General features: G+C 44.8%; 1 protein-coding gene across 1 annotated transcript; it reads right to left on the reverse strand.

Annotated features, from left to right (window-relative positions):
- Positions 1-7450: 7450 nt before the first annotated feature.
- On the reverse strand, positions 7451-29639 carry PI15 (peptidase inhibitor 15). The gene is made up of 5 exons (XM_066626304.1): positions 29367-29639; positions 10437-10555; positions 9203-9335; positions 8972-9087; positions 7451-7586 (listed from the first exon to the last, which is right to left on the reverse strand). Exons 1-5 carry the CDS (start codon positions 29637-29639, stop codon positions 7451-7453), a joined length of 777 nt encoding a protein of 258 aa, XP_066482401.1.
- Positions 29640-72089: the final 42450 nt, after the last annotated feature.

The following is a 72089-nucleotide window of genomic DNA, read 5'->3' on the forward strand; positions in this document are numbered from 1 at the left end:
TCGAGACTGAAGGTTGCCAACCAATGCTCTCCTGGTATGTGACTACATTTGGGAAAATGTCACAGGTCTGTACTTTTAGCAAGCTACAATGTATATTCTTTTAACAATGTTAGTAAATTGGACTTACTCCTGGGTAAGTGTGGGTAGGATTGCAGCCTAGGATTGTTAAAAATTTTCCTGCTCGATGATGTCACTTCCGGTCATAACATCACTTCCGGTGGGTCCTGACAGATTCTCATTCTACAAAGTGGGTCCCAGTGCTAAATGTGTGAGACACTGATATAAGAAATTTGTCACTTAAAAGGTGCCTCTTTGACAGCTAGAGGATGTTAACAGGATTTAGCTATCCTGTAGTGTTGAAATGATATTGAGAATGACAACAACAATACTCATAGATTCTTGTGAGTCCAAGAACTAAATCCCACTATAGTCAATGGGACTTACTCCTTGGAAAGTGTAGATAGGATTGCAGCCTGAGGGCCCAATCCTATCCAACTTTCCAGCACCGGTACAGTCACAATGAAGCCCAGAGGTAAGGGAACAAATGTTCCCTAACATTGAAGAGGCCTTTGTGACTGCCTTCCCACCAAAGGATGCAGCACACACCCCATTGGCATAGCTGTACTGGCCCTTGAAAATTGGATTGGACTGGGCTCTGAATCATTTGTCCAAATAAAAACCTCTTAGGCGCCTGCCAGTCAAATTTAAGCACTTCTATAGCCCAATCCTATCCCAGAAGAACATAAGAAGAGCTGGATTAAACCAAGGGCCCATCTAGTCCAGCTTCCTTTATCACAAAGAGGCCCACCAGATGTTTCACAGCCCAATTTTTAATATGTTTTTATCTGTTGTGAAATTATGTTTTAATCTGTTTTATATGTTGTTAGCCGCCCTGGGTCCCTTTGGGGAGAAGGGCGGGATAAAAATAAAGTTTTATTATTTTATTATTATTAATCCTGAGCTGCCCGGGGCACCCAGGCTCGGCGGCATCGAGAAGGGCTGCTGCCGGAACCTGCACCTTCCGGGCTACCGCAGGAGGCGCCTCAGGAGAAGGGGACTTTCGTCCCCTTCTCCCAGGTAAGGAAAGCAGCCCTGCAATGGGGCTACTCACTTTATTGCCGACCAAAAGGTCGGCAGTAAGGTAAAGGCACTCGTGTAGGGTGCGGAGTCCTACACGAGTGCCTTGGATCCTGCAGAACAGAGCTCCGCAGACCCGCCTCCCTCCCTCCCCCAGCACGCCTCCAGCCCGCCCCAGCATGCCTCCCCCACCCTCTCTCTGCCCCCCGCCAGCCTCTCCCCTGAAATGCCTCCTCCCCGCCCCCACCCGCCAAACCATGGAAGCTGGGCGACCACCCCACGCTAGCCCAGCACTGGCTGGTGCTGAGCTAGCACAGATGGAAGCCCGGTGGTGAGGCTCGCAAATGTGCTTTACGGCACATTTGCGACAGTGCTCGACAACATGAAACCAAGCCGCTGAGCACAGCATTGGGCTCTCAGTCAGCACTCAAGACAACAAGATACCTGTAACCCAGTGGTTCTCAAACTTTAAGGGAGATTTACTCACTAAGTAAGTTTTTGTGGGGGAGGGGTCAGGGCAGTGAGGCGATCCCAAGGATCGCATCACTAAGGGGGGTGAGGGGGGTGCTTTTTAATTACTTTCACTAACATAGGGCTACTGCAGACTCCAGGAGGTGTGGGGACACCTGTGCAGCCCTATGTGGGGCTCCCTGATGCTTGGAACATTGAGACATAATTGTGCACAAAGCACTCCCCACTGCTTCTTCAGAGAAAGTGCTTTGTGCGCAATTATGTCTCAACGTTGCAAGCATTAGGGAGCCCTGTGGATGACTGCACAGGGCTCCCTGCGCCCTATGTTAGTGAAAGTAAATAAAAAGCCCCCCCTCACCCCCCTTAGCAACACGATCCTCAAGATCGTCTCGCTGCCCTCTCCCCCCCACCTCTTAAAGGGACAGAGGAACCTTTACATGAACTGGTGGGTTACAGTTTGAGAACCACTGCTGTAACCTTTAAGGTAGGAATTGTGGTTTGGAGGTTGAACAAGTGCCCTGCCTGAAGAAGCTAAGCAGGATCAGCCCTGGCAGAAGCCAAGGGCCCAATGTAATTTCAGTTAAATTAACTTCCATTGTTAGTAATCATTGACATTTAAATATGCTTTCCAAGAAACAAACAAAACCAAGACCTGACTTATGCCATATACATTCCATTCAATTAAAGCATGCAAACAATTAGGGAGTCAAAACTTGTTGGCGAAGTATAAAATATGGATGGCAATATATGAAATACTGACCATTTTATTTTTTATTAAATGCATGATCTTATACATTCATTCAAAATGACCTACATTTTTATGTTTTCACAAGAGCAAGAGCTGAGTGATATTTATTACAATTTATAAAATAACCATAATAACATGGGAAAAGTATATTGGTTCATTGAAAATGTGTCAGACAATGAACTTTATTCTCAAGAAATCTTAAGGAACAGTCTTCAGAAAACAGAAATATAAAAAAGAAAACAGGACATTTGTTGTATAAATACATGATGAAACAGAATAATAGTGCAACCCTAGGCATGTCTACTCAAACGTACGTAAGCCCCATTGAGGGCTTAATGGGGTCGGGTGTATAGGATCGCAACCTAATGGCCCAGTCTTGTGCTGGTTTTATGGTGGTGGATCTGATGATCTGTTACTGTAAGTCCTGGGCAGGTGGCAGCAGATATACTGGCATCATATATGCTGTTCAGTTGGCCAAAGTCACCAGCGCAAACAGCCAGCGGCCATTCACAGGCAAGAGCAGCCTCTTGAACCTCTACTATTCTCCACTGCCTCTGGTAAACTGGAGTTGGGTATTTATTTATCACAAAATAAAAACAGTATTTATCACAAAAGGTACACTCAACTTAGAGACACAACCAATCAGGACTTCCTTTTGTCCTGTCTGTTACATGTGTCTGCAAACTCATTACTTGTTGCATTCACACATTCCATTTTTTTGGTGTACACTTAATTTTTTTAAAATGTACCTAAAAAGCATAGAGTGGAAGAACATCTTCTTTGGTTTATACAACTCAGGTTGCTACACACCAGTGAATGCATTTGAGTGAGTTATTTTCATGAGTTCCCTAATGCATCACTACATGGTTTTCTATTGCTGATGACAGATATGAGTTTTTTCCACTAGTAGGCAAGATGCTTCAGAAATAGGTTGTTTGCTATTTAATTATATTCTGAAGCACCAAATGCAAACCATCACTATTTCTAGGGTGATTATTACATTATTGTTGGGTAGTATCTGGGGTCATTTTTATCAGGATTGCTACAACTGCATATATGCGTAAAAAAAATGACCCTGGATAATATCCACAGATCATTTACTTACATATTTGTAGGATTGTAAACAAGAACTTTTAAGAAACATAACCTCGAAATGGTCAATCACTCTTGCAGAAAATTAATTAGTGGGTTGTTGGGATTTTTTTTTTTTTTTTTTTGCTTTGTCTTGAAACATTTACAGTTGTACTTGAAAGTAAGTTTACAGAAGTAACTACACCAAAGAATTACCACCATGAGAGCTCATATAAAGGGAAACATACAGCCATCTGAAAATCTGCATGCGGAAGAACACTAAACATAACAGTGATCTGGAATATTAGATTTTTGTTATGTCACAGAGTTTCACATGCATATGGCCAAATGTGCATTGTTCTAAGCTTTCACTGTCTGTCTTCATTAGCAATGCAGCAAGATGGTGATTGTCTGACTGATGCTCCAGGGACTTGCTGCATGATTGACCATGTCCACCCAATGTTTGTCTCCTGCCCTGTTGTTAAAAACTGAGGCTGCAATCCTATGCACACTTTCCTGGGAGTAAGCCCCATTGAATTCAGTGGAGCTTACTTCTGAATAGACTTGCATAGGATTGGGCCACAGTCTCATATTGAGTTAATCCATCAAGCACCACTGATACTGGCCATGAAGGTAAATGAACATTCCTCAGTGTTGCTCTCTATAATCCAATAGTTTTTAAACATCTTACCTTCAAGGAATCTTTTCCCTATCAATATATATGCCAATAAACATGGATCATTGGCCAGACCTCTTGGGCTTTTGCCATCTCCCCATTTTTTATTGTATGCATTCTAGGAGAACTTAGCCAGCCTCTCTTGTGACTTTGCAATACAGAGAAAGATTGGAGAAGGATAGATGCTCGACATTAATCAAGCCATTCCCAAGGCAACCTGCCTGACATTAGAGATCTCCTAACTGAAGAACTGATGGGTTTACTGGAACTCAGTTTAAAAACTCTTAGTAAAAACAAACAGAAAGCTGATAGCAATTATTATAGGAGTTCATGTAAACAAAGCAAAGAGTTTTACAACATCCTTCCGTGCGATGAACATGAGAAGGGCACCCTTCAGCTGTGCAAGTCAGAAAGCTGGTTTATAGAAAACCTTCCTGCTTTGTGCAAAATGTTCAGCTGAACACTCCCAGGATTCACTGTCCATTTCAAATGAAGCTGCTCTTATGAAATAGCTTATCTCAGATGTATCCTGCTACGGTTGTGTTTATGATGATGAGGTGAGTAAATCCCTGCTTCACTGAAAAAAATGTCTACAAACTGCCACTGATTTCAACAAAGCCGGAATTACCCATCATTAGCACCTTTGTATATTGCAAAAAGACCTGTGCACCTGTTTGAGAACAGCAAAGTTTCAGTACCTATATTATTAAAAGACAGAACTATTCCACAGAATCAGCTTATTCCCATTAACACAGATGAGCAACAGCTACAATGAGACACATATATATAAGTATATATCCATTGCGATTGATATCGCTACGTTAGAGAATCATACATTTACAATTACTAGTTCAGTTTGGAAAGCATACCACATTGCTTCTGAGAGTTAATACCGTCTCTGTTGCATGCTTCCTATTTTTGAAATATTAAAAATATATAGGGTGGTATTTTGCCCACCATTCCTACAGCACCCATTCATATAAACAGAATTATAGCTTATTTCACAAAGCTAAAATTAGCATTAAAAATACCAGCCCGCTGAGAATGTCACTCTGATTTTTTTGCTTCTTTGGACTTCTGTAAATTCAGTGACTATGGCAATGAAAGGGGAACAGGTTGTAAACTCTCTTATCTTTACAGAGTGGTTGTTTGACTGCCATCTTTTCACTTGGTGGTGGAACGCCAAGTGAAATGTGCACAAGATAGGCACATTCTGTATCGGTTACCCAGGAACAACTATAGTCATGAAATAGTTCTCGGCTGGTGTCACTGGCACATGTGAAGGTATCTATGCAATTCCTCCTCCATTGAAAAGAAGCGGAGCCTCTTCAGACTTCGAACTTCTGAGTTCAAGTGCCTGAGCTTTTAAATTCTATATGGACTGCACAGTATGGTTCCACATTATTAAAACAGCAAAGCTGTTTCAAATTCCACTAACATTAAAACCAATCACAAACAAAATTTGCCCCTTGGAAATTTGGAAAGCTATGAACGTAATACGAGTAGATGCCTCTCATTTTCTTACCCTGCTACTGAAGACTTGGATATGAAAGACTCTGCCTTAGAAACTGAAATTATAGCTGACTCAGTTTCAGACCTCATCTTTCAGGACACGGGGATAAATCCAATTTGTTCAATGGGATTTGCAGTGCAATCCTATGTATGTCTTCACAGTAAGTCCCATTGAGCTATGCAGGATAAGGTTGTCACATTGGAACAGAGCTCAGCTGTAGCAAAATGGCTGCTAAAGCTGATGGAGAGCTCCATCAGTGGTCATTTTGGGAGCCACTGTACTCACTGCAGAAGTAGGGCAGCAGAGGGGGCACAGGGTCGGCACAGACAGGTCGAGACTGGGTGGAGAAAGGAAGGAATTGGGGGTGGGAAGGTTGTGGGGGGGTGAAGCCAGCAGCAGTGTCACACTCCAGATCCTATCCCCTCTTTTGGCAGCCTCCCCAACCCTTTCTTCTCCTCAGATTTGCAGCAGTCACAGAACTGGTGCAGGTCAGAGAAGACCCATTGCGGAGTGGGAGGCTTATGGTGGGGTAAGGGTAAGTAAGGTAAGTCACCTTTCTCCTCTGAAGTGCCTGATCTGGCATGGCTGCACCAGTGATGGGAGGGAGGAGGAAAGGATTAGGCTCTTAATTAAGCACAGTTAACTTTCTCTGTGTAACATCACAGGCTTGTGTAACCCATACTCTTTTGTTGTCAATGGCCAAACCTCATCTGATTTTTAAAATCTAGTCCCTATGTATTGATTTATTCTTGTGACCCATGCCCATACTGTCTATTGGTCCCACAGCATGATCAGAGGGCACAAGATATAGCCACTTTACTGAAACTGAGCAAGTCTAGGTCTTCACAGTGTGTGGTTGGATGGTATCCGGAAAACCTTATCTATGCCACCCTGAGTTTCACAATGGAAGAAAGGCGAGATACAAATGTAATGAAATTACAGTTACTGAACTGAGACTGACTGTCACAGGGAATGATATGTCTAAACAGGGCACCTTAGGCAGGCGTCTCTACATAAAGGTGATCTTAGCATGAAGTCACCGAACAGCATCATCTAATGTCATTGCACGTGTTATGACTTGTACATAACATAACAAGCCATAACATTATCTTGTTATGACTCTGAAACCCTCTGTGGTATGGCAGCAGCCATCAAGTCTGTTGTGTCAGCAGGTAGCACCAATGCAAGGGAACCTGCATGACATCAGTAGGGTCAGCTGACTTGCTATACATTATCCTAGGAATAGCTAAAGCCTCAGGAAACACTTTTATTACTACAATGCCATTGTTTTGTTTATTCTGAACAACAGATACACAAAGAAATAACCCCCAGATGGTACTGTTCTACTGGACCAATTTCTGTTGGTTAAACTACATGTTTTGTATATAGAGGATCAGGTACCATTATTTTTCTTTTTTTTTCTTTTTTTCTTTTTTTTGCCAGAAGACAAAATAGAGCTCCTAACAAGTTGTTCCAGTACAGTGCCAAATTCTCATTCAGTTCCCATCTCTGTTAAGACAGAGTGTTTTAATTTAAAGTACTGTAACTAATTTCCATTGGCTTCTAAGGAACTACAGTTGAATCACCTTAAATTCAAGTACCCCAGCTTAGCTTTTTTTTAAATCAGTCTATTATCTGTGTATTTTTTCTTTTGATAAATTTAATATGTATATCAGTGGTTTCTAATGGTGATTTTATCAGTTCAGCAGGGGTAGGTGGATTTATGCTACATCTTGAAAACTAATTTTTCAAACAACTACACAAATGCATTACTACTATTATTATTATCATTATTACAATATAAATATATACATATAATATGTGCAAAATTCAATATACAAGATTTTGTTACACAATCACTTGACTAGAACAATTATTAGGCTGTCGCATTATCTTACTTAAACCAGTACAAGTAGTTTGATGTCACCCCTGGAAAGCAAAGATTGTCAGTGCAAGATCCTCCATAACTGGGAGGGCAAGAGGAACATGGAACCCCTACTTTATATGGTGCTTCTCCGATCCAGTTCCCCCTGAGAATAAAACAAAAAAAAGTGATGACATACTTAAAATAATTATTTGTCAGATCATATGGTATGACTTTTTAATTTATGTTAATAGGACTGTGTCTATGCCATGATTCACCGTAAGATAAATACAGAATATTTGGTTCTGGGTGCAGAATTTAGCTTCATCAAATGGTAAATTTGTTTTTTGAGAACATCGTTTCCAGCCCTTAAGGCTGCCAGATAACTGAAAATGAGTGGGGAAAGCCTGGTGTGATTTCAGAATTCAGTCAACACTACAATTTTATACATGTTTATTCAGAAGTCTCACTGTGTTCAATGGGGCTCATTGTCAGGTGTGCACAGGCTGGTCCTGGTATTGCCAATTACCTTGCCGTTGTTCTTGCTTTACGACAGGGGTCTCCAAACCCTGGCCTGGGGGCCAGATGCAGCTCGCAGCGAGCTTCTATTCAGCCCATGGCCAGCCTCTTGTCCCCTGAAAGCCTCTGGCACACCTGGCCAAACATGATTGGAGCTGTGCTCTGGCTGCATCTGGAGGGTGTTCTAAGGGCCAGAGAGGTTGAATGAATGAGCCCATTCATTCATTTACTCACTCAACTAAGTTCCATCTCTAATTTATTTATATAAACTTTATATTTAAATTTTTTTCTGGCCCTCTACACCGTGCCAGATATTTGATGTGGCCCTCTGGCCAAAAAGTTTGGAGACCCCTGCTTTAAGAGATTACTTAAAAATCTTCTTTTTACAATTCGCTAGAACAGGAACTTGATGAGCAGGCAAGCAGAAGGAGAGACCACAAAAAGGGAGGGACGCATAGAGGGAGAGACGCATAGAGGGAGAGACCACAAAAAGGAGAGACTGGGCATGGCCAACAGATATGCCAAGCTCAGGGGAGAGCCAATGGGCACCATTTCAAAATCCATACATTCAGTACATGTATGCTGGGGCAATATTTGCACAGCCTTCCTGAAGGAGGGGTGATGTAGCTTAATGGTGCAGCACATTCTCTACATGCAGAAGGTTCTGGTTCAATTCCTCATATTTTCTGAATATCCTGAAGAAAGATATCAGGAAGCAGGTGCTTGCCAGTCATAAGAGTGAGATAGTGAGATGAACCAATAGTCTGATTCAGTATAAGGCAGCTTTCTTTATATGTCCAGCATAATCTTACTGATATTTGACAGATATGTTAACTTCCCTGATGCACTATTGCAGAGATATGGATGCAAATTGTGAAGCAAAAACAATGCAAGCAGCATTTGTCAAGGTACATGGCAGATAACCTAAACAGGGCCCATAGCTGGATGAAAGGCGAACAGGGTAGCTCAAAACGATGCCCTGCGTTCTGATACAGTACATGACTAAATGGGAATGAAAAGAGAACTACTTACTTAGGGGCGTAGTTGCATACCAAGTAAACAGCTCGTCGCCAAACAGACCCCCAGACATTCATGTTGTGGCAAGTGTGGATTGCACAGCCTATTCGATTGGAAGTGGCCCAAACCATCTGCAGGAATGATAATACATATTCTTTTGTTAAAATCCTTTGTGAAAGGAAAACTGTCATAAAGAGCACGGCTTTGAACTAAAGCATGATATAGGAAGAACTGAACTCTTTTAACCTGGGTATAATGCGTGCACATGGGCCCATAGCATCTCATAGGACACCTTGGAGTGCAGTCCTGAGGATAAGGGAAGGCATAGTCTTTCACTTCATCATACCATGGCTTTATCAGCTGCAGAATGGACCGATATCTACATAAAATGAAAATCAGAAAGAGGGCAACATTGTAATGTTCAACATTAGTGAGCTGCATAAGACACGCATTATGAAACTGCATCAAATGTGCCCAGATTCTGTTTTGACTGAAGTTTGATCAGAGCCAATTAAGGGCAAGTAGTTACATAGTTAATGAACTCAGACCGATGCTGTCACAGGGAATGGCACAAAAAGAGCCTTACTGAATCAGGTCAATCTAAGTCCTGCATTCTATAGTTGGCAACCTTCAGTCTCGAGAGACTATGGTATAAGCCTACAGCACCGGTTATTCCCAGGCGGTCTCCCATCCAAGTACTAACCAAGCCTGACCCTGCTTAGCTTCCAGGATCAGATGAGATCGGGCATGTGCAGGGTAACAGTTGCTATTTCCAAATATATTGCTCTCGGAAGCTGCCAAGCAAGACGTGTTTAAACAGCCCTCTCCCACCATTGTTTCCCTACAAATGGTATTCTGAGACACACTGCCTCTGAACCTGGAAGTCACGTATAGCCTTCACAAATAGTATCCATTGATGGATATATCCTCCAAGAGAAGGCAGGCCAAACATGATTGATGTTAGCAAATCAGCTGACATTGCATTTGAATCCCATCCTTCTCCAAACTGCAATATAGCCTCACAACCACCCTGTGGGGTGCATGAGGTGAGAGACAATGACTCAGGTACACACAAGGGTGAACTGGCCCCTTTCAGAGACATACACAGCCTTTATTGTGACTGTGTGAGAGAGAAGGAAACCTAGAATATATGTCACTGTGCTGTGTTATATTTCATGTGCCAATACAGAAAGATCTTCCTTTACCAAAACACAATGTCACCATGTTGTTGGGTCAGACTACTGTGATGATCCAGAGCCAAGCATGTGCTCGAAACAGGCTTCTCAGCTCAGCTCATTTAAACAGAAAAGGATGTTCTCTGCCCACACCCTGTTGCACATGTGATGCTAAGGCATCGCCTCAGTGAAGGAGGATGCCTTTGTTGGGAGGTGTTTCACATGGGTAACGGAAGTGACTTTGCCCTCAAATAATGTTTGTGTCAGGGCAAAGGTCTGAAAACTTTGCTAATATTTTACTCTACCTTCCAGTTCTTACAGACAGATTCTGTCCCAAGAATCTCAATAAGTATGAAGGGCCGTGGTCCCAAATGCAGGTTGCTGCCCATGCTTCTGCAGACTTGGCTAGATTATCATCCCACACCTGAAAAAAATACAAATTATTTACTGAACATTTCAAAGGAAAGGTTTTCTAAAATATAATCTATACCAGGGGTGCTCAAACTTTCAACTTTAGGGATGCTGGATCTTTAACAAGTGTATAGAAGAGAGAATTGCAGCAGGTGCAACTTGTCATCCCACAGATGACAAGCTACACCTGCTGAAATTCTCGCTTCTATACAGGTCCAGCATCCCTAAAGTTGAAAGTTTGAGCACCCCTGATCTATACAGAATTAAACATAAGAGAGTTGTGATTACTGCTGTATAGGGTATAGCAGCACTAGAACCCTTCCCTCTACCTCAAACCTACTTACAGCCTGATCCTATCCCCCACCATTGGCACCAACACAGTCATGCTGGTGGAGCATTTGTGACATCCATTGGTGGAGGGAGGGCAGCGATCCGGAGGCCTGCCAGAGGAAATAAAAAATAGTTTCTGCTTACCTCAGTGTAGGCCTCCTAGTGGTCTATGGGTCGATAGCCATAGACCATTAATGGCCTTACAGCCCAATCCTGAGCCCAATCCAAAAGGTCGGCGCTAAAGTAAAGGCGCTCGTATAGGGCGCGCAGCCCTGCACGAGTGCCTTCGATCCTGCAGAACTCAGCTCCGCGGATCTGCCTCTCTCCCTCCCCCTGACATGCCTCCCCCCTCCCTGGAACGGCTCCCCCACGCCCCTGGCCACGCCCCACCTCCCGTTCTGCAGCCCAGCGGTCCAGGAGACTGCCACGCGCTAGCCCAACGCAGCGGACCTCAGGATTGGGCTCTTAGTTTGCTTCTGCCAAGTATGCTGTTTCAAGCATGATTGACTGACCAAACAATAAAATTGTATAAAAACATGTGATGTATGTTTTTTTATGAATCTTTTGATGTTTTAGGTCAGCAAAAAGCTTAATCTTTGAACAACTGGAATTTCCCACATCCAACTCATCCATCCAACTGCAGGCCTGGCTCCTATGCCGCCTGGGGCCAGGACCACAAAATTCCACCCCCCGCCCATGCTGCCCCACCCCACCAGGTATGTCTGGACACCATCTGAAGGCAAGAGAGGCCATACATGGCTTCCCTGGCCCCCAGAATGCTCTCTGAGGCCTCCGCATGACCTCCTGAGGCCTCTGGAAGACCTTAAACTGTCACTTCCAGTTTTCAAACAAGAAGTGACCTTTTTACGCCCTCCAGAGGCCTCAGAAGGCCCCAGCCTTCTGGGGGCCAGGAGACCAACCATGGACCTCAAAAGGCCTTGGGAAGGCCTGGAAAGATCCGTTAAAAAAGGCAGTGGGGGCGGGGGTCATGGTGGTGCCCCTGGGTGGTGCCCAAGAGCATTTGCCCCCGGACCTCCCCCCAGTATGCCAAAGCATTCATTTCTCTAGTGACCAGCTCAACCTCACAGCCCAATCCTGTTCCCTACCATTCCACAGCATGCAGCTGTGCCAATGGAACATATGCTGAATGCTATGGGAGGTGAGGGTGATCAGATGGCCAGTGAGAAGTAAGATGTTGGAAAATTGTGGATAGGATCCAACATGTGCTTTTGCTACCATTAACCACGCCTTGCAGCCTGATTCCTGCCCTTTCCCCCTCGCAGCTGCCAACCACCCACATACCACTCACAGCTTGCCCCATCACCACCTTACTTGCTCCAGCATGGCCTAGGTGGGCCTTTGGCAAGCGCAGCGTGTTGCCAGTTGTTTCCACTTTGTGCTCAGTATGCCATTTATAGCAGCGCCACACCATTTATGTCAGCAAAACATGGGTTTTGCTGTCTTAAACGATGGATAGGATTGGGCCGTAAGTTTTATAACCTGCACAAGGGTGGCACAAGTGTTACCCGTGTGTTACTTAATCTCCCTGTCAACATCCTAAGTAGTTTTGCGCCAGCAGGCTAGGTACACCTCCCCTTCATACCCTTCCAGCTCACAGCTATGTAACTAGAACCTTATTCTGAGGCTCTGGACACTCCCTTCTGTCCAGTTTACCCCACCTCTATATTTTAGCCTTTGCCCTTTTGCACACTCTTAAGCCTTGAACCCTATAGCGACTCCATCTTTCCTGGTAAAAGCTGCACACTGCATGTGTATAGCATCTTCCTCAGTGCCCTCTTGCTTTCCCCTCTCATGTGTGTTTTAAGCAGCATCAATTAGCTAGTTGGACAGTATATAATTATTGGCAGCTGAGTTTTGTTGCTATCTTCCCCACTCCCTCTTGTTGCAATAATTCCTCTGAATAAACTTGTTGCTGTTGGGCTTCTAGTTCCACTTGTTCGCTTCCTTTAACTGTGGTACCAATCTGGAGACAAAGCCAGATGTCACACAGTCAGAGGGACATTATTAACCTTTTAGAATGATGCTGTTGGATTCTGGAAGATTTTACTTCACTGAACTAATTCACTTAAAGGAGGGCATTTTGCTACACTGAGGAGGCATTGTCACATCAGCGCATTAGAGATTCTTGACATGTACAGTGACACATTTTTGCACCACAGATTTGGAAAACTGACGAGGAGACCAGCTGTCTTGGATCTGAAACTGGCTTTAATACAAGAACTGTACATTCAACAAAGTCCTGTCACATGATTCAGGTAGAAAAACATTTTTTGGCCATCAATATTGTGGGTCATTTTTTTTTTAAAGGATACCTTCAGCAGATTCAACCTTCACCATATTTGGCCAAGATGTTAATACAGAGAAAATCAATTTTCTCTCTGTATAGTTTTTAGCCATGGCTGGAAATTGCCTCCTCAATTTTTTTCAACACACATTGAGTGATGAAAACATATGATCTCATTGGAATGCAGAGACAGCTTTGGCCAGCATTCAGCATTGGTTGAGGCTATGAGATCACCTGAATTTCTTAGCAATGCCTTAACAATTGAAAGTGATTCTTCTGCAACCAAGAACCACCTGTTCACAATATAATTTAATATACTATAAAAAACCAATTTGTACCAAGTAATTACCAAAACAGTTGTCTTTGCCTATGTGCAAAGACAGGGCTGGGAAAAAGACAATATCAGCGGCAGTGGTGCATGTTGATATTCTATCCCCCTTCCCAGCCTCAATCTCCCCACATAGGTGCATGCAGACATGCACCAGCTACAGAGCTGGCACAGGTCCTAATAGACATAGAGGGCCAGTGTGGGGCTTAGCCTGAGGCAAGGGAACAAAGGTGGAGGCCTCCCAAGGTCAAAACTCCCCCATGGGATTCAACAGGTGCTACATCACCATGTGAGAAGTTGCGTAGGATTAGGCTTCCCATTGTTTTTTAAACCAACACATTTTAAACCTAGAAGCAGTATTTTTGTGAGAGACCCAACCCAGGCAAACTCTTTTTTCCTTCCCAGGAAAACAGCCTCCAGGCCATCCTGGACTGAGCTATCCAGGACAGGAAACCTCCCAAGCATAATTGGAAGTCTCTGATTCCCAAATTTTGCACTCAGCTCTGGAACCCTGACAGTTACATTTGCAAGCATCGAATACCTGGAACTCTCTGAACAACACTGATCCCACTACACCTCCTTCTTAAGTGCCCACTTGGACTAGAATACAGGTCCCCTTTGGATCCATCCCCCAGATCTATCCCCTGGATATTGTTTGTTTGTTTACAGTATTTTTATCCTGCCTCGGATCGAAGGCAGATCGGTTTGTACAACACCATTAATCTATGCCTAGTTCACAAAAAAAACCTAGCTGCATTGATTTGGGGAAGCAGATCACTTATAAGATTTTCTACTATTGTTAAAATTGCATATGGAACATGTACATTTGATCAAACCACTTCAAGAGAGCTGGAAAGAAGCACTTAGACCAGGGGTGTCCAAAGTTTTTGGCTGGAGGGCCACATCATCTCTCTGACACTGTGTTGGGGGCCGGGGAAAAAAAGAATTAATTTACATTTAAAATTTGAATAAATTTGCATAAGTTTACATAAATGAATTTATTAAAGATGAACTTATATGAATGAATGAAGGTCTTGCAATAGGCCTTGCACAAAGCAAGACTGGCCTTTCCTTTGCTGCCTCTGCTGCATCACAGACATGAAACAGCAAGCAGTGGAGGGAGCCGTCATCCCATAACTCATGCGAGAGGTCAGACAGTCGCTCTCACGCTGAGAGCAGTTGCGTTGGGCCATTGCAGGCTCCAACAAATCTCTGGAGTGCCAGAGGCTCATTGGAGACTGGGGGCTCCCTGAGGGCCACATTGAGAAGCCTTGAGGGCTGCATGTGGCCCCAGGGCCGGGGTTTGGGCACCCCTGACTTAGACAAAGCCATTTGTAACAGGCCATCTTTATAGTCCAGGAAAGCATATGCTTTGTACTAAGAAGAGATCCTGTCCAATGTCTATTTGTCTTTTAAACTGTTCTGTGATCTTTCATTATTAACACATTTCCTGGCTTGATTTTTTTTTCATTCTCAGTAATAATTTTAGCTCATCTTGGGTGAGTTGTGGCAGAGAGAAATTCCATGTGGATTGTATCACTGGGGATGGACAATAAAAAATGTGAAGCTATCTACACATTCTAAGATTTCAGCAAACTATTAAAAGCATCATAGGGACTTGGCTGGGTTTTTTTTTTTCAAAAAATATAGCCACACGCACACAGACATGCATGCATATCTTACACATCAAGGGAGTTATATGCTCTTGAGGTCTACATTAATATTCCACTAACGGATCATTTTTTGTAAATGAGAAAGTCTGGTCAAAAGGAAACAAAATGATGTTAAGAACCTATGACCCCCTTATGCTTCTTGGCTAACAAGGGTTGCTTCTGATACTGCACTTCCTTTCTTGCATATCAGAAACATAAACAGAGATGCACCCCAGAAATGGCCAAAGAGAGATGTCTTTGTAATCTCAGAACGGTGTGTAGAAAGGCATCTGAAAAGAAAATCTCAGGATCTCTGCAAGACATGCATATCATATTAACATCTGGTAATTCTAATTTTATGGATACATGTGTCTTCAATCAGTTTCTGGCTGCTTTTGTGCATATGTTTTTAAGCCACAAGAGAAGTGAAATACTGAAAGGAGCTCTGATGCTGGATTTCTTCTGGTGGATTCGTGGCTTGTGGTCCACCGATGCAGAGAAAAGACAATGCAAGGGCTTTAGTTACTGTGTCTGCCACAGCACTTCCCCTGATGAAGTGGCAAGTCACTTTTTAAACTGTACAGTAATATGTCTCATTGGCAGTGGGTACTGCTGCAGTGAAAAAATCCAGAAAAGCTTTTGACTCCAAACATGTTTCTCTTTTCCACTCACACATCTTTTCTTCAGATCATGTCCCATCATTTTTATTACACCAATCAACAGCTGGTGGAAAACCCAAAATAAATTCAGGATGCATGACACTAAGAAAGGTTTTGCAGGTTTTGTGTCTATAATATCTTCCTTATGATTTAAAAAACTTTTTTGTTGCTAGTTTCTGGGAAAATATGGGAAATATCAACATCTCCCTTCACTTGTGTCTGAAGGACAAGTCAAACAAACATGGTGGCTCTGGCACAAAAAAATCCCAGCTTCACATATACACTGATGGGCTCTGAGCTGTCAGTCGATGACAAATCAGGAAAGAGATCTTGGGGACATGGTGGACACAGCTTGGAGGAAATGTTGACCCAGGATACAGCTGCTGCAAAGAAGGGAAATGCTACTTACAGGTCGAGCATCTCTAATCCAAAACTCCAAAATCCAAGATGCTCCACAATCCAAAACTTGGACCACCCTGTGGGGGCTGGTCCCGCCTCAATACCCCAAACAGAGCGGAGCTTGCTTTCCTGTGCTCAGCTGAGCAAAACAGCACATCAGTCTAACAAAGGAAAAGGCGGAAGGGCAGTGCATACTGCAAAGTTGAAACTGGAGCCAAAGTTGGAGCCACAGTCCGCTGTCGCTGCTTCTGCTACAACAACTACTCTTACCACCTTTACCTGTGCCTGAAGCTCAACAGGCTCACAGCCTTGCTAGAATAGGATTGACTGAACCTATCCAATCTGTAACCTGTTGAAATAGCCTCCATCTTAGAGATGTCCCATAGTAGACTAGCATGCAGATCTTCAGATGGACAAAAGCAGTGTTCACAAAGCCTTTAGGACAGCCGTTTTCTCGGGTTGTTCTTCCTGCTGGACGCATCCTGCTGTTGGATCCAATCCTATGCATACCTACTGAGAAGCAAGTCCCATTATAGTAAACGGGGCTTATTCCCAATTAAGTGTGGATAAATTTCAGCACTATTGAGTTAACAACTTCCTGTTGTGTTCTTTTTTTTTTTAATTGTGGCTCTATGTTGATTTTTTAAAATTAACTTTTGTATTCTTGATTATAAATTTCGATCACTTGTTTATAGATAGAGGTCTTTGAAAACAGTGTTATTTACCTTACTCAGAAGTAAGCCCATTGTGTTCAGTAATAGACTTGGGCTACAATCCTATCTTACTCATTGGAAACAAACAACTCTTGACACTCAAGACATAATCCTATGTCTTGGATCCATATGCCACACTTTTATCATGTGAGGAATTCAGCCTTATCTAAGTTATGGGTATTCTGCTGTTCAGAATAAGAAAACTGTCAATATTGCTTATTTAGTTGTTTGCATTTATCTCCCACAGCTGTGAACTCCAGTGGGTAGGCACTGCCTCACCTGCCTCCCCACCCACCGCACGTCCTTGAAGCATCCTATGCAACACCATCCATTCTTATGCTTCCCATCAGTTGCTGTCTTATCAGAATGTTATTTCACAACACATCTATAAGTAGCACCTTCTAGATTTCCCCCCCCCCCCCCAAAAAAAAGAAGAGGCTGTTTGGGTAGTATCTATAAGCTCAGTCCTATCAACCTCCACACTGAAGCATGCAGCTGTGCCATAGGTACAAGCTGCCTACGATGGGGGAGAGGGTTCGATCAGGAAGCCTAAGTGAGATAAGAAATTTTATTTTCCTTTACCTCCTCATAGACCTATTCTTCATTTATCTCCTGATGGCCTATGAGTCTTCTTGTACTGACACCAGCTATATAGCTGGCATAAGACCAAGGAGAGAAATGGAGAGGGAACAGTCAAAAAAAGAAGGGATGAGATTATGGCGCATGCCGGTGCCACCAGTATCCATGTCGTCCCTTCCCAGTCTACCCAATGTTCTCTTGCTCCCCTTCCATGCCATGGCCCACCACTGCCAACTTACCAAGGTTGATACAGCCCAGGGTCCGCAGTGGCATGGCTCTGGAGCTGCAGCTGGTTTGCCAAGGCTTGGACTGGCCTGGCTGCAGTGTTCCTGAGCACTTCGAAACAGTGGAATGCTTCTCCTGCTGTTGCAGTTGGGAGACAGAATTGTGCCTTCAGAGAAGGCTTCAGTTCTGACCTTCCTGTGCAAAACAGCTGAATATGTGCCCTATTATTGCAATACTTGTCAGTGCAGGAATCATCATGACCATAGGAGAACTTATGCAGAAAAGCTGCACAGACCATAGCTCAGAATCATCTTCAGTTCTGCTGCACTCCCCCCCCCCCTTTACTAACAATGTCCTTTCTGAATAATAACTTCAAGTGACTGATTCCACCTACACTGTACAAAACTGTTTGCTGGGGAAGTGGAATTGTCTTACACTGCTGTAATAAAAAAATTATTAAGGTGGCTTCAAAATCTTATATTACAGTTCCACAACAGTCCTTGCACTCAGGTCTGCCTCCAGCACAGGTGTTTACATAACCAGGCTACCTTGGACAGATTTTGAACTCCCTGCATCCTGATTTCAGTACATATTATTCCACTAAGCAACCCCTACTATAAAAAGATATATCTGTAATCAGAGATCAACTGCAGCACTGTGGGGGTGAGCAGGTGCCCAAATCATTTGCTTATTTATTTTGACATCTAGAGAAACAGTTCAGGAGATAAATGGGAGTCCCATTGGAAAATTGAAGAGCTGGAATTATGCTAAATGACAGCAACTGTTATCCTGCACATGCCCGATCTTGTCTGATATCGGAAGCTAAGCAGGGTCAGGCCTGGTTAGTACTTGGATGGGAGACTGCCTGGGAATACCGGGTGCTGTAGGCTTATACCATAGTCTTTTGAGACTGAAGGTTGCCAACCATGCTAAATGAGAATGGAAATTAACTGAACAATCCTTGAGTAGAAGCAAGAGTAAAAATATAGTTTCCTTGTCTTAACACCAGAACCAGGGAACAATCACTAAAATTGAGTGTTGGGAAAGTTAGGACAGACAAAAGAAAATATTTCTTTACCCAGCATGTAATTGGACTGCGGAACATTGTGCCACAGGATGTGGTGATGGCATCTAGCCTGGATGCCTTTAAAAGGGGATTGGACAAACTTCTGAAGGAAAAGTCCATCACAGGTTACAAGCCGTGATGGGTATGTGTAACCTCCTGATTTTAGAAGTAGGCTCCCTCAGAAAGGCAGCTAGCGTGCCTGTATGGGCACGCTAGCAATGATTGCCAGGCTTATCCCCCTATCAGCTGGCAGCAGGGCTTTACTGCCAGCTGATTAGCTGGCTGGCCCTGGGAGGCGGGACGACTGAGCCTGATCTAGCGCGCAGGCACTAAACCCGGCTCAGTTCCGTTCCTCAGACTGGCTATGGAGCGCGTTTGGGTCTGCAAGATATCACTTACTGTCCTGGTCACTGGCGGTAGAAGTGCGGGGTGGGTAGACAGAAGACATTCTCCGGCGTCCAATCTAAGCCAGCAAGGGCAGGGGTGAACCAGAACCGCTCTTTGGATGCTTGTCCGGCTCGAGGAGGCAGGCTGGCTAGCCCCTGGTCTGAATTTTGGGGCCTTGCAGGGGTGACCTGAAGGCAGAGTAGTTTGGCTGGCTTACCCTCTTTGGGCGACAGTGAAAGGCGGGCTTAATAACAATTGAGCTACGCCTGGAGTTGGGTGGACGCCCTATGAGACTGGGGGACGTAGACGGCTAGGCCGTTTCCCCCATTTAGAACCCTGCACTTAGTTTGGGTATTGTTTTCTATTTTGCCTTGTTGCGCTTGTTGTAAGTTAATAAAGTGGCCCATTTAATCCCATACCTGTTGTCGGCTGTATTTATTGGGGAATGCATGGTAATGCCAGATGCAAGGGAGGGTACCAGGCTACAGGTCTCTTGTTATCTTGTGTGCTCCCTGAGGCACCTGGTGGGCCACTGTGAGATACAGGAAGCTGAAATAGATGGGCCTTTGGCCTGATCCAGTGGGGCTTTTCTTTATGTGCTTATGTTATTTTACAAAGGTGGTTAGTTGTGAATAATCAATCCTGCAGAAGATTCACATTCATACTTCGGGGCAGTTTGATCATATAGATTGGCTCAAACTGTAGAGATACAAACAACTAATTGTGCAGTTGCCACTTAGACATATTCCTTCTTTTCCTGGAGAACAGGCCACAGATCGGTGTGGTCTGCTAGCAAGGAAATCAATATTTGTGTATTATTAGATCTGTAATATAGTAACTGTAAGACAGCTGTGGTCCAATCCTATGGGCCTGTTTCGCAGGGGTATCTCCAGATATGCCAGCACAAGGAGGGCCCCCCTGTTATAGCAGACCCTCTGCCAGTAGTTGCTGCATGGCTACCAGTGCACCAGCGATAAAACCGCATACCTCCAGCAGCGTGGCACAGACTGACTGCCAGTGGGGTTCTAATAGTGGAGGGGCATTGATAGGGGTGAATTGAGGCAGATTGGGGTGCAGCAATCGTGTAGTGCAGGGGTGCTCAATAGGTGGATCGCGATCTACCGGTAGATCGCGAGGCAAAATGAGTAGATCGCGGAGTGCCAACCCCCCCCTTCAGGTGCCTCTGGGAGGAAACGCCGGGAGTAAGGCCCATTGTACTCAATGGGGCTTACTCCCAGGTAAGTGTGGCTAGGATTGCAGCCTCACAGCCTAATCCTAGGCATGTCTACTCAGGAGTAAGTCCTGTTATACTCAGTGGGGCTCAAGGTACACCAACATACATTGTACACATAAATGTTATATGTTATGATGGCGCGAACATTGTAAAAAAAACTCTGGTAGATCTCCGGGCCTTGCTGGGTTTCAAAGTAGCTCTCGAGCCAAAAAAGTGTGAGCACCCCTGGTGTAGTGCAAAGTTTTGCCAGAAGAAGAGCTGGCTTAGATCTAAGGAGTCCCATTGGGGACACTTCAGTGGCTGGCACAAAAGAAAGTCCTTTGTCTCCCACCCCTCTCACCTGGCTTGTTTCCCAGACGGTGCATTAGTTGCTGCAGCCAATGCATGGTGCATGTTTACACCAATCTCCTTGGTTCGTGTTGGTCATAAAAATCTACTGTCACTCAATAAGGTGGATGGCCATGATTCAGTCATATATTGCCAGTGATTGAAGACTCAACACACCAACATTGTTAGCAACTTTGCAGTAGGTCAGATCCTGTCCACCTAGTGTTGTATAGCATTGGTAGTCTAAAGATTGCCTGTGAACAGAGATCTTCAAAATGTGCATTTTTCTTTACAATGTTTCAGAGTTCTTTTTATCTACAGAAAATTTACTACAAGACTGATCCAACGCAGTTCTGTAGTAGGCCTGTCCTTTTCAGGAAGTCTTGCCATACAATGCTGTTTTATGATCTTTCAGCACAGCTTATTTGTAGGCAAGAACAATGTGTTCCTCACTACTACATGTGACCTCGGGTATTAGCAGCTATCAGTTAGATCACTTCCAAAGTATGTTGGGAGATCCAGTGTCATTTGCAAGAAATAGCTCATAGTGAAGCATGGAAATGCTATAATGAAATTAAAGTTTCATTAAGAGTTTTGTAAAATGCCAAGAAACACAGAGGGTGACACGGGGTGGGGTAGACATGTAATAGTTACTAATTGAACTGTAGCAACTTATCCAAGGATACGGTCCAGCAATCGAATACTAGAGGCCAGGCCAATGGCCATATGGAGGAACCTTCCCACAGAGAGGAATACTTGTGGAATTCCTCCCTATGGAATTCTGCCAGATACAGGCCTGTCTTATTTTAAATAAGCCTGGAAAGACATTTGTGCTCTGCCAAATTTTTGATTGCGGGTGGTCATTTTTAATTGTTCTGCTACTGGATTATGTTGATGTGTCAATGCAGAGATGGCCAACCTTTCAACTTTGGGGCTCCTGAACCTTTAACAATTGTGTAGAGGAGGGAATTACAGCAGGTGTAGCTTATCATCTCACAGAGATTCCCCCCTCTACACAATTGTTAAAGGTCCAGGAGCCCTAAAGTTGAAAGGTTGGCTAACCCTCTGTTAATGTAATGAGCTTTATTGCTGGATTTATTGATAACACAGGCCAACACACATTTTGCTTCCTTAAATGTTACACCAATTCCTGGGTATATTTGGGGTGCTGATTCCAAAAATGGCATCCATTTTGCCCTATCACGTCTAGTTTTGGAGACATGGCATAGCCTCTTTAGTGAATGGTTCAAGCAGCTTCCTCATGAGGAAGCCTACACCATGGCTTCCTCATGAGGAAGCTGCTTGAACCATTCACTAATGAGGCTATACAATATCTCCAAAAGTGGATTGGACAGGGCAAAACGGATGCCATTTTTGGAATCGGCACCCCATTCATATCAAACCACCATAAAGTTTGGGAAAAACTTTTCTGACCCTCAATTTTGTAGGCCTGTATAAGTGTTTTAGAGCAGTTTTTCCTCAACCAGTGGTGCAGGTACCACTAGTAGGACTTGAGGTGGTGTCTGGTGGTACTCATGGGACCCCTGGACACCTCTCGCCTGACAGCGAGACCAGAAACGTGACACAACAAACAGCTGTAGGAGGCTCAGCTTGGCAGGCAGAGCTCCAAAGTGTGCTTATTTGTGCTCGACAAAGCCCTCCCGTCCACCCTGAGGCTCCTACTGGTGCTTGTCACATCACATCTGACCTCTCAACCCTGAAGTAAATGGCAATGATGTCATCGCCAGACTACCAGTGGTACTTTGAATAGGTGGCAAATGTGATGTGGTACAACGGAGGACAAACGTTGAGAAACAGTTTTAGAGTACAGTCCTTTCCCCCTTCCCTCCTCACTGGCGCAGCCACATCAAAACAGCTGCTATCCAGCGGGGAGGGGCAGATCGGGAGGTTTCAGCAGGGAAAGGTAGATCCCCTTACCTCTAAAGCCTCCCCTAAGCCTCCCAACTCCCAATTGGTGTCCTTGAACCTGCGCTAGTGATTTCACTAGGGCCAGTTCAAGAAGCGAAAGGGCACAGGGAGGCATGGAAGTGCAGGGTAGGATCCGGCGCATGCAGTCACTGCCAGATCCAACCCCTCCTGCAACCTTCTGCCCAGTTTCACCCTCACCTCCCCTGTTCTGCGCCCCATCCCCTCTTGCGCTTGCGATGGTTTACCTGCTCCTGTGGGCAGCAAGAGCTCTGGTAATGTGGGCAATGTGACAAGTTTTTAGCAATGGCCAGCAGTGGAACGCATATTCCACTGTTACGTGAAAATCCCCTTTTTCCTTTTAAGTTGTGATTTTATATCTGGTTATGTTATTATGGAGGCCAAACTTCCCATACAGGCCACAAAAGGAGTCAAGTCAAGCTCATGGTGACAACATCCCCCTCCCGAAGGTAAACAAGTCCGGAAGAGCAAATCATTTGTTTAACCCAATCACTGTGTCTCCTAATCCAAGCACTGGTTATGCAAACACATTAAACTTCTCACAGGCCAAACTTCCAAAAATCCCTGGTCAAGCTATAACACAACTTCTAACTCTCTAGGCTGGAATAGTAAATCGTTGCTTAAGTGTCTCCTATTGTTGTATTGTTAACTCAATCACTGCTTATTGTGTAAGTTCCCCTAGCTAGGAAGCCAACCATTAGACCCATTGAATTTCACTGATAAGGGACATCCTGACCCCAAACACCCTGGTGGGTGGCAGTTTCCCCCAGCTCAGCGCCCAGCCCATCTCGGTCACAAAAAAAAATCCTTCTTAAGAGAGGGCTTTGCCTCATGCTCGCTCTCTCTGGGCTCCCCTCCTCCAAGGACACATCTATGTTGTGAGGGTCCTCCATAGGACTCTGAATCCCCCATCCAACTGCTTTTCAGGACAGGTAACTATATGTGTCTGGAACTCTTTCCCTTCATACTTTCCCACCTATTTCTCCCCTTCTCTCCCCATCTTTAGTTAGCAACGGGGTTTAGCAGACCAGGGACCCCTAAAATCCTTCCCTACAAATTTCCCTTTTCCTAATTTCCTCAGATGCACCAAATACATGTCACATGCAACCACCATAAGCTAGGTACACTTTTCAAGTACTAGAACCAAGAAATGTGCATTATGTTTTCCTCTGTGCTTTTGTAATAAAAATCTAATCTTGTATTAAAAAGTTATCTGTCTCTTAGTCTCCTCCTTAAGCAAAAAAGGGAATTTCTCTGCATTACGCCGTCTTGTTAACTAGCCTGCGATCCTGAAGTTCCAAAAAGGGTAGTATACTAATTCCCCTAAACAAAACAGCCCCTTTTGGTAACACCACTGCTAGTCAGAGTCTATAGGATTGGGCTGTGAATTGACAGTTTTAAGTATATAATTTTTGTAATCTTGTTGTAATTTTTGTTTTGAACCGGACAGGTCTGCTTGAGTGTGCCACGGAATGGCAAAAGTCAATATAGAAAAAAGATACATAAGTGCTTCAAAAAGGTTTAATGTGTCTGGCCTGAAGAGTCACACAAGCTTAAGATGTTAAGTCTCTGCTTCCAGGGCCACATCATTTCCAAACCAACATCTTGGTTTTCATCCAGCCTATTAAATCACCAACATTCATGCCGTATTATTCAGATTTAAAATTATTGGCACTCTTAATGGAACTCTATAGCATCTGCTCCTGATGGCAGTGGAACATGACTTCAACATCAATGTGCCATTTGCTAACTTCCTACTTGTAGGCTTCCCAGAAACATCAAGTAGGTCACTGTGGGAAACAGGTTTCTCAACCACATAGGCTTCTGGTGTGATCTAGCTCTCCTTATGTTCTTATGCGATGCTACATAACATGATTTAAAGCTGCCAAAATTCTTAGGAGTCTTCAAGTGCAATCCTAAGGTGGACTTGGGCTGGTGCAAGTCCCTTGTACTGGCCCAGGAGGGTCACAGACATGCCATAAAGTCAGGGAGGTCGGCACAGGCAGTTATGTCGACCTGCCGTGCCAGATCCAGCCCTAGTGGGGTAAGTTTGCATCAGCCAAGCTCAGCCGATGCAGGGGTATGGAGAGGTTGTGTGGGGAGGGTGGGGGAGGAGGTGGGAGTCAGGCGTTCCCTGGGGAAGATGAGCAGGGAGCTGGAGATGGGAACAGGATCTGGCAGTTTCACCGGATCCTGACCTCGTTCCTGGGTGGTGCAGAGCAGCTCCTGGCCACTCTGTTCTACTTGGATCTGCGCCACCTCATCAGGTGGCGCAGATCCAAGTAGACCCATTGGGCTGCTGCAGTGCAACACAGGGTAAGGGGAAAGGTCTCTCCTTGCCTCAGGCTGCACTGCTTTCAGCCCCAAACTTAGGCTGGATGCAGTGCATGCCCACTGGGCATTGCCAAAAGATGTGGGCAAGTGGGCAAGTTAGTATTGGGCTGCCCATCTCTTAAAATTTATGTTGGGGCATAGTCTTTTTTCCCTACCTCTGAGTTTTCAATCCAAAATCAGTCAGTGTTACTGATAGGGAAAGGTCCTTCTTGTACAAAAAGAAAAGCATAGCCTCAATTCTTGAGTGAAATGTTGGGAAGTGCTGAACATATGTATATATGGAGGTCAGGCAATATATATATTGCAAGGCCTGCAAGAATGCTCTTCAAAGTGAGCTGTCCAAATTATATTCCTGTCAAAAGAACTGCCATCAACCCCCTTCTGTTTTGATGAACTTCCTTCTCCTATGCTCGTCAGCAATCTGTGGTCATCTAAAATGCTTCTGTGACTTTAAGACAAATATTATTCTTGTGTAACAAAACAATGGCTCCTTGAAAGCGATGTGAATTCTTTACTCAGTAGGTAACAGAATTTCTGCTTATCCAGTCTTTTTGTAACATTAAAATGCATTCACTGAAAACTGCAATGAAATCAAAGTTATATGTGGCTGCTGTAGAACATTGTAATTTATCTCCAGAGGGGTTGACTGGCAGGCTCACATTACTGGCAGGTGCTCCAGAATGTGCATTGGCTTCCTACAGCATTGCAGTAACCACTTAAAGATGCTGATCATCACAACCCATAAAGCTCTAAATAACCTGAATGCCACATATCTTGGAAGTTAACTCTTTCCCTTAACTTTGTAACTATCTCAAAGATCAAATGAGTGCCTTGTCAGTTATAAAACCTGCTGTGCAACAAGCTTGAACAATAAGGACATGCAGAGAGGGGTAGACATTAGGTCTCAGAAGTTATGAAACTTACCCAGGAGTTTCACCAAAACCCTAGAGAAGAGGAAGCTGCAACAGATAGGCCTTTAGATGGAACATCCTTTGAGGTGAATGGTTTAATAGTGCAGTAAAAGAGCTTAAGGCCCAGTGTACATGTTCATTCTGTGGCATGGTTGCACAAAAGTGTGGCTATGGCTGAAACAAGTGCAAAAGCAGTAACTGCTGCTCTCAGACTGCAGCACCTGTATATGGAGACTTAATGAAAAAGTAGTGCCAAATTTAGATTCTTTAAGACAAGGGTGACTGTATCAGGTACTGACTGGGGGCCTGCACCATCAGAAGGCCCATCCAGTTGGGCTGATTGCTGAACTCTCAGTGCTGGTATTAGGGGTAGTACACAGTGCACCATCAGGGAGTAGGTGGGGGCACCATGGGAGGCCCAGTGCAGGGCTTTACTCCAAAGCCCCCAATCAGTGCTAGTACCAGGTTGCCCTGGATCTTTGGCACAGGATCCCCTATGTTACCCCCCCCATCCCCTGATGTTGCATTGGGTTCTACCACTATCACCAGTAATGAGAGTTCAGGTATTGTTTCAGCAAGGTGGACCTTCTGGTGGGCATGACTCTTAAGCAATTCTGCACCTAGCCTATCCCCAACTTTGCTCCCAACCACCTGGTATCAGCACTGCTGTAAGGTATAAGTGGAGCTCAGAATCTGGTTGTATAAATGATTCTTCATACTGGAATCAGGCACTCTGAGAAATGCCTAAATCTTCACTAGATTTGTGCCTAAGACTGACATGTATCAAAAAAAAAGCTCTTCTGTATCCATTGGCCCCCTATTGTTCTGTGTAAGTCAAGAGTTCTTAGTGAGTTGCAACCTTGGAAATGGGTCACAGTGTTCAATAAAATATTGTTATGCATGTGAACTGCCTATCCACTTGGTGCATTCCTGCCTGCATTGCCCCTCTACCTTTCCTGTGCCATGTGGATGACTCTGAGAGCATCCCACTTCTGGGTGAGGCAAGTGGAAAGGGAGAACCATTGGCCAGTTACCATTGGTTTACATTGGCCAGTCTACTGTGAGCCAGTGTGACTGGGGTGGGTCACATAAATTTAGGTATTATTTGGGGGGAGGGTTGAGGTAACATAAAGTTTGATATTTAACCCTACCATAAAGCTTCATTTTTCTGCTGTGTTAAATTGTTGACAATGTGGTGAGACGAGGTTCATCTCATGCACATGTCCTGATCCTGTAGGTTCCTGGGAAATGTTTGGCCAGAAGTGGTCAACTAAATTAATTGCTAAGAGGTCTTTTTTGTCCTTTGGAATTCACAAAGTTCATACTGGCGATATTCCAAGAGTGTGGGCACTGACTGGCTCCCAGGGCAAGCATGCCTTAGTTCCGGTGGGCTGCACTGATTGCCAAGTGTCTGGTACTAAAAGCATGGAAAGCAAAGGAAACCCAAACCTAGACAGTGGACATGGTAAACTGGGCTTCTAAGGAACAGTTTGCTTATAAAAGAAGGCAAGTCGTACAAACATTTGAAAAAAAAAAATTCTGGAATCCATTTTTAGAATACTCTGACTAAGCACTGACTTCTGGCATACCTGCTCAGCAACTACAGATCCAGGTTGAAGGGGGATTTCTTTGGAAAAAGCCTTTGTGAAACCCATTCCTTGCTGATACTGCTATTGCCCACTTGGCTCAACTTTCTTTGCCTGGGTCCAACCCCTGCTGCCACGCAGAAGGAATGGCTGGGGCAGCTGGTGCCCCTTCACCCCTTGTGTATTATTGCCCAGTATTATTGCCCTTGTGTATTCTCTCCAGTATTATTGCCACTTGTGAGTTAGCTAGTAGTGGGGGCAAAAGAGGAGCTGCTATACCCTAAGCCAGCTGCCATAAAGTGGGCAAAAGATGTGAAAAAGTTTCTCATATTAACATAGTAATATTATGCACTAAATTAACATATTTGGAGGCACATTAGGAGAGGAACTATTCTGACAATAAACAATGTGTAAGAAAAGTCAAAGGTCTTGTGGCACAGTCTCACTAATGTGCATGAGCTTTCATTGACAATAACCCACTGTATTGGGTTGAGGTACAATAGAGGTACAAAGCTGAATACAGTATTAACAAGTGAGACTTACAGCCCAAGCCTATGCATGTCTACTCAGAAGTAAGCCCCACTGAGTTCAGTGAGGCTTCCTCCCAGGAAAGTGTGCATAGGACTGCAGCCTTAACTACTACAAACCTACACTGGCTTTATAGGAGTTAACTGTCAAGATTTCTCCCTGCAAAGAATCTTGGGAACTGTAGTGTGTTGAAAGAGATGAGAATTCATTACTGATCTAGAACACTTCTCACAGAACTATAGTTCCCATGGTTCTCTGGGGAGGAACAACTGTTAAAGTAGTTTAAGCCTGCAGGGAATAAAGTGCTTCACAGAGGCAATGAAAGATATCAGAGGCAAAAAAAAAACTCAGATCCTGATAGCTGAACTTTTTGAAGAAAATAAGGAAAGGATAATCTTAAAATTTGCTAAAGCCTTACAGCACAAAATGTAAACAATTGATGATGTACTGATACATGAGTATGAGCAGGTCACCCATAATCCTTATTCAAATCCTGAAAAATGTTGCCAAATTTATTAATGATTTTCAGTCCCATAGTGGCAAGATATCACATGCACAGGAAGAGTAAAATGTTTCTCCACTAATTTCTGCATATTACTTTTGTTTATTTTTACATCACCATCAAAGTGCGTTACACTCTACAGTGATTTAAATAAAATGACAGATCCCTGCTCCCAAGGAGCTTACAATCTACATTTTGACAGGCAGCAGAAAGAGGAGTTATCAGATGGAGACATGGCTAGCAGGGAAAGAATACATGTAAGTTCAGTTCCATATGCTTGGGCCCAGCTTTAGGAGAGGGTGAGGACAGGGAAGAAACCATCCTTGTTAACCCATCCTCAGTTCTCTTTAAGTCTGCATTAAAGAAGTACTTGAGACCAAGCTTCAAATATGAAAGTTTAACAATTTTTTAAACATTGCATCTATTTATGTATATTTCAACAATAGAATACTTTTGCTGACCCCAATCTTTTTATTCTATATAGTATTGATGCAAAAACTTACCTACATTCAGAATACGTACATTTCAAAATAGGGCTGTGATATAGTGGCATGACAACTTTTGCCACAGACCTGTGTCATAAATGGAGGAAGGGAGAAAAGAACCATGCCGGAAAGAGGGCGTGCACTAGTGGCCAGTTCCTCAGCACATGCAAAACTATTACAGTGGTTTCAAAAGTCATTCATTGCCCCAGCTAACTTACAAAATAAATTGCATAGTTCAGAAATATGAAGCCCCAGATTCATATTTTTATTTCCATGCTAGAAGTTTTACACTTCAGTCTGGTAGAGAATTGCCTGCTTAGTGCTTACCATATATTCCATGTTGGATGCAGGTGGGAAGACTTTGCCTCTGACTTGATTGTGATAATCCAGAATGGCAATCATGTCATTCTGTGAAATGTATCTTTTCCTCCTGGTTTTGGGGAGATTAGCAGAATCCAGATGAGCTTTCAAGGTTGTTTCAACATCAGTATAATTATTGGTTGACAGGAAGAGATCAGTGGAATCGGGTAACTCTACTGCACTTGTTTCACAGAAAATGGAAATTAATAGGGCACCACTGATTGCAGAAATTACTGTCATGTTGGAACCAGGGAAGAGAAACCTCAGTTTTAAACCAGGAGGGTAAAGATCTGTGGATGAAAAGGGGTTAAAAATGTGACTGGGATCAAACTGAATCTCTTTCAATCTCAGATCATCTTTCCCTTTCCCCTAGCAGCTCCCACAAGGTGATTAATACTGTATATGCATGAAAGTCCCAAATATATTTTCAGAGAGTTAAAACTCCACTTTGTCTCAAGTAGCATAGCAATTGGGCACACAGATTGCACTCTTAACATACAGGCTGGCCATCTTAGGAAAGAACACCTAACATTCTGAAGCTTAAAAGAAACATCTGTCCTGGTCATCATTATGAATATATGCACTGATGGTGCAACTGAAAAAGCATCATAAACAACTTGATAGGCAAGAAACACGAGAAGTCATGGAAATAGAATAGCTCAACTTGCACTTTTAACTGAGTCCAGCAAAATAGGATGTGTGTTAATAAAAATGCATGCAAAGCAAACTGACTGAGCTCAGTGGCTTACCTCTTGTGCAGACCCAAAAAGCCTAGTGTATTGTTCTTCCAAGCTAAACAGCTCTTTTCTGTGCTCTAGTGTGAACCCTTGGAAAGAGGAGTGTGTCTTATTACAAACCCTCTAAGAAGACTATTAAAAAAGAAAAGAAAAGAAAAGAAAGAATGAAAAACCCTCTTCAAGCTTTCTAGCTGCTGGCTACAGGAGCTGCTAACAGCTTTTATATGTTACAGTCTGTGTGATCCATAAAGGGCAGCTCTGTCCAAGGGTCTATTCCACAGCCAAAACAAAAGGGGTGGAGTTTTCTACAGAAAACACAGTGATTGGGTGCCATCTGTTTTTTACTATAGGATATTAGGATATTGTTTCACACACCCCCTTTCCCTGACTACAAAGAGGCAGAAATGTTTTCCTTTCAACATTTGCAACCTCTTTCCTTAGTTCTCCCTTCTCACAAATGATATTCAGCTTAGTTCCTTTAAGCTCATCATAACTCTCTACTAGTGGCATAGATGTTCTTTTTCAGCTTCTTTGCATCGTGGATTGTAGGAAAGGCAATCAGTCACTCAGATTCAATAGGGAAATCTTTAGCGATGAGTGAAGCAGCTACTTGAAGCACTAATGCTCATTTATTTTCATTCAGGCACACTCTGAAGCTGAAAGGAGCCAGTTAATCAGGAAATCTGTTGATCACCTGAATGCTAAGGAAAGCTACAGAAGCTCACTCCAGAGCCAAAGGTGGCCTGGGATACATCTGGTTCACATTTAGTAGAATAGAATTGAGATGATTTAGGCAGGGAATGGTTCAGCCACTTAGACAGCAAAAGCTGAGGGCATAACACCAGGTCCGGGAGGAATGCAACAGCAGCAGTAAGGGCAGCCAATGACCCAGAGCCAGCAATCCAATATCATGGGGTTACAGATTGGAGCGCCTTCAGTTTCAAGCCAGGCCAGGAATGGGAGGCCTGAAGAAACCTTTAAAGACCGGGCCCCTCAAACAATGTAGTAAAAGTATTTTGTGATGTCATAAAGTGGAACGGGGCTATTCAAAGGAAAAGAGCCATGAAAATAACTGGAAAAGGGCACTGTGGAAGAGGGCACTATGCCAACATGTGCAAATTTTTACCTCGTTTGCCAGTGCACTCAGTGCTGGCCCATCCATGAGGCCAACTGAAGTGGTCACCCAAGATGGCCATTTGAGGGGGGGGCACTCATCTCTGTCCACTTACTTGCCTCCACTGCTCCTCCTTCTCCACCCACTGCCTGGACTGGAAAAGGAAGAAGGGGGCAGAGAGGAAGAGGAGATATGGAGGGGAGGAGCGTTCTGGGTTCCCCTGAAATAACTCATCCATTGCTAAACAGATCATTTTGACAGCAATGTATGTATTCATCCTGGCTTTCTAGTAACTGTTCAGTAGAAAAAGAGTAAATACTGTCAATTGTCATGCTAAGGCAACAGGTCTTTTGTAGTTTTTTTTCCCCCAGAATGTTTTATTGATTCATATTAGCCCACTCAACATGCGCTCCTGCTGTAATAATTTCTACAATAATAATGTTTACTTGCCTTGCTAGAAGGCAAAGCACATTTCTTTGCATTGTTTCTCCTTCGAGAACCTCCTATCATTTTTCTCTACACATCAAATCCTGCCCACGTTGGCCATATAAAGAGAAGCATCGCTATCTTTGTCAAAGTTTATTGTTGAATACTAGTCTATGTGTTTGAGTAAGAAGTGGCTACATCATGCAGGGCCATCTGGAACCCCATGGTTCTTTGCTGCAAAGCTGCTACTGTAAGGCCTCCTCAGCTTCCTGTATAATTGTGGGTTTTGTTTGTTTTGTTTTATTTCAATCCTGCTTTTCAGCTAGCTGGCTCCCAAGGCCTTCCTCACTCCTGACAGGGTTGGATAGATGCCTGTCTGTGGAGAGAAAAGCAGTGCATGGTTGTGCTCCATGCCTTGCTGTCAGAAATGGTGCTTCCAATGGCTGAGCAGTTCCTCATTAAGGTCTGTGGGTGTGACAGAGAACAAGTGCCTTTTGTTCCTTCGTTTCTATTCTGTAAAACGTTGGCTGAGCAGCAATTGAGGAAAGAAACCACATATTTGGTCCCACTCATGTGGTTTCTGTGGGAAGAGGCTCCCATGTTGCTAGTGGTAAGCGTGGCTTCAGATATTCAACAAGGAGGGGAAGAGAAGGCATGAGGGAATGCACACTTTGTGTAATGTCTAGAGCAAGGTCTGGCATATCTCCACAGTGAGATGGATGAGCTTTGACTATGAGGAGAAAACTTGGAACATAACATAGAAAAATAGGGTACTCCCCCTATTTTCCACCTTTTTAATGGCCAAGTCTACTGTAAGAGACAGTTTGTGTATCCTAATGTCTGCAAAGTGTGATTGGTGCATTGGTATCAACAACCTGTGCAACCTGTAATCTACAAATAAGAACACAGCTCTTCAGCAATTACTGTATTTTTTTTAACTGTACAGTATTTTGTTTTTGAAAGTTCCATACAGACAAGAAATATATAAGGTGTATCAAGCTCTTAATGGACCATACATGAACCAGCGGACTGAGTTCAGATTTGTGGGTCACAACAAGTTGCTCAAGTCTGGTCTAAAATAAATTGCTGATCATATGAACTGTTTCAGAAAACAAAACATGAAACCAGGGCTAATAGCAGATGCCAACAGCCCGGCACCTAGAGAGGCCCACTGCTGATGTACTCAGGGCCAGCCCTTCCATGACACCAGTCTGCCTCAGCAGTTGGGTGGGGAAGGCACACATCTCTGTTGACCTACTTACCTCCACTGCTCCACCTTCTCCTTCCAGTTCCTGGATTGGAAAAGGAAGAGAGGGATAGAAAGGGAAACGTGGAAGGGAGGAGAGTGCAGAGCTAGAACATTGGAGAATGGGAGGAGCAGAGGCTGGCACAACATCACATTTGCACATTTGCATGGTGCATCAGGAGGTCTTGGGACGGTTCTGGCTGTCCTTGGCCCACAGCAAGATTTGGTCTCCTCTTTCCTTGCATGTCTTTCAGCTACTCTGGGGCATTGCATTGTGAGCAGTGCCAGTGCCACATTGCTACAAGTCCTGGGGTAAAGCCCAGTACTCACCCCCCCCCTTCCAAAAAGTGCCAGCTCCAGCTATGGACAGGAACTACTTCCACCCACCCTATTTGCAAATGAGGGAAATGGCCGGATCCCAAAGGATCTCCTCTATGGAGAACTCGTGCAAGGAAAGCGCCCTACAGGTAGACCACAGCTGCGATACAAGGACATCTGCAAGAGGGATCTGAAGGCCTTAGGGATGGACCTCAACAAGTGGGAAACCCTGGCCTCTGAGTGGCCCGCTTGGAGGCAGGCTGTGCAGCATGGCCTTTCCCAGTTTGAAGAGACACTTGGCCCACAGTCTGAGGCTAAGAGGCAAAGAAGGAAGGCCCATAGCCAGGGAGACAGACCAGGGACAGACTGCACTTGCTCCCAGTGTGGAAGGGATTGTCACTCCCGAATTGGCCTTTTCAGCCACACTAGATGCTGTTCCAGAACCACCTTTCAGAGCGCAATACCATAGTCTTTCGAGACTGAAGGTTGCCAACACTTGGGAATTGAGGGGGCCAAGGTGGGTCCTCTGATGGATGTAGGCCCTTGGCCAGTGCCCTGACACCCCAGTTACAGGGGAATTAAAATAGTGTTGTCTCTCATCACTGGTGCTGAGAGGTGCATTGCAACTGCTGCCTACCACCATCCCATAAGCCTGCCAAGGAAGGGCCTGGTGGCACTGGCAGTGAGATGCACATCACCTCCTTTATCACTCACTACTCTATAAAGCCCACTAGAGTCAACTCATGCAGTGGCACTGAAAGGCTCTGCTACCATCTGGTTAGCCCACCAGGCAGGGATCAGTGACATGGGGAGGCCCACCAGAGGACGTCTAGCCCCAAACCCCATTAGTTGGCCTCGCATGAAATGAATGCATTCTTGAATGCTTGTGAAAATGTAGACTCTTCTGCATGGCGCCGGAGAGGAACAATATCTGAATGATGATTTGTTTCCAGGGCAGTTTGAAATTATTATAGTGGCTAACAGACACTCTTGCTAATGAGAATAGAATGGCCAAGAAACCCCAACTGGCTTCGTTGTTGATACTGAATCAATTACAAGGAACTTACATATGTTGTAATGGTTAGAATAACTATTTCTTTATAATTCACCCATAGATATTATATTTAAAGAGGTATGCATTCTCACCTGTATTTTTTTATATTTTCACTAGAAACGTAGTGGGTTCCCCCCCCCCCCAAGTTACTATATTTTAATCTGTTTCCTATTGTCAACAATTTTCTGCTAAACACATCTGCATTCAATTTGCAGAGAAACTGGCAAAGGCTAGAGGAGGCACCTTTAACTTTGTCAATATTGTATGTCTGGCTAGATTAGTTACAGTTTTATGAATTGAGCTATGCAATGGTGCCTTTGCCATTGAGCCAACATTTCAAACAAAGACCTCTGGTAACTTAACTAGACAAAATATTTTCCAGAAAGAAAATGATGTTGCTAATATTTTGCAAACAGATGCAAATGCAAAGTTAAGTTCTTTATGCTGCATCAAAACAGAAGAGTAAGTACCAATTCCGTTTTCCACTTGTCTATAGCAATATCCCTCTTTGAATACAGAAGAAAAAACTTTAAAAAAAAATTCATAGTTCAGTATGCCTAAAATCAATAGCAGATTAACAGCCCAATCCTATCCACACTTTCCTGGGAGTAAGCCCCATTGACTCTAATAGGACTTACTTCTGAGTAGACATGCATAGGATTGGGCTGCCAAAGAAAATATTGAAACATACCTCATGACCACCAGATCCAATGCCATCCTGGCACTGAAAGATCCTGGGGCTTCTACAGCGGGGCAACTCTGACCTGTGTAAGCTCTATAGCTGGTGCAAGTTCATGTTGCTCTGAGATGGTGGATCAGACCCAAAAAGGGAGACAGGCTTTGGCACACTTGGCTGCTGCTGATCCGCCCCTACCCAGGCCTGATCTGCCCATCCCTGCCCCCATCACCACCCTCCCCCCCACACACACACACACCATGACATCCCTCCATGTTCTCCCTAACCCCGTTCCACCTCTGTGCTGCTTGGCACAGAACTTACCTTCTGCGGCACATGCTGCCTCCTGTGCCAGTGCAAACAGGCTGGTGTGACACTTCACCTGAAAGTGCTTTATGGCACTTTTGAGATTGCAAGCAGTGCCGCATCATACACTTCACTAGCCTGCAAGCTGCTCAGGATTGTGCCCACAAGACAAAATATGACAACCCTAAGCTTGGGGGGGGGGGTGGAGCTGGAGCTGAATGGGAGATGGAGAGAGTATATAGTGGGTCTACTTGCAACACACAGTATTTATATAATTTTTTTCTCAGTGCTCATAAAGCTCCACCTTCATTACCTCAGGAATCCCTACAAATATTCTGTTTCTTTGCTATAAATCAGCGTAAGAGGAGGGAGTGATTTGGACCAGAGAATTTTCCTCACCTGCCACTTTCTCCCTCCACTTCGTCCCATCATACTGCTTTGCCCCTTTTCAGCCACACTAGACGCTGTTCCAGAACCACCTTTCAGAGCGCGATACCATAGTCTTTCGAGACTGAAGGTTGCCAACTAGCCCCTTTCATGAGGTTGCTGAAAAGTGTTTGTGAAGATACATTAATGTCTGGAACTTCAGTATGATCATGACTGAGTTTATATTTGAACTGTGGAATTCCCTGCTGGTAATTCAAACAGTTAACAGCTATGCTTGGTTTCCATCCCAATCCTATACCCCAGTCATGCCACCAAAACACATATTGCTGCTGTGTAACATGCTTTCCTGCTGTCACAAACATGACATGCCAGAGCATATGAGATGGCTGCCATCAAAAGCAGTGAGCAGCCAGTTGTACACAGCGATGAACTAAGCAGGCCTGTCACCACAGGTAAGACTGCATAGGGGGTTGGACAGAGGAGGGAGGGTTGTGGAATAGGCTGGAGATCGGTGGAAAGGGGTGGCAATGGGAGCAGGAAGGAGGGCGATTGGGCCCAGGAAGGGGGACAGTTCAACGGCACCTGTGGAATCCTAATGCCTTCCCAGGCCCAACCAACCTTCACAGGTCCATGCAGACTTGCACCAATGATATCACTTGTACAGGTCTGAGTTGAGCTATGGGGGCAGCAGGATCTTACCCCAGGGGAAGGGAGTAAAGGTTCCCTCTCCCTCAAGGAGGTCTCCGGAGGGCAAAACTCCTCCGCAGGATGCACTGGATGTGACATTGGCAGTAGGCAGGATGTTGGCACCACTCCATCACCAAGTAGGGATTTAGGTGGAACTTGGCTCTCAGTTACCCACATATGAGTGATTCAGGGATACTAGAAGAGGTAACAAGAAGTTACACACACACTCAGAGAGAGAGAGACAGAGACAGAGACACCCTGTCTTTGAAGCAATTTGTGATTATTCTTCAGGAGCATCCAGTTGTAATTTGAGATATTAAAAAGTTACCACAACCAATTCATTTAAAATGCACTGTTGTTTCTGCAATTCAATCCTGTCTGTTTTCCAAAGCAGATCTTTGATCCTGCTTGCGAATTGTGCTCTATTCCCTACCGAGCAGGCACTCGTGGAAGGACAGCTTTATTTTGCAGTGGTAACTTAAGATACCCCCCTACTTCCTAGCCATCACTTTAGGTTAGAAATTAGCAATCTTTGTGAGATATTATACAGTACCGATGGGCACAGGTGCCTCACAGCTTCCTGGCACCGGCTAAGACATTCTTGATATATGATGGGTGCGGTAATAGTGAACAAGAAGTTGAACTTACTTGCAGTTTCAAAAATCTAACACTTTTTTTAAAATAAATACATTAAAGTATTCATTTTACAAATCTTCTTTATACTAGGGAAATAACACCTACCCCAAAGCTCTACATTACTTCATCAGAAGGATGAGGGTTCATGTGGTTCTTGAAAGAGCATTTGTACTGTAGGACTAGTTGATTTGATACAGTGTACAGTATTACACAGAATAGTGGACTTGTTCATCGAGCGAATGTGAGCGACTGTCCAGGAATCCATGCCAACTTTACATTGTGCCAAGTGAGATTCACTTCAACAGATCATAACTTATCCTGGCAATGGGACAACCCAGAGCAGTGTGACGCATATAGCAGCAGAAATAATATCACCAGTCTTTTAGTGACTTTGACTGGAAATACTCTTTGTCATATTACACTGAAATGTCTCTAAACAAATCTTTTAAAATAACAATGGGAGCTAAGCAAGCTAACAGAGAGATAAATGTCATCCATGTCAAACTGAATTCCAGCTGTGGAAATTTTGACAACAGCTCTCAGTTTCTCATAGTGTGGGTGGGAACGCATGTCTCCTTTTTTTTCAGGAGAAAAATTGCAATGATAAGCAACAAATTCCTGTTATACCTATGTAGGCGAAGATTGCCCTATCACCTCTGTTTCTGTGTAGGGACTTTCCTGATCCAGATGTTAAAAATATCATGCATGTATTCAAACCTTTCTCCTTCTCCCACCTTCATTCTTTGTTGTGGTTCTGCCTGTGAAAACCACTCCCTATCAAGACCCAACAGCTGCCAAAGGAAACAATTGGGAGAATTAAATATGAGCATGAGTGTTAGTTTCTGCAAAACTGTGACATCTGAGGACCACTTCAAATTAGATATTTTTATGCTCTGATGCCATATCAAAGCACAGGGTTCCAAACTGCTGCATCAAATCTGAATTGTTCATCACTTGTTTCTTCCAGATGCTAACATGGGTCCTGATAATTTCTAGATGGTCGGTCGACCTCATTTCAGAGGGACAAATGCTGAAAAATATGCACACATACGCACTTCAGATCCAACATGGCATGCAAGTACTATTTTCTACTTGTATCTCACACCCAAGTAAAAAATGCCATGTTTGAATCAGCCCCGAGCTTACACATAAGACAGGAACAATTTTAGTACTTGGAAAGAGCCCCCAAAAGCTGTGCACATACTGAAGACAGACTGACTTTTTAAATGTGTGATTATTGATTGAGCACCTAAGATTAACTAGGCTTAATGTTCACAAGAACTATTCACACATTACATTGTATGCTCATACAGGTGTATGTATGAGTGCAGACGTTTTCATACATGTCTTTCAAAGCCAACACACAGACAGACACTTTGAAAATGACTGTGTATACACAGACCTTGTATTCAATTGTGTGTACAGTACTGTGAATGTCATATCTGAATCAACAGAGTCAACACTTGCATTTTGAGTAACCTGTTCTGGTGAAAATCTTTGATTTGTCCTGTTTTCCTGATTTTGGATCCTTCTAACACCCTCCCCCCATCCAAAGCTTCTGAAATGTCATAGCATTCTCAAAAGGCTGCTGCGTTATCCTGATGTGATAGCCATCATCCTAGGATGCTAACCTTTCTTTCAGCATCTTCATATTCCCCTTGACTGGTAATGTCCATTTAAGCCAGTGCACTGGACTTTGAAGGTCACCTGACAATAAAGAGCAGGAGATTTACAGCCCAATCCTACCTAAGTCCCCACTCAGTGATGCAGCAGCACCAGCAGGGATACAATGGTATCCCATGGGGGATTTTGGGCTGCAGGAAGTCTTCTTGGAGATAGAGGACATTTGTCCCCCTACCCCAGGGTAAGCCCCAGCAGCCACTAGGGATCAACTCGGACCTGCGCAAGCAAAATCGCTGGTACAAGTCCAAGTTGATCCATGAAGTTGGATCAGGCCAAGGATGGGGGTCAGAATTCAGTGTCCTCTCTTGGGCCCGATCCCGCCTCTCCCCTGCCCCATCACCTTCTGTTCCATCCATCCCTGCCCCATTCAAGCCCTCCCCACCTCCCTCCAACTTTCTTCACGGTCTTACCTGCTCTGGCAGGTCTTTGTGGATCTGCTGATGTGCAGGAGGCTGCTCTGGTCTCCCCACCAGCGTGCACCAACAGAGACTCTTTTGTGATTACTATAAAGCAAAGGCCTCTGAAGTAATATATGAACAGGGCTAGCGCCAGAAGCCCTTGTATCGGGGCTTCTGCCATCAGGGATGGCAGAATGAGGATTGGAGCCCCACAACCTGTATCTTCCTGTCACCCTCTCCATCCCACTGCCAACAGAGGTGCTCCAGTTTGTGCTCTGTCTCTTTCCAACTCACTCAAAGGCATCTCCTGAATTGTAAAGGGACTATGCAAGGAAGGAGTGAGGTAAGGGTGTAGGGAAGTACATCATGCCACTGCTGTCCATACTCCCCCTATACAGAGATCCAGCCCCCTACCTCTTCACCTTGCTCCTCCCTTGAACAGATCTTTCAACACAGGAACATGCTGGGAGCTCTTGCACTTCAAGGTTTGTTGAAAAGGTCAGTGTGAGTTGAAGAGGGAGGGGCTGGATCATTGCCTCTTCATGGGTTTGGGAGGTGCATGAGGGTGGGGACTTTGTGTTGCGCAGTGGATCACCTTTGTCTTTTGCTTAAGATCACTTATGCTGCCATGGGTGCATAGGAGGAAGTTTGATTGAACATAGTCTGCCTTACTTCTTAAACATGTAGGATTGTACCACACATTTGTGCAGAAAGCCTGCTAGGTGTAACCTAAGACAGGAAGGTTACATCATTGAGGAACTTGGCCTATACCCATCACTGATTTAAGTAAAAGGTTACTGAGAGTAATCCTTTTCCACCCAGAACTGTGTAAAAATTTTATTCCAAAGTCTGCAGCCATATATTTGAAAATATCTCATGAGTCTTTTGAGTGAAGTCCAGCCCATTTTCTGGGAAACCTGATCCTAGTTGTGGTTTTGTATCAAAACCTTCAGCTTGGTCAAGTTGTGTGTGTCATTTTCAAGTTGATTCAATCCTAGCATTCAAAAGGAGAATTCAGATGTTGTGGATCTCATAAAAGCTGTCAGCTGAGGAAAAAAATTCACTCTGCATGAACTCCTGTGAACTGAAATGAGATGATTGTCTTTCTGGCATTCTTTCATTTCAGAGGGGAATTTGAGTTCTGCAAGGCAAACCAGAGAATTTTGAACTCCTGAAAGGAGCAAAAACAGTCCTGACCCCAAAATCATCCTATTTATATTAAGATACTTATTTGTGATTGAAAAATGATGTGTATGAAAAAATATATAACTAATGGAGAGGCTTTATAAGGCACAATGTGCAAGTAAAAAGTGTAACAGGTGGCACTGCTATACATTCAAGCTCTGCTCACTTTCAGCAGAACCCCAAAGGTGCAATTACCCTAATTTCAGTCAAAGCTTTTAGTTTCTGGCTTGGCTCCACACAATCCAAAATGCAATTGGCCTTCCAGTTCTTTCTGAAGCATCATCACCAGAAAAGAGGGGTCTACTAGCAGCAGGTCTATGTGAGATGACTTGACTAGTTTTCCTACAGACTAAATAATTCTATCTCAGAGCCCAATCCTGGGCTCTATGCGCCAGCTTACTGCCAGTGTGCACTGTTGCAAACATGCTGTAAGGCATGTTTGCAAGGCCTAATGCCGGGCCAGTGCCCATGTGTGTGTGCCCGGCCTCCGCTGCTCGGTAGTCACATGGACTGTTGAGCTACAGTAAGGTAAGTGGGGACCAGGGGGAAGGCAGGGGGGAGGCAGGCAGAGGGCGGAGAGAGGGTGGGAGGAGGCAGGGAAAGGGTGGGGTGGGAGAGGCGTGTTGGGGGAGGGAGGGGGATCCTGTGTGATCAGGTGGGGCTCAGCACCCAACACAAACGCTCTTCCCTCACTGCCGACCTTTTGGTCAGTGGTGAATTGAGTAGCCCCATTCAGGGCTACTTCCTTATCCAGGAGAAGGGGAAGAAAATAGGTACAGCCAGCGACTGCCATTGGTGCACAGGATGTGGTGGCAGCCATTTTTGTTTCCGCCGCAGCTGCGTGCCACGGGAGCTCAGGATTGGGCTGCCTGTCAGCCATTGTAATCTATTCAGAAAATGCAATCAATATCATATCCATTTCTTTTAAAGAGGAACATGATATTGATCTTATGGATAGCGAATCAGGCTTTAACTAGTGAATAAAGCCCAACTAATGTTCAGTAGTTGAACTAAAATTGAGTGTTGGGAGAGTTAGGACAGACAAAAGAAAATATTTCTTTACGTACTGTGTGGTTGGTCTGTGGAACTCCTTGCACAGGATGTGGTGACAGCATCTGGCCTGGAAGCCTTTAAAAGGGGATTGGACACGTTTCTGGAGGAAAAATCCATTACGGGTTACAAGCCATGATGTGTATGTGCAACCTCCTGATTTTAGAAATGGGCTATGTCAGATGAAAGGGAGGGCACCAGGATGCAGGTCTCTGGTGTGCTCCCTGGGGCATTTGGTGGGCCGCTGTGAGATACAGGAAGCTGGACCAGATGGGCCTATGGCCTGATCCAGTGGGGCTGTTCTTATGTTCTTATGTTCAATAGCCCAAACTAGTGTTTGATAGCAGCATGAGCTTTATGGCATCATAAGCGCTGTTATAGAAGTGTATGGTGCCATGTGCATCTGGGTCGCCACCGCAAACAGAAGAACCCTGTGCACCAGGGTCAGGAGATGCCCCACCAACGTTAATAAGCTGGAGCAGTGGGCAGAATGGAACAGATCAGGCATAAGAAAGGGGGCATGTCAAAGGCTGCACAGGGGATCCAGGCATAAGTGACTTGCACTGGGATACTATCCCCTCCACAGCTTCCCTACATAGGCCCCTGTTGTCTTCTTAGACTTGCGCCAGCTATAGACCTTTCTATAGAGCTGGCACGGGTCCGAGAAGGCTTGGTGATCAAGGGGCTTATGGAGGGTTAACGGAAAATATGTTCCCAGCCTCCCAATTGCCTTGCCCCATCGTAGCATGCTGTGCGACCTGTGTTGGTGCTTCCACATGTTATGGAAGGGGAAAGGGTAAGATTGTGCTGTTAGCTTATTTATTTAAAATATTTCTAGGCAAATGTTCAGTTACAACAAAACAAAACAAAAAACCAAAGCGATTTACAAAAGAAACACCTATACAGTTATTAATTATATAGCATACATCATATGCAGGGAAAGGGACTGTAGCTCAGTTGGAGAGCACATGATCCTGGAAATACGGAAATGCCCCATATGATCCTGGAAATACGGAATTATTATTATTATTATTATTATTATTATTATTATTATTATTATTATTTTATTAATTTATATCCCGCCTTTATGCCCAAAGGGCACACAAGGCAGCTTACAGCAATTAAAAATACAACATTAAAAATAATAGTTAAAACAATTTACAAATAATTAAAAATCTGAAAACAAACCCCGTGGATTCTCATATAAAAAGCAAGAAAGCCAGCCAGCCTGTCAACAATTAAAAGCTTTTTGAAATAAAAAGGTCTTCAGTCCACGCCGAAATGTTAGCAAAGAGGGAGCAGTTCTCAATTCTAAGGGGAGGGTATTCCAAAGTTTGGGGGCCACCACCGAGAAGGCCCTCTTCCTGGCCGCTGCCTCTCTCACATCTCTTGGTGGCAGCACAGTCAAAAGGGCCCCCCAGATGATCTAAGAGCCCGGGCAGGATTGTAAGGAAGGAGGCGGTCCCTCAAATACCCCGGACCCAAGCCATAAAGGGCTTTAAAAGTCAAAACTAGCACCTTGAATTGGGCCCAGAACAAAACCGGCAGCCAGTGTAGCCACCGAAGCAACGGCTCGACAGAGTCAAATTGCTCTGGGTCAGAGTCAAATTGGTGGCTCCAGCCACCAATGAGCAGCCGCGTTCTGTACTAATTGTAATTTCCGGACCGTCTTCAAAGGCAGCCCCACGTAGAGCGCATTGCAATAATCTAATCTAGATGTCACTAGGGCATGGGTTACTGTGGCCAGGTCAGCGCAGCTCAGGTACGGTCGCAGCTGGCGAATCAGCCGAAGCTGAGGAAAGGCTCCCCTGGCCACCGCCGCCACCAGGAGAACCCCCAAGCTGCGGACCTGCTCCTTCAGAGGGAGCCTCTTCAGAGGGAGGGAATGCCCCATATTCAAGCCTTGGTATCTCAAGGTCAGGATGGGGGGGGGGGGAAATCCCTTCCTGGAATCATGAAGAGCTGCTGCCAGTCAGTGTACTGAGCTCAGTGGTCTGCCTCAGTAGAAGGCAGCTTTCTGTGTACTTTATTGGCATGTATCCTCAGTGGTGAATGTGGTCTGGCAGTGAGAGTGGTTGATCTGCTCTGATCTCAGAGTACGGCTCTGCAGACAGAAACATGATGGTTTTTCAAATACCTCTAGGAGGGTGCCAAGACCTAGACTACAGACAGAAGCATGCACAGAGCACTGGCTCCATGTTTTGTGGGGATTTGACACCCTCGGTGGGCTTCCTTCTCTCTCTTGGCTGCTACCATTGCACCACCATACAACCATCATCTCTTTGCTTAACAGGGAAAATAACCCCAGGAGCGGCTGCTTATTAACATTGGTGGGGCATCTCCTGACCTTGGTGCACGGGGTTCTTCTAGATGTTTGCGGTGGCGGCCCAGATGCACACGGCACTTTCTTGCACTCTTATTTGTTCTCTCCAGTGATGTGCCATGAGGTCCAGGCCCAGAGAGGAGAGCCATATGAATACGCACACCTCTCCCCCTCTCCCCTTAAGCTCAGTCTCTGTCAGTACCCTCCTTGAATAACTGACAGAGTTTTTCACTCTCCCTCTCCCCCATTAATTTAAGGAGAAAAAAAAACTCACCTCTTCTTCCTCTACCTGGAGCTAGGGAGAGCTTCGTGACAAACCCCCTGAGACAACCATAAAACTGCCTCTCCTGGTACTTTAGGGAGCCAGTCCACTGCAGAGGCTCCCTGCTTTATTCATGGCCCCCCCCCTTTCTTTTAAAACAGAATTGAGGCAACTCTTCCTGCTGTCTCCCCAGATCTTGCTGATGCCAGTGTCCTGCATTTTCTTGATTGGAAGCCTGTCATGATTATAGTCTAACTTGCTGGAGGCAACTCAACTTGCTGCCTCCCCAAAGATTGCTGACACAGGCACCCTGACTGTTTTCCATTGGAAGCCAGGCAGGATTGTAGCAAATCAGCAGCTGGATGCTTCCCTCTGTATTGTAATGGGGATGTGTGCTCTGCTTAACTCACTGTCTATGCCGGAGAAGAAAGGACCGCCGTGGAAAGGCAAGGAAGATTTTCTTTTTACTTGCTGGGTCCTTCTGCTTTGTGTTTTTACTTGTTGGATCTGGTTTTACTTGCTGGGTCTCCTCTGCCTGCATGTTAGTGGTTCTCTCTCCCCTTCTTTACCAAAGGGAATGGATATGTAAATGAGCAGGTGGCAATAATAGGGAAGAACTGCTGCAGGGAGGTTGGAACTCTTAGCAGTGAGCTCCTTGCAGGGCAATAGGACCCCTCCACCAATACTCTCACCTGTTCTAGTTGCAGGTGATGGTGACAATGTGACAGCTGCCAATCCTTCATCCTGAAGATGCCACAACCCTAAATCAGAACCTTTGCTCTGATTTTATTATTATTATTATTATTATTATTAGGATTATTATTATTATTAGGATTATTATTATTATTAGGATTATTATTATTAGGATTATTATTTGTTCCTTTCTAGTCCTAAAAAATGATTGAATTGTGTAGAGTGCAGTCGCAGCGCCCTGGGTATGGCAGGGTGTAAAGCTTGATAACTCGCTAGGCCCTTGTCTTTGATACCCCTGCAGCAGAGCAAACAACTATAGAACCCCTTTAATACTTGGACTATTTTTGTTGTACTGTGTTTCAATGTGACATAGAAATGAGAACACACACTGGACATTTTACTTATTTTTTTCTCTCGGACAATTTGGACATTTGTCAGACTGAGACCAAGGTTAGGTGTAAATCACAGAGGCACTTGTTCCAACGTAAATATTAGTTTTGAACTCAGTCTTGACTATTCCATAATATACCAGCTGTTCCCATGAAGAGCAGCATAAAAACTTCTGTTTAAAAACAATATGTTTATTTTATATCTCCCAAACTTGCACTTATGAAAGTGCACAGCAATACTGGGAAAACATACAGCAATATTGTATGTTTCCCCCACATACATACATACATACATACATACATACATACATGGCACTTTATTTGGATGAAGAAGTAATGGCTAAACCAGCACACTTTTCAATGTTATCATCAGCACTAAATAAAGGCCCATACTGATTACAGGACATTCTTCTATCTTCTAGAGCTCACTTCTGCTATATTTCAGTGAGATACAACAGTGAGATATTTCATTGTACAGTGACATATTACAGGATAAAGGAAAGACAAGGAAAAATGTATATCTTTCTATTGCTTATTAAAGTTAATGAAGAATAGTTGACAGCATTTGCTTTGAGTCTATAAGCCCCATTTCAAATCTCTGCCCAGCCATGAACTCACAAGGAAGCTTTGCACGATTGGTGTCAAAGGTGAGCCAGATCAGGCACTGGCCAGGTGCCCGCGCCCATCAGAATGCCAGCCACAGAATCTTCAGTGCTGTTGACAACAGTAGTGTTCAGATGCTCCATAAGGGGGTCTAGCAGAGGGCTCTGACCCAGGCTGGGACTGGAGTTTTGGGTAACGTACATTGAGCATTCCATTAAATTACATCACACTTTATTTATTTATTTGACATTTTTATACCACCCTTCCTCCAAGGAGCTCAGGGGGGTGTACATAGTTCCTCCTCTCCTTTTGTCCTCACAACAACCTTGTGAGGTAGGTGAGACTGAGTGACTGGCCCAAGGTCACTCAGTCAATTATTGGCCTGAGTGTGCTTGGATTCACCAATTGGAACTATTTCAAGCATTGGGGAATACCATGGAGGGGGCTGCAGGCCTCCCAGACCCTCCCCAAGGCCAACACAACCCTCCAAGTAAGGGAAAAACCCTTGGGTCCCTGGGGGGACACGATCGCTGCTGTGCCATTGGAACATGTCCCAACCCCAAGCCCCAGCCCTGCCAGGACTTAGCATGTTCCCAATGTCCAACGTTGGGAACTGCTGTATTAGAATATGGCAGGAGGAAATAATGCAATCCCTTTTCACAACAGACCATCTCCCTAACCTTAGATTATGCCTGGTGAGGATTCTAGGCTGATCCAATCCTTTAATGTGAAGTGAAAATGAGCACATGAGTACGGTAAAACTTCCTGAGATAGAGTGAAAATAAATTGAGCACTTAAGAAATGCTATAATATTTATTTATTATTTTCATTTATGACTTTTTTCTCATCTCAGTGGATCCCAAAACAACTAACAAGATATACTTGAAACAATAACAATTCAATAAAACTAACCTTAAAAACCACAATAACAGAGACCAAGAGGGACAGCCCAATCCCAAACTGCATTGCCGCTTCGGAGGCAGCTGGAGCTATATTTTCCATTACCCCAGGTAAAGCCTCAGCCACCCTTATGGGGCTTCTCAGATCCATGCCAGCTGTATAGCTGGTGCAAATCCATGAAGCCCCACGTAGGGCTGCCAAGCCCAGGAAAGGTTTGGGATATGATCAATCCCAATTCTGTCCTTCCCAGACCCTATCCTCTCCTGTTCCACCAACCCCACAAAGAAATAGCCCTTCCTGCCTCCAAAACACCATCCTGCCAGAAACTAAAAAAATATGTTCTAGCAATATTTTACACCATACCTGCAGAATTTTTAACTCAGCAAGCTGAACACGGGACTTAGTTATGATGTCTTGGCCCAGGACCCTTCCTTCATCAGATAACAGCTCAGAAGACTATCTCTAAAGAACTTAAATCACTACAGGAGGCAGCAAAGTGTCTACCCCACTATAGACCTCTATGGAAGAGAAGTCCCAGGTAGAGACATGAGGCCTCCATCTTCTGTTCCTGAGTAGGTTGATCTCCTTGAAGCCTAGCAGATTCTCTTTTCAGCCTAGAAAAGAGACGCCTGAGGGGGTCATGACTGAGACATACAAAATTATACATGGGAAGGATAAAGTGGATAGAGAGATGCTCTTTACACTCTCACATAACACCAGAACCAGGGGACATCCACTAAAATTGAGTGTTGGGAGGACTAGGACAGACAAAATATTTCTTTACTCAGCGTGTGGTCAGCCTGTGGAACTCCTTGCCACAGGATGTGGTGATGGCATCTGGCCTGGATGCCTTTAAAAGGGGATTGAACAAGTTTCTGGAGGAAAAATCCATTACGGGTTACAAGCCATGATGTGTACGTGCAACCTCCTGATGTTAGAAATGGGCTATGTCAGAATGCCAGATGCAAGGGAGGGCACCAGGAGGAGGCCTCTTGTTATCTGGTGTGCTCCCTGGGGCATTTGGTGGGCCGCTGTGAGATACAGGAAGCTGGACTAGATGGACCTATGGCCTGATCCAGTGGGGCTGTTCTTATGTTCTTATGTTCTCCCCCCATCCTTTGACTCCGATGACTCCTATCCCCCCAGAAACATTTGCAGCCCAGGAGGACTCTCCTCCACAACACTGCAAGCCTAGTGGCGACAGGAAGGATTCTGGCCTCACCAGAAAGCACATCTAAACAACATCCCCTTTAGTGCATGATCAGGTTCTCTCCAGAAGTGGAACTTCATGCACGCCTCTCTCTATAGGATTATTTAAGATACTACCTGGCTCCAGACTGGTGCTGGAACAACACTGCAAGATTCATAATTCTCAACAAGGTATCTCAGCCTCACACTAAGCTACGGATGATCCAAACTATTTGTGCCCTGACCTGCATTCTGCCACATCTAACCAGAAGGATCCTGGATCCCCTAGTCTGCAATGGGACATGTGTATGGTGGATCGTTAGGAGTTTAATAAACCACTTTTTCCTTTTCTTTTTGCTACTTGCCTGGGACTTGCAAAAAAGACAGCTCAATAAATATTTGACCTGTCAGATATCAAAAATATCTGATTTGTCAAGCAAGATTTCAGACTGTGTTTGTCAATCTCACCATGGAACTTGCTTTGCCAACTGTAGCAATTCAAGCATTTGAAGTGTATCTCGTGGTTCTTGGCAAGATCAAGATGGTAAGATATTTTTTTTACTCATATCTTGTGACTGTCTTATCTCTTAGCAGTCAGTGTGGCCAAGATTTGAACAATATTTAATTCTACACAACCAAGAGTTGATTTCATTAGATTTTCATTTTATTTATTTCATGTGGACATTTATATACTACTTTTCATATTTATGGTAAGGCAGTTTTCAACACAATGTAAACTCATACTTCAGTAAGACAGTAAACAGTAAAAATGGAGCAAGGAACAACATCAAAATAATATGATTATAACATCACATACCAAGGAATTCTAATTATACCCCAAATACCAAGCAAAAACAAAAAAATGGGATTTTAGTTTGCTGGAGGACTGAGAGAGATGGCACAACACCTACTTTGCAATGGATCGAGCTCCAGAGCTGGGGGCTACCACTAAGACAACTACTACCCTACCCTGCTTGCACCCCAACCACACCTTAACAGGCAGTGGAACAAGGCACAGGGTCCCACCTTATAATCTGAATGTATATCAAAGTTGGTGGGGGAACTGTGTCTTCTGGGCACTAAGTTCCAATGTGTGTCCTAAGTCCCCCAGAGGATACAATATGATTATTTTTTTTTAAAAAAGAGAGACTACAAATCAGATAAAGATTGTGAGAGGTTCACAAATAATTAGAAACATACAATCATAATAAAACAACGTATGGCAAGTCATATCTTACAAGAATTTACAAGTTATTACTGAATAGGAAAATGTTTGAAAAATTATTCAAGAATTAAATAGCGGAACAAGAAAATATTCTTGTAAACAGAGTAAACGGGAACATAAAGAATACCATGAAAAACAAGAAAGAGGTTTAGCAGGTCAAAGAAAAGATGAATTCTTGCTGTCAGCAGACCAAGCAGTAGCCAAAATGCAAATACAGTATTGTTGGAAACTATTTGACGAGGTCATCAACCTGAAAAGTTAACAAGGTCTAATTTTAACATGTTTGGATCCCCTGTTTTGATCTCTTTGGTATATCTGAAACAGGCCACAGTCTGATCCAAACATACCAAATTATTTTTCCATGTCCCCACCCTGTTACATCAGTCACAGGTGTGAGCTTCCAGCTGCCCTTGTGCTAGGCTGAAATTTCAAGCAGTTAAGTCAATTTTGTTTTTGTTTTAAAGTCTTCAAAAGTTTTCCATGGTCTGCAAAGTCATCCCAAGTGGCTGGCTGGCTGCTTCAGACCAATAGCTCCCAGGACAAACCCTTTTGAGACCCAGAGTAGTTTCAAAAGCAAGTTCTGTTATATGGAAGGAGGAAGGGTTTGCTGTTCAAAGAAACAGTTAAAAATCCAAGAAGGCTTGCACTAAATCTTGGGAAAGCCTTTGGACTCTACTTTTATTTCAGGTTTGTTTTGTTTTTTTAAGACATCAGACTAGAAATTACAACAGCCTCTTTGGAGTGAAGCCAATGACCATTCACCATCTCTGCTAGAAAAATGAACTACAGCCATTTCCAGGAACTGTGGATGGGATGATACTAGAAAAGGAACACATCAGACTGGAAGCTAGGACTGACGTTAGAAGCAGGCTGTTATGTTCTGCTTAACTCAGAACATTTACATTTGTTTAAATTCCTCTTCAAATTAAGACTGATTTTATACTAAGTACAAGATAACTGTCTGTTGTGGAACAGCGTCAGATACCTTTTGTTCTGCCAGCTAGGATTATTAAATTAAATTGTAATATTTACAGAGACAACTCACATCCCCAAGTGTCATGCAGGTACCATCAGTTAGAGCAAAGTGATCAACCACAATCAGTTTCTCAAAGGAATAAGCATAATGTGACTGACAGAGAAAAAGTTAAAGAATTGGACTACCGGGACCTGCAGAAAAGATGAAGCAGAAACAAGGCTAGGATTCCAAGAAGGAGGAAGTAGCCATCAGAGCTAATACAAGGGAATCAGAATGATTGCAAGTAAAAAAGTGACCCTCAAGGAACCTAGGATGCACTCATACATTTCATATGCTTGTAACAGCTCCCACAGAAAGAGTCTAGGACAGTGGTTTTCAACCTTTTGCATCTAACGGCACACTAACAATTTTCAGGGCACACCATCAGTTTTTTGGCAATTGAAAAGGCACACCACACTACCAGCAGGGAGCTCACAATCCCAATGGCTCTATTGATAAATTACCCTCCCCCAATCTCCCATAGCACACCTGCAGACCATTCACGACACACCAACATGGTGTGTCACACTGGTTGAAAATAGCTGATCTAGACCAGGGGTTCCCAAACTGGTGGGTCATGACCCACAAGCCAGGGAAGCAGTTGTCCCTCCCCCTTTAAGAGGGGAGGTGGGAAGGCAGCAATGAAATCTTCAGGATTGCACTGCTGTGGGGGTGGTTTTACACTTACCTGCAGCCAGTGCTGCAACCCTGGGGGATCTTGGGGGAGGGTGTGTGGGGAGCCCTCCTCAGGGTTCCCAAATGCTCTGTAAGTCTAAACAAAGGAAAAAATGGGCACTTCTAATTTTAGCAACAAAAGTGAAAATGCCCATTTCCCCCCTTTCTTGTAGACTTACAGAGGCTTGGGGAGCCCTATGAAGAGCTCCCAAGATCCCCTAGGACTGCAGTCCTGGCTGCAGGTAAGTGTAAAAAAAAACTGTCAGCAGCAGTCAGCAGCACAATCCTGGAGATCCTGTCAGCAGCACAATCCTGGGGATTGCTCTGTTTGTCGTCGTTCCCCCCCTCCCGTAACAACTTACAGTGCTCCCAACTCCCTTGTAGGAATTTGGGAAGTACTGGTCTGACAGTTCATTGTCTTTTAGTAACATCCAGATCAGTTCGCATTTGGGAAGTTTGCAGTCTTTAAACAGTGAAGTCAAAACAGCTTTGGGGTACCATGTCTACCTGGAAACCACATAGCTGGATCTCTGGATCTGACGGTGTACCCTGTGCTAGTACTGAAAAAGTCTCTTTGCACATATTCAGAAGACTCTTTGATAAGTACAGTCATCATCCCCCATATCCACAGGGGATACATTCCTGCTCCTACTGCCAATACCTGAAACCGCGGATAGCAGCGCACTCAATACTTACACTGTGGAAGCCATCCAAACCGCTTCCTATTTGTGCTTGCTTGTTAGTGCTTGTTAGCATTTGCCCTCCAATAGGCTTTCCCTTCATACTTGTGCTAAAAGGCAGGCACAGAGAGGAAACCATTTGGAGGGTAGCACTAACAAGAGGGTACAAAGAGGAAGCAGTTTGGTGACAGGGCGTGATGAGGGATACATTTGAATCCCAGATACCTGAAACTGCAGAGACTAAGGAACCAGTCCTATCCAACTTTCCAGCACTGGTGCAGCTGCAATACAGCCACCTTGAGGAGGTCTCTGTGACCGACTCCCCCAACACAAGAAGCAGTGCATACCTCACTGGTACAGCAATACCGGCACTGGAAAATTGGATAGGACTGGGCCCTAAGGCTGCAATCCTATCCACACTTACCTGGGAGTTAATCCCATTGACTTTAATGGGACTTACTTCTGAGCAGACATGCATAGGATTGGGTTCACAATCTGCAGAAATGGGGGGGGGGGACTGTGCACTGCATCAGCCCATAGCCTGTTGAGCTTGGCCATAGATTTTAAGAGCTACTCCTCCCTGTAGTGCTGCACCACTGGAATCTAAGACAGCCCAATCCTGAGCCGCCCAGAGTGCAGGGCTGCAGTAGCGCTGAAAATGTCTGCCACTGCATCCAGCATGCCCCAGGCAGCTGCCACCGCCTCCTCGGAGTAAAGTGAGCAGCCCTGCAATGGGGCTACTCAATTCTACGATGACCAGAGGGTCGGCGTAAAATTCAGAGCCTCCATGTTGGGCAGACAGCCCAACACAGAGACTTCGTCCCCCTTCTGCCCCACTCCCTCCCCAGCTCACCTCCTCCCCTCCCTCTCCCCGCCCTCCCTCCACCTCCCCCTGCACCAGAACACCTCCCCCCCACTTCCTCCCACACCCCCACCTACCTCTCTGCTGCCCAGCGGTCCACATGACCGCCAAGCAGCAGAGCTCTGGTGCTCAGCCAGTGCTAGGCCTTACGGCACGTGTGCAACAGTGCGCACCAGCAGTGAGCCAGCACGCACTGGTTAGGATCGGGCCCTGAGGCTGCCTGCTGCTGACCCCCTTCACTAGTTTCCTCTTAACAATATTTTCTTTAGAGATTCAATACATATATTTTCTTTGACTCTGCTCTATGGCTTTGTGCCCCCTCGCTTTAGTGACTTTGAAAATGTACATGCTTTTAAGGAATTTTCCTTAGCTAAACATTTCTCTCTCACATGATCCATTATCCTCAAATATCTGAGAACGTTACAGGGCTTTACCTCCCCCCCCCCCCCCCAAAGTACATAAATTGGGGAACTTTGGCTGGCATTCCATGTAGAATTTTTAAAGGTTTCCAAAATTATGCTGGAACCTGTACGTGTATTACTACTGAGGCTCCCAACAATGAACATACAATACGATTTCTTAGAAACGTGGCCTTCACAGATGATGCTGACACAATGGCCTTGGAGTCTGAGGGATTCCAAACAGTTTTACACTGGCAGTTTGGATTCAGTTGTCAGATACAAAAGAATTCCACAAAGTTGCATCTCCTGTGACTCCCTGTATTTAATAAACATGGCTAAATATAAAATTTACAACCCAATCTTATGCATGTATAAACCCTTCTGAATTCAGTGGGCCTCATTCTCAAGAAACTATGAATCGGACTGCAATCTTATTCTGTTTTATATACTCACTAAAGGTCAATATGATACAGTTTATTATACACTTCTTCAGATACTTTTAAATCAGTGTCTTTGAAGAAAGTCCACATGGCCTGCCAGGCAGGTCATTTTCTGTAGTTTATGTCTTCTTTGTCTGGTATCCCTGAGGACAATCGGTCCTACCCAGACCGCCTGCTGGGATGGGCATGCTCCACCCAATTGGTTGACTGAGCCCACCTGACCAGGTAAGATGGCAAATAGGTAGTCATAAATCAATGATGGAACAATGACATCATCAGACCTGGGTTTCTTATGGTCACGCCCAAGGATGCCTGTATGAGTTCCAACTTGGCTCTATCAGAGAATGCAACTGGGTATAGTCATTCTTGCCCACTTTCCTTGGAATGAGACAGGTGTAATAGACACCTCAAGCTGGTGCCAGAGTAGGTACTGCTAGGTAATAGTGAAATTTACAGACCAATCCTATGATGGCTTCTGCTGTCGAAAAGAACATTCCATCAGCTGCAGCGATAACACATGCAGTGGTCTGCCAGTTCGAAAGACTGGCAACCATGTGTGCAAGCCACCAGAGCTGTTTATTATTATTATTATTATTTACTACTACTACTACTACTACTACTACTACTACTACTACTACTACATCCTGCCTTTCCCATGCCAAAGCAAGTGCCCAAGGCAGCTCAGGGAGGGAGAAGATTGGGGCGGAGACAGGGAAGATCAGGGCGGGGATTGGGGCCGCCAGGAGACATGTTGGGGAGAGCAGGGGGCAGTTATTGGTGACAACGAAGAGTTGGCACAGTTCTGAGTTGATTCATTGGCATGAATCATGGCATGAGACCATGCCAGTGTAGGTAATTGAGAATTTCATTTACTCGTTTCTCCATTATGCTACAGGATACAGCTGCGGTTTTCAAACTCTCTGGGAGTTTGGAAACCACAGTAAGTCCTTGCAGGGGAGGGGAGGGAGGCAGCAGAGGCAGGGGGAAGGCAGTCCCTGCAGCAGCCTTCCCGGGGTGTGGGGAGCCCTGCGCGAGTGTCTACAGGGCTCCCCAGGCTTCTAAAAGTGAAAGTGGAGTGATCACGCCCCACTTCCGGCTTTGCGGAGGTGGAGCGCAATTGCTCAACTTTCACTTTTGGAAGGCTGGGTAGCCTTGCAGACACTCATGCAGGGTTCCCCACACCCCGGGAAAGCTGCTGCAGGGACTGGTGAGTGCATCCCATCCCAGTCCCTGCAGCCCCCTGAGCAATGCGATCCTGGGGATTGCGTCGCTGCCTTCCCCATTGCCCCCGCCCTTAAGGGGAAAGAGGCTAGGGCCCTCAGGCTGGGGTGTTGCGACACCCCAGTTTGAATACCTCTGGGATACAGTGAAGGCTGCATCAGTACCGTTGCACCCCCACAGGCCAGTCAAGACCAGGATCAGGCCGTTAGACACCTCAGGAATTATTTTGCTTTTAAGTTTGCCTGTACCTGCTTCTATATTTGCTAAAAATGACATCTGGGCACTGCTAACACCCAAGCCAAGGGGGAAAAACTTGGTAGGTAAGGGGGAGGGATGGGATAGGAATGAAGAGGGGAATGGAGAATGTGAGAGGGGATGGATCCGGTGATGATGGCACATGCCAGATGCTGTCCCCTCCATCAGCAGCCTCCCCAACCCCCTTTCTCTCATCAGATTTGTGGCTGCTAAAGAGCTGGCTCAGGTTCAAGAACCATTGCAGAGCAGGAGATTTATAGAGGGGTAAGGGAATTTAAATCTCTATTCTTCTCCGAAGCCTCTCAATCCACCCCACCCCCACTGGATACAGCCCACTGGATACAGCCCTCTCTTTTTCATTGTGGCTGTACCAGAGGGGGTGGGAAGAATAGGATTGGACCCTAAGGGTACAATTCTATACATACTTATGTGGGATTAACTCTTGTTGAATTGAAGGGCATTGACTTCTGAGTAAAAATTCATAAGACTTTGTTCGGGCAGTCCATTCCTGAGGTGCCCGGCGCAAAAGGCTGCATCAGTGCCAAAAATGGCTGCAACAGCATCCTAAGTACACCAGGTAGCCACCACTGGCTTCTCAGTCAACAAGACATTCGTCCCCTTCCCCCAGGTTAGGACCATAGCCCTGCAATGGGGCTACTCAGTTCTGTGCCAGTTATTTAGCTGGCACAAAGATGCCTCTTGTCAAGCCACAAGGCCCAGTACAGGGCTCTGGATCTGGCAGAGTAGAGCTCCACCGGTCCCACCACCATTAGTGCAGAATGTGGCGGCCCGTGTGGTTACTGGAGATAGGCGGTTTGACTCTGTCAGTCCACTTCTCCAGCAGCTACATTGGCTGCCCATTCGTTTCCGGGCCCAATTCAAGGTGCTGGTTTTGACCTTTAAAGCCCTATACTGCGCTGGGCCAGGGTATCTTAGAGATCGCCTACTTCCGTACAATCTGGCTCGTCCTCTTAGGTCATCAGAGAAGGCCTTTTTACAAGTGCCGCCACCTAGGGAGGTATGTGGGGCGGCGGCTAGAAATAGGGACTTCTCAGTAGTGGCACCAACGCTATGGAATTCCCTTCCCCTTGACTTAAGAACGGCTCCCTCTCTTGAAACTTTTCGGCGAGGCCTGAAGACCCTTCTGTTTAGACAAGCCTTCTGAGTTCTCAGCCTTTTCAACATCTTTTAATTTTTTACAGGCCTGAGTCTTTTATGACTTGCTGCTCTATGCTCTTTTTACCTTTTTACTACTTTTTATCTGACTACTGTTTTTATGATATGTGTTAATATGCTTTTATCTGTTTTTAAATTATGTTTTTAATCTGTTTTAACCTGTTGTAAGCCACCTTGAGTCCCTTTGGGGAGAAAGGCGGGGTAAAAATAAAGTTATTATTATTATCATTATTATTATTATTATTATTACCACCCCACTCCCTCCCCTCGTCATGCCTTCTCCCCACCCTCCCCTTCCTGTCCCCACCCTGGATCGCCTCCCCCACACCCCCACTCACCTCTCCGCCACCCAGCATTCTCATGGGGTGCCAGGCAGTGGTCTGCTAGCCTCCAACACGCACCAACCTCCTTACGGCACATTTGCAACAGTGCATGCTGGCGGTGAGTCAGTGCACATTCTACAGGGTTGGGTCCTCAGTCATCATTTTTACAGCACAATCCTGCTCTGGAGCAGGCAGGCCAGCAGGTCTGTGCTGCATCCAAGGCAGGACTGGGGCTGAAAGCAGCTTTTCCAGGGCAAGGGGAATCGCTTCCCTGTACCTTGGGTAAAGTGGCAGCAGCCCCAATGGGGCTACTTGGATCTGTGCCACCTCAAGAGGTAGCTCAAATCCAAGCAGCCCAGGACTGTCCTGGCCCACCTGGGAACGGGGTTAGGATCCGGCATAACCGCTCGATCCTGGCTCCACCTCCCGCTCCCCGCCTACCGAACCCGGCTTTAGGATTGCGCCCTTACTCATTTTAACTTCACATTGCGCTCCTCTGGAAACCCATCTCTGTTTGCTCTGTGATTCGTGGTGTGCATGTGTTTGGTGCATAGCATACTTGGAAAAACTGACACATCAGGTTTGACTCTCAAAGAGATTAGTCAAGCCAGAAGATTTTTACTCAACATTCCATTCATTCATTAGTTTTAACAACATACCTTAAACATTCCTCAGCCAGCAGTAATGCAAGAATCCATTTGGAAAGTCTTACTTTGGGTGAATCTGGACTGCCTTCATTCAAAGACTGTTCTTCCTTTATTGTTTATTGTCTAACATCTGTGCATATTTTTTTTTTTTGTATTTTTGTTTTTCTCAGAAGGCCTTAGAAAGGCACTTCTGGTTTTCAGCAAAAATTGGAAGTGCCTTTTTAAGGATCTGGGAGGCTTCTGTGGCCATATGAGGCTCGAGAAGGCCATGCACAGGTCCACTGTTTCTTCACCTCAGGTCCACTGAGGTGTGCATTGACATCTCCTCAAGGTGTGGTTGTTGGTTGTTGGCAACCTTCATTCTCAAAAGACTATGGTCACGCGCTCTGAATGGTGGTTCTGGAACAGCATCTAGCGTGGCTGAAAAGGTCAATTCGGGAGTGACAATCCCTTCCACACTGGGAGCAAGTGCAGTCTGTCCCTGGTCTGTCTCCCTGGCTATGGGCCTTCCTTCTTTGCCTCTTAGCCTCAGACTGTTGGCCAAGTGTCTCTTCAAACTGGGAAAGGCCATGCTGCACAGCCTGCCTCCAAGCGGGCCGCTCAGAGGCCAGGGTTTCCCACTTGTTGAGGTCCACTCCTAAGGCCTTCAGATCCCTCTTGCAGATGTCCTTGTATCGCAGCTGTGGTCTACCCGTAGGGCGCTTTCCTTGCACGAGTTCTCCATAGAGGAGATCCTTTGGGATCCGGCCATCATCCATTCTCACGACATGACCGAGCCAATGCAGGCGTCTCTGTTTCAGCAGTGCGTACATGCTAGGGATTCCAGCACGTTCCAGGACTGTGTTGTTTGGAACTTTGTCCTGCCAGGTGATGCCGAGGATGCGTCGGAGGCAGCGCATGTGGAAAGCGCTCAGTTTCCTCTCCTGTTGTGAGCGAAGAGTCCATGACTCGCTGCAGTACAGAAGTGTACTCAGGACACAAGCTCTGTAGACCTGGATCTTGGTATGTTCCGTCAGCTTCTTGTTGGACCAGACTCTTTTTCTGAGTCTGGAAAACGTGGTAGCTGCTTTACCGATGCGTTTGTTTAGCTCGGTATCGAGAGAAAGAGTGTCAGAGATAGTTGAGCCAAAGTACACAAAAGGTACACACAAGGTATAATACCTGGAGCAATATACCCTTCTGCCCTCCCTTATCTATGCCACTGTGTGGGCTTTCCTCAAAACAGTGGTGTAGCTACAGGGTTGCAAAACACAGGCAGCGCAATCCTAACTTGCACTGGAAGGCCTCAGGCCTGCACTTTATCCAGCGCAAGTTTGAAGCTGACTGCAGGCCAGCCCGGGCCATGGTGAAATACTTCAATGGGGCAATACTTCAATATTACAGTGGAGCTACTCAGATCCATACCACTGAAATCGCAAATCAAAGCACCCCAGGGCTGGCCCAGGCTGCCCAGGAACAGGGCTAGGATCCAGCATAAGTGCCAGATCCTGGACCTGCCACCTACTCCCCACCTGCCCATGGTCCTGCCCACTGCCCTCCCTTCCCCACCCAGAAATGCCTCCTCCCTGCCCTCCCCACACCTCTCCCAGATCCCTGCGCCTGCCTAGAAGGGCTGGCGCAAACTCACCCTTTTCGGGGCCCACATCTGCCTCCCTGACTTACAGCACATTTGTGACTTGCGCCAGCTCAAGGACACTTCAGGATTGTGCCCTAAGTAGTTCATGGCACTGGACTGACAAAGCCAGTCAGGGCAGGGAAAACAAGGCGGAGGCATTGCCTCTGCTTTGTTTTCAGTGCCCCGACTGGCTCCAGTGGCAAGGGAGAGGGGCTGCTTAGAGGGCACAGTCCGGTGCCGTGAATGACTTAGGTTGCAATCCTAACCACACTTTCCTGAGAGTAAGCCCCATTGAACAAAACAGGACTGAGTAGACCTGGCTAGGATTGTGCCCTTAGAGTTTTGCACCCCTGTAGCTATGCTACTGCCTCAAATCAGGAGCCTAGATACAATGCAAAACCATTTTCATAAAGGAATACCACTTTCCTGTTACTTTCATTTGAAGAACACGTGCATGCATAAGGTTCAGTGTTTCTGAGCTATTGACTGCATCTTGGTCTCGCAGCAGCCCTGGATTGTCAAGCTTAACTCTGCACTGCTGCTTGTGTTTCTTAAACCAGCTATTTACAAACTTTTTCATCTCGCTGACCAGGTACTGAAATTGTCAAGGCATACCATCAGTTTTTTCACACTTGACAAAGTACACTGTGCTTCTGATGGAGGGGCTCATTTCCCCCTATAGCCTTACTAATAAATGACCCTCCCCAAACTCTCGTGGCACAACTGTGGACCTTTCGTTGCACACCAATGTGCACAGAGATTGAAAATTGCTGACTTAAACTATCTCCATTCCTCTTATCAATAATATATTTGAGTTCAACACCCATTCTTCAAAGTGGGACATCCTACACACAGGATTTGGCATCTTATCTCCCATTGCTATGCCCTGACAATATGGCTGACTGAGCATTGTACTTCAAGGATGCCACCTAAGCTACAGTAATTACCAGATGATTCTGTAATATATAAAACACTCACCTGAATGTTCACTGTACTGTCATTTGTGTCTCAATTCCACATTTTCCCATTGTGTTGCCTTCGTTTTCCACACTCTGCATTTTATTTCCCCTATCTAACATTCAACAGTTATTATTAGGTTGCTGGGGAATTTTTCACATACCTTTCTATTCTAGGCTAGCCTAAATAACTTTTTTTTTTCCGACTGACCATTCGACACCACTTGCCAAGTTATGTATCTACATATGTATCTACAGCAGTAGATACATATACAGCAGTATATGTAGATACATATGTATCTACATATGTATCTACAGCACGCCCTTCAGTTTTAGGGTTAATTAGAAAGTTAAGGAACCATGTTCCTTGCAGTGTCCCACAAATGCTTTCAAAGAACTGGTGCAAGAGTTCACAAAGTGCAACAGTCTATAGAGTTGACCGACATTCTCATGTTTCCACATGTGCCTCCCACTTATTCTCCTTCCAAAAAGGAAGAGGGGAATGGAACAGTGTCACAAGCAAACACCTCCTTTCTTCGAAAAGCCCCCGTTTTCTCTAGATGAGGGCTCTAGATGATGGCCCAAGGGTCACATCCAGTCCACCAGAAAATTTTACCCAGCCCACAACATGTTGATGGAAAAGCCTTAACACTCTGGATCGCAGCAACCTGCTGACACACTGGCTAACTGTAGAGTCTTGAGCTAGGGAGATGCTTCCATGGAAAATCACCCCAGAAGACCCTGAGCATGTAGGGATTCCCTTAAGCATCTCCCCAGTGCAAGGGTCTGCGGTTACCCGGCACATCAGCAGGTTGCTGCAGGTTGGAACAGCAACCACCACCATGCCCAGCCACCTGGCCGGCCAGCCGGGCCTTATGGTTGTAGTCTGGCCAGTGCTCATCCTCGTTCTGCTGAAGTGCTGCCACTTGCTGAGTCCCCAGAGCCCAGTCCCAGCAGCAGCAGAGGAGGCGGGGTCTGTGATCAGCTGGTGCTTCACCTGCCTTGTTCATTCAGGAGGAATTCCCCCTCTGCCTTTCAGTAGCATTTGAAAAGCAGGCTTTGAGCCTCACGCACTGACCAGAAGGCAGCCAAAGCAAGGAAGGGAGAAGGCAAAGGGGTGGGGGCCACAACTTATGTCATTTAAAAAAAAATTAAAATCAAACTGAGGGCAGGTGTCCTGACGTTGTTTTATTTATTTTCCACTTCATTCATTCATTATTAATTTATATATTTTATATAAATTTTTTCAGCCCCTGAACATGTGTAAAATATATAATGTGGCCCGCATACTAAAACGTTTGGAGACCACTGCAGATGGCTGCAGTCTGTGGACAATGAGGACACTGTGGACACTGATTTGACACCTACAAATCATCCTGCTGTATTCTCCATTCTTTCCAGATCTCTAGGTCACATATACCAGATAAGCTCCCCCCACAACTGCAGATGTTTATTGGACTGTCCGGTTTCCCCAGTGAATAATAAGCTTGACTGAAACCTGAAAGCTTCTGGGTTCCCTGCTGGGTTTAACACACACCTGGTCCAGCCTATTCATTTGACTCAGGAATGGGAAATTTGATTGTGAATTAATTTCTAACCAGCCTACCAGAGCTTTGGGGGGGGGGGGGTTTGCTAGGCTGACTACAAAGGGATGCAAGAGAACTGACCAGCTGAGTGGCACAATGTGTGGGTGAAACAAGATGTCAGATGGGGAGGGGGTGCCATGATGGAAGTTGTGATGCTGTTCAACGAGGATAGGGTTAATTCCGAAGAACAACTTTGCCAGGAGGATGCTGATTGTAAGTGGATTTCTTTCAGACAGGGAATGTTTTACTTAGAATCTGTTTTTACTTTATTTTGAACTTTGCCTCTTTCTCTCAAGTATAGAGTTTGATTGTCTGTTTATCTCTTTTTCTCTTGTTCCATTTTAATTCCCAATAAATCTTTTCTTTTGATTGGATTAAAACAAACCTGCCAAGTGCTTAAATCCAAACAGGAACCTTGGATTCTCTGAAGCCTTGTTCAGCTTCGGCACTGCCCATAGAAGGGGCATGACTGTATTGGGATATGTGGGTGAGTGGGGGACTGACCAAAGCTTCAGCCAAGACGCTCCCCCTCATCCACCTTCCTCAGGTAACTCAGCATGAGGCTGTTGATTGACAAATAGACCCTGCTGGGTAAAGGGGTGTTAGTTGTACGGTACAGAGCATGTTGCATGTGTGATTTTTGACATGATCTCAGGATGGGCAGATGCTCAGATTTCCAGAGAGGTGGATGTAGTCCTTCTCAAAGCTTCCCTGGAGATTGCCACTAACCGCCGCCACCTACTCTCACCTCTTCCACATTATTTCTTCTTCTGCACCATTCCCATCTTCTTTTTAGGGAGTGAGGCGGAGGAGAAATAGAAATGGGTGAGTGGGTGCTCCTCACTAATCTGCTACCTCAAGTAACCACCTTAGTCAGCCTCACAAGTAGGACAGCTGTGTTATGAAAGCTTTCGTGCAGGCACATTACAGTGTTGGATTGAGTTTCACAAAATAGCCCTTCCTTGATAGAAGATGCCTTCCACATGTGGAAGAATACTTTTGGATTGAACCCATAGACTTGTCATAATAAAATGCAGCACTTTAGTTCTATCATACTGTGGCCATAGCCATGTTCTTTTCTCTCCCCCCCCCCCCACGCCAGCCAAGGAGGCAATTCCACATTGGAAACAGGAGTTTGGGACAAGAGGTGCAAGTTCCACATGGGGTGCCATCAACCCTATGCTGTGTCTGTCCTTGTGAGTGAGGAGTCTGAGGGTGGAAGTAGGGGACCCGCAAAAATGATTTTTTTTTTCTGCAGACTCTGCAGGTCCTGCCTGTTAGATTTGCCAAACCTTCAGGATTGGTCTGGAGTCTTCAGGAATCAGCAACAGTCTCCTGGTGACCACTGAAGGCAATTCTGGATATTTTAAAAGGGCATCTAAGACTCTTCAACATTACATTGTGTTGAAAAAATGGATAGCCAGGAATAGCTTCACTTAGAGTTGAAAACCCCACCTGCCTCTGGTAAGTTGAGAGGGGACACCACAGCCCAGAGTGTCAGAGGGCCCCAATGCCGACCTTTGCCTCAGGGACTCCAGCAACTCAGCACCAGTGTTGAAAAGGGTACTCTTTTTTTACACCAGAGCTCAGGTTGGCTCAGCGGTGGACCTCCCTCGCCCCTTGCCTGGGGCAAAGGTCCGCAATGGCACCCCCCCCACACACACAGGCTGTCGCTGCCCCCCCAGGCAAAAATTTGCTCTCTCGCTCACCTGGGGCTCATGGAGCCTTGTGTGACCTGAGCCTGCATCAGGGAAGCCTCCTTGAGGTTCCCCAATGCTATAAACTGTGTGCTTCTGGAAAACCAGGCACACAGTTTCCAACCCTTTCGGGAGCCTCAGAGTACCCTCTGTGGGGTCCTAGGGGCTCGTACCTGGGGCATTTGTCCCATTGAACCTAATGGTAGGTCTGCAACTGTGTTGGCTGGTCACTTTGGCATTATTAGTATTTTTCTCCTTGAATGAACCTGGACCTTTCTGCATACAAAACATGTGCTCTACCACTCAGGTGCAGTTCCTCATCTGCTAGTTGCGATGTAGCCATGTTGTCAAAAAACTAAATTAAGACTGCAGAAAAGCAATTACCTTTGCCTAAGCATTTCAAGTAATATAAGATATTGGATTGGGTCTCAGTGCCAGAAGACACGGGAGGAGAGCAGCCAGTGATAAGTGCAACTGCCGGCCAGCAGTGAGACTTTTTGGGTGGGGGAAGGCGCAGAGGGGGCAGAACCGAGCAGGAGGAGGGTGGACTGTGGGGTGGACTGGGCCTGGGAGGGGAGCAGAGATGGCAGCAGACTCTGTCACTGAATCCTGTGCCATCTCTTGAGCTGAAAAGCCTGATATGGGTGTCCATTGGTGCACCTATTCAATAGCAGGCTTGAACTGAGTAGCCCTATAGGGGCCACCATTGCTCAACACAGAGTAAGGGAACATTTTTTCCCTTAATCCGAGGAGATCTTGGGGATCTTCCCTGGCCCCATAGGATATAGCTGCATCCATTTTGGTGCCTCTGTAGCTCTGGGCACTGGTGATTTTAGGATTATATTGTCAAAAGATTCTTAATATTGTCCAAAGATTGAAGCTGGAAAAAGGGAGCTTTGATTCAGATATCCCAGTGCATGTTGCATATCCAGAAACTTGGCTAAGAGTCAAGAGATGAGCAAGATTCTGACAACATGAAGACTAACGATTCCACTATTACACTTGCCATTGAAAGTGGCTCCAGATTTACTAACCAAGTACTGGAACTGTACAAAGAGAAACTTTTTTAAAAGATTCACAGAATTACACAACCTTTTTCATCTCAGCCAAAATGACTGATCCTCAATACAAACAGTGAGGCCAAAGCAGGAAGATGAGGCTGAAAATGTGGTTTTATTTACCAGAATTGTAACTCATTTTGGTTAATGGCAGTCATTCAGAAATACGTTCTTTTTTAAATGAGCATTGTTCAGGGCTGTGAAATACTCCGAATTCTAATAAATTTGTCCAAATAACCCCTCTAGTGTTTTTAGCTCAGGTACATGTCCTTACAACCTGGATGAGTAACCAGTATCTAAACAGTCATCAGTTTTGACAATAATGGAGATGGTGTTGAAGTCTGTGTTCAGGCCTGTATCACAGATAGATCCCAAGGTCAAGGCAATCTTTCAGTCTGTGCTTCCAACTTGTTTAAAGCTGATCCTGGTTCCACATCACCAAGATTGACCAGAAACGCCCAAGCAAGTGCACTCTGGGCCAGTACATTCAATTATAGCAGAAGGTAGGATAACAACAAGAGTAATCTAAGAAGGAAAAGGAGAAACCGAGTCATCCAAGGAACTAAGGGAAGCAATAGAACTTGATTACACATGTTGAAATTATCCTCAGATAGCCTGGAAGGAGGCTTGAGATAGGAATATGAAGGCATTCATAGGACAGGGAGGCAATAATATACAACATATTGTCTTTTTCCTAAGGCAATTCCTAGATCGAGGTTGAGGAATGGGCAGGACATTCACATTTATTGTAATGCCAACTCTTGATTGCAAAAATGCTGCCTGGCCTACTGAGTAAGAACCTGGTGGAGTTGAGGTGGCATCTGGCTAGTTCACAGCTGTTCAGCATTGGAACACACTGCCTTGTGCAGCAGTGTCTCTTCCTCACTGGAAGTGTTTAAGCAGAGGATGGGCAAGTACTCATCAGGGATGCTGTAGAAGTTGCTTGCATTGAGCAGGGGGCTGGATTAGATGACCTCCAAGGTACCTTCCAACATTTCATGATTTTAATTATTCTAAAGCCTCCTAGGATCTGGCAAGTCAGGAGCAGAGCCAGAAAGGTCCAGGGCAGTGGTCTTTGACCTGTCAAGAGCTGGGACCCACCTCAAGCCCAAACTGCAACATGGGGCATAAGTCTAGCAGGCAAGAGAAGTAGGCAAGTATGCAGCCACAGTTCCAAAGCGGCAACCAATCAGTATGCGCTGCTACAGTGTCTTTCTGCCCGTTCTTCCTGCCCGTTCATAGGCAGGAGGTCTGGTCTAGAGGGTAGAGCCTCTGTTAGCCTAAAGATAACATCTGAAGGTTGCCAGTTCAACACTACTGGCAGCTCCGTGAATAGCAAGACCTTGAAGCAGCTGACGAGCTGAGTTATTCCACCTGCTCTTTGGTGTGAGCAAAGAAGCATCTTGGCTGCCCTTCAAGTGAGAGATGAAGGAGCTGCTTATCAACCAGCGTGGGAGGCAACTGGGGGCCAGAAGTGATACCAGACTGTGAAAGATCCATCTGAAATGTTGTGCGATTCTTGAAAGATAGAACCTTTCTGTTATTGTAAAAATCCCCTTGGGGGTTTAAAGATAGCCTGCCTATGTGAACAGCCTTGAATAAAGTCAAAGGAGTAATCCAATAATCAGAAAGGCGGTATATAAATACCAGTATTATTATTATTATTATTATTATTATTATTATTATTATTATTATTATTATTTCCTCTCCGGCCAATTGGGAGAAGAGGATGGGCACAGAGTTGTAAAACAATCCTGTACATTCAGTTTTGAAAGGCAGGCAGAGAGAAAGAGGAAGTGAGACAAGGCAAGCCAAGAGCAGAGGAAGTGCCTTGACAGGGAACAGCCACAGCAACTCCTCCACAGCCCAAAACTCCAGTGGGATTTATCTTAGCCCTGGCCCAGGTGACTGATTAAACTGGGCAGGTCTGAGCCTCAAAATAGAGTGATGGCAGAAGCATTACTGTGACCACTTTGGATCCTGATTCACATGTTGAAGATCTCTGGTCAAGAGGTGTGATCAATAGCAAAATGTTTTTGTTCTTATGTTTTTAGGTCACTGTATTGGTTGCCTGCCAGAGTATAGTTTTATTCAGCTAACCAATAAAATACTGAGAGTTGGGCAACCCAAGATTTTATTTTTCTTTTTTCAAAATTTAAGATTATATTTTAATTAAAAGTTTATATTAAATCTAATTTGGCCCATGCACATCCATCCTGTCATCCATGAATGACATTATTAGGAAGGAAGAACTGTTTTTCCAATTCCTAAATACTGGTGGGTGTTTTCTTGCCGACTACGTGAAAACCTCCTGCCGCCTTTTTAGAAAACAAAAGAGATTATCACTGATAGAGTTCAAAAGAAAATTCTGTGCAAGATATGACTTGGAGGACTTTCCCTGAGGAAGGGTACTGTCTTCCTTTTCAATAACCTGAAGATAGCCAAATTGTTATTGAACTTCCTTTGTATATCAAGCCCATAGTTTCAAATGAGCTATTAGGGCGCAATCGTAACCAGCAGTTATGCTGGCATAGGATGCCCTGTGCCTCCATGGGTGGGGGCGCGTCGGCACATTCAGATGCGCCGACACATGGAGGCAGGCAGAAGCCTCCGCAGCGGCTCCCACACTGCCACTTGTGTCTGCATGCTCGCGCCGGCACAAGTAGCGAAGGTAGGTGTGGGGGAGCGGGGAGGAGGCAGGAGGGTGTGTTTCTGGGCGGGGGAGGGCGGGTGATGGGTGGCCCTGGGGGCGGGCGCGCAGGGAGCCGGGGGCGGGGCAGGGACCCGGCAATTATGCCGGATCCCAACCCCTGTCCCCAGAGAGAGAACGGAACGGCTTCCAGTCGCTCTGCTCTCCTTGGACTTGCACCACCTCCAGAGGTGGTGCAGGTCCAAAGAGACCCATTGGGGTGCCCAGCCCTTACCCAGGTGTAAGAGGAAGAGCTTCCCCTTGCCTCTGGCTAAGCCACTGCAGCCAACAAACCTGCGTTTGATGCAGCGCAAGCCTCCTGGCTCGCCTGCTCCAGCGCAGGTTTGGATTGCACCCTTAGTCTCATAACTCAGATTTGGCTAACTGGCATCAGAGTACTCTAAGGCTGCAATCCTAACCCCTTATATCAGTACTTTCCAGCACTGGAATAGCAGTGCCAATGGGACGTGTGCTGCATCTTGCAGTTGGGTATCACTCATGGAGGCCTCCTTAAAGTAAAGGAATGTTTGTTCTCTTACCTCGGAGCTGCATTGCCCTTATGTCAGTGCTGGAAAGCACTGACATAAGGTGTTAGGATTGCGCCCTAAGGACCCAGTTCTATCCAAATTTCCAACGGGGCATCCTGCGGTGAGGGAGCAGTCATAGAGGCCACCAGATGCATCAAAGTTGGATAGGATTGGGCCCTAAGTCTTAAACAGCTTGTAAGTCAACTTTTCTATCCATGACAGTTCCATGTCTCATTTAATCTGGCAATTATACTGTTTCACTTTTCTAAATGTTGAATAAAAGAACATCGTACTGTGTTCTGACCAGCCGTATCACGCGGTGTTATAAAGCCCAAGGTGGGGCAATGACATGGCAATGTGATCCTCTGTGCATCATCATGTCACCCTTGCACCTGTGTGCTATACCCCCCCCCCAATCTGGAATGGCTCCATTTCAGAGCCAAACAGACCCTCAAGAGGGTGAGTGGGTCCAACTGCAGGCCCTGAAAACACCATCTGCCCAAGAGGCCAGGAAACACCTAGAGTAGTGATTTTCAATCTTTTTCAGCTCAAGGCACACTGACAAGGTACTAAAATTGTCAAGGCACACCAACATTTTTTTGACAATTGACAAAGCATACCATGCTGTTGGTGGGGGGCTCATATCCTCCAATGGTACTACTAATAAATGACCCTCCCCCAAACTCCCAGGGCACACCTGCAGACTATTCGCGGCACACCAGTGTGCCACGGTACAGTGGTTGAAAATGGCTGATCTAGAGCATCATGAACAGAGGGTGCGCTGCAGCTACCACTCGCTGCCCAGTATCTGCACCCATCCACTCCCAAGTGGCACCCAGGACAAATGCCCCATTGTGCCACACCCTGGTTCTGACAAGGGAAGGGTTCACTTGAAAACAACAACTACCAAGCATAGTCAGAGTTTTGTTTTTTTCCTCCTCTACCAATAAGATTGGATTTGACACTCAATATATCACTTGCAGAAATGCAGGTTGATCTCATGATAAACCCTGGATTTCAAGACCCCTAGTTGTTTTAATATAAGTAGGCCTTTGCCAGCTGCTCCATGTTTTCCTGGAGTGACTGTCCAGGAGCTGTCAAACAGCAAGCAAATGATGTCAAACAAGTTGTGTGGGCTTACAAGAGGAAGACCCAACCCTTGGCCATCAGCACTGGGCAGGGCCAATCATCTAATTCAAAACACATTGTAGTTTTGTTTCCAAAGACAGATCTCTACAACTGAGAAAATACGGGGCGGGGAGTGGGAGCAAATCTGAATGGAGGATCAACAGAATCAATATAGAACAGATCCTCATGTTATTAGTTTCATGAGAAATAATATTTTGTACAAATGCAGGTTCTCTCACTTTTGTTGCATGCTGCAAACCACTTCAACATTCTCACCCTTTCACAATTCTTTTGATTAGGTTGTGTCTCCACCAGCTTCTTTTGTACAAGGCAGATGAGCACCGACCATGATTCCATATTCAACCAAGTCACATGATTGACTGGTCATGCGTCCTGGCCCATACATACAACATGTCTCAAAGTAAAAATATATAGTGCCAACCATGCTATAAGGTTAAATATACATATTAGCACCAAGTGATCTGCTTCAGCATGCACCAAAAATGCTTTCTCCCATCATGTTCCACCTTGAAATATGAAGGTGGTCACAACTGGAGATTCAATTCAGAATGAATTGTTTTGGGAGTAGCTTAAATTCTACTTCTGAACAAGCTTCTAGGAGTTACACTGACTTCTTCTAAAAGAATAACCTACTATATATTTGCAGTGGCTGTCCATCAAAATAAGTATCCAGTTTCTGCTTTTCACGTTTAAGGTTTAACATTACTATCAACGTTTGCAATATCTCACCTATAAATCTCAAATTGTTTGAGTTTGTTTTTCCAATATATACTATTTAAGCTTCCTGAGTTCTTTGTGTTTATTATCTGTCTTTACTAGTCTTAGCAACTTTCAGATTTGAGATGCGAACACCTCTTCCAAATGAATGCTTTACACAGTGCTGGAACGAATACTGCTCTGAGAAGCTCCTATCAGCTTAACATATGTCTGCTTAACATTAGCCTTCACATGTGATCCAACTCTCAATCTTGAGGCCAGAGTCCAAGTGGCCAAGCCAGTTGAAAGAGAGTCACTATGCAAGTTAAGATGTTGTCAGACATGGTATTAAATGTTATACTTAACTACAGATATGTCATCACCTTGCCTATCTCCATACTTTCATCATAACATCATGATGAATCCAAGTTTATCTATTCAGGCTTGCAATTTTGTAGGGTTTATGACATATTTTTATCTTACTAATCATTTTTTCATTTTATTAACACAGTTCTAAGAGATAACTTTATTGAAACACTATGATGACTTGAATCTAAACACCAAAGCACATAGATACATCTCCCTGCCAAATGCTAGTTCTGAACATTTAATATTTCATTCACCTTTCCAACATGCTAATTAAAAACTACATGAGGCATTTCAGCACTGTTCTTTTCACGGAGTAGCAAGAGAAAAGATGCATTCATTGTTATCATTGAAATGGGTTGTTGAGCACAGACACTTAAAAAGTATTTGCACAGGTGCTTGGGAGTCCTAGGGCCCAATCTTTTCCAATTTTCCAGTGCCGGTGCTGCTGTACCAGTGGGGTATGCACTGCTTCTTGTGTTGGGAAGGCAGTCACAGAGGCCTCCTCATTTGTTCCCTTACCTCCGGGCTGCAGTGCAGCTGGAAGGTTGGATTGGATCGGGCCCCTAGGCTGCAATCATATCCACACTTACCTGGGAGTAAGCCCCAATTATTATAATGGGACTTACCTCTGAGTAGATATGCATAGGATTGGGCTCCTAGTGTTTAATACAAAATTCTTGATTAGATGGACTTTGTTCTGATCCAGTAAAGCAAATGGTTATATTTTTAGAGGCGGTCCCATGAAAACCATACATTAGAATGAGTCAACCATGTAGACTTTTCAGAGGGCTGCATACTAGAAAATTGTTCCTGGAACCCCTCAGAAACAGTAGATACTCAACTATGGAAGGCCTATGGAAGTGAGTATTCCCACTGTCAATCACACCTTGACCTGGAAATAATCTGCCCCCATTCCCATCCCAGCCCTGTTCCACCCTCCCCTTCCCCGTTCTGTCCACTCCCCACTCTGTTCAACCACCTCTCCATTTCCCTCCAACTTCTGTGCAGGCTTACCTGCTCTGGCCATTCTGTTGGTCTTCTTGTGCATGTCTTCCCTGCCAGTGGGCTATACAAGTTAGCAGATGCCACTTTGCAGTTGTCGTACAAGATACAGCTCATGCCCCATTGGCATGGCTGCACCAGCACTGGAAAATTGAATAGAATTTGGCCCTTAGCCACTAAAAACAAACTACCTATAGGGCAGTGTTTCTCAAACTGTGGGTCAGGACCCACTAGGTAGGTTGCAAGCCAATTTCAGGTGGGACCCCATTCATTTTAATATTTTTCTAAAACATATTAGACTTGAAGCTACCATGGTATGTGACTGCATTTGGGGAATTGTTGCAGATCTATACTTTGAACCGGCTACTCTGTATATGCTTTTAACAATGATAGTCAATGGGGCTTACTCCTGGATAAGTGTGGGTAAGCCTAGGATTGTGAAAAAATTTCCTGCTTGATGATGTCACTTCTGATCATGACATCACTTCTGATGGGTCCTGACAGATTCTCATTCTAAAAAGTGGGTCCTGGTGCTAAAAGTTTGAGATAGGGGATAAAGTTTGAGATAAAAGTTTGACTGCATAGGGGAAATCACTCTAATGCTATTTAAACAGAGGCAAAAATTAGATTGGAAGAGGACCAATGGATTAATGAAGAGTACTTTTCAAATAGGTGTCTCCAAGTAAGATGGTTTACAATAAGACAACATGACTGTGTGCTTCATAACCCTTATACAGTTTATTGGTATTGCTTTTCTACATAAAGTACCACTGATAATTGGGTTTCACAACTTTTTTTCCTGAAAAGTTTACAAGATAAGGCCTCCATACTGCAAATTAATCCAGGCAGTTAGACAGCTGGGTTCATGCAGAGTCCTGATGAAGTCATGCAGTGAGGAAGCCAAGACTAAGAAAAGGTAAAGGAAAATAAGTGTAGAAAACACCATAAAGCTTGAGATAAATATGAGGAGAATTACGTAATTTTACATAGGCTAGCTATATGTATAAGGTAAATGTGACAAAGTGCTTTAGGAGGCTTTTCTTTAATGAATGCATTAAATAAACAAGATAAGCTCTCCCTGACCTCCCCTCAACCTATCTGTGGAACATATTCAAAGCTTTACTTTCCCAGAGCCAAAGTTAATTGTAACTGCTAATAAGGTCAGCAACGTATAATTCTTCCCAACTGAATCAGTGTATTTCTGGTTGTTTAATCCTTGTAGGAGTATTTTGGCACCGGTTCCACTCAAGCCAGCCAACAGGTTTAAAAAAAGGCATCAGATCATAGCTCACTAGAAGTCCAGCTGTAAATGTGACCAATGAGATCTGACATTCAAAACTAGGGAAACTGAACCACAGCAAACAAGTGCACACAGGTCCCAAAGCTCAGAACAAGTGCTTTCTGCTTTTGCTGGATCTCACTTTTTATTTCTGTTTCATTTAGATTTTAATTGCATGCTAGAATTGGAAATGGAGAAAGAAGACAGCCTCTGTGCTGGTTTATGTATGGCTTACTGGTTTATGTATGGTTTATTGGCTAGAAAAAAAGACTTGTTTAAGATCAAGGGAGAGCCTACTATCTGAAGGCAGCTCAGGTTAGACCACACTGAACTAGGAAGACCCTTTCCTATCTCTTGCCATCATCATGGTGTGTATGTGTAAGAGTTGTGCCCATTTGTTTTCAAAACTATAAAGGGAGCTTCAGAGGCTCTTTGTTATAGATAGAGCTGTTCTTAAACATTTTTATTTTTTCACAGATTTTTTTTCCCAAGGAGGAAAAGTGCAGAAAGTGGTGTTATGAATTTTTATTCCATTTTTATAAATAATAATTATAAATTATAATTGCTTTAAAAGTGCACTGGATTGACAATGAAGGAGCAAGAAACCCAGAAGTGGGTCTTTAAGCTATCTTTAAACCTGAGAAGCTTGCAACTGGTGCAGTTTAACAGCACAAAGGGAGGAAATGGGATTTTGGCACTTTTTTCTGGTTACAAGGCATTTAAAGGTGGATCCTGGTATCAGTGGTGAGTCAAATCAGTGAATGCCAAATTAGTGGATAACGAGGCACAACCTGTACAGTTAATTCACTGTTTCTGACCACAACGCAAGCTCTCTTCCAGATGTTAGTTTCAGGTAGAATAAACCAAGGTAGAGCACAATTTCAGA

The sequence above is a fragment of the Tiliqua scincoides genome, chromosome 4, assembly GCF_035046505.1.
Source record: "Tiliqua scincoides isolate rTilSci1 chromosome 4, rTilSci1.hap2, whole genome shotgun sequence".
Taxonomy (NCBI): Eukaryota; Metazoa; Chordata; class Lepidosauria; order Squamata; family Scincidae; genus Tiliqua; species Tiliqua scincoides.

Excerpts from the sequence above, each read along its gene's own strand:
- PI15 (XM_066626304.1), bottom strand. The coding sequence starts at position 29,639 with ATGACAGTAATTTCTGCAATCAGTGGTGCCCTATTAATTTCCATTTTC. Across the intron at positions 10,556-29,366 it reads CATCCAACATGGAATATATG|GTGTGGGATGATAATCTAGC; the intron begins GTAAGCACTAAG and ends TATTTTTTTCAG. Across the intron at positions 7,587-8,971 it reads GTATGCAACTACGCCCCTAA|GGGGAACTGGATCGGAGAAG; the intron begins GTAAGTAGTTCT and ends TTTTATTCTCAG.